Below are 72,089 nucleotides of genomic sequence, written 5' to 3'. Positions count from 1 at the left end.
TAGCATTCACCTTGTTGTGCATCTAGTCGATGAGGCATTGATGTGTGGACCAGCTCAAAATCGTTGGATGTATCCGTTTGAACGGTAAATAATCCTTCTTTCAATCCCAATTCTTTTTTCCTTGCTTTTAAATGAAATTAATAAATGCATTCATGGGTTTATCACTTAATTAGGTCAATGAAGGAGTGCAAAGATATACCCAAGAACAAAACCGATTTGTTGAAGGATCGATTGCGAGTCGTGATCTTGTCTCGAGTCCGTTAGGGTATGCAATGGAGTACATTCCAAATTCACAGCCCAAAGAATCACAAAACCAATGGTCAAGTGTTTCTAGATGAAAATGATGAATATAGCGATGAGGGTTCTGTGCTTGAAGGTAAAGATGTGATTTTGTCGAAGGAGCAATTTGTACAAATCCGTAGATGGCTACTTTTCCGTTTGGAAGTCGATGGACTTGATGATCACTACAGTGTTAGTTTTGGCATGAATGTTTACTTCCTATTAATAAATTCACACATATATACTAACTTATTTGAATAAATTGTAGTGAGTATTGTGAGTCTTTGCAATCTAGTTCCCGGCAAAGAAAAGGGATAACAAAGACAGTAGAGATACAAACAGATTTTATCGATTGGTTATATAATAAGGTATTTGTTAATTAGGATAGTAAGTTATGTTTTTATGTTATTTTCACTTTTGAATTGTGGTATGTTTTCTCTGTAGTTGTTGGAGAATGGCGACACTTCATCCGAATTGTGGTTCTTTGCTAGAGGGCCATTGTTCAAAGCTAAAACTTTTCAAAGTATCGCATCAATGGTTATGTATTTTTCTACTAAGTCTCACGATGAAACCGTTCTTCGCGAAGACTGTGGTGTTTGCATGAGTGCAATTACTACATTTATATCAAGTAGGAAAGATAAAAAATCCTATCGATCGTCTGCTAAGTGGTATGGAGTCATCAAACGGATACTAGAGGTGAATTACACAAATTTCAAGGAAGTGGTGTTTTATTGTGATTGGGTTAGGGTGGAAGATAAGACCAATGGATGTAAGTTATGCCTAGACTCTAACTTGGTGGTGGTAAATTTTAATCGGCTCAAGAGTTCCGACAAAATGTTAGATGAGCCAACCATTTGTGCCAAAGAAGCAAATCAAGTATTCTATTCGAGGGATTTGAAATATCCCCGATTGGTGGGTGGTCATACATTCACCAAGGCGAATGACTAACAAAGTGGACAAGCTAGAAGCACCAGAACCAGAAGACTTCCAATCTACTCTTGCAGAGCAACCTCATTTGAGATCACTGCTAGAACCACGTCGTTGATTGTAGTGTCTGCAATAATTTTGAAAATATGTTCAAATGCCCTCCTTCCTTTTTATGATCATCTTAAGATTTTTAGTAGTTTGGAAAATTAATTTTGGATATTATGGTTAATTTGATAGTGCATATTCTTTTTATTTCTTTTAGTTCTTTTGAATAATTGGTTATGTCATATTTTAAGTGTTATGAAATCCTTAATAATTTGTTTTCAAATGTTGTTGGAAATTGTTAGGCTATTTTTAAATAATGGAATCAGGTGGGTACAACCTACACCGCGTCTTGCATCGATGCCTCTTCTCCCACAGGTCAATGTACTTCTCGGTCATCCAAGAAGACACAATTAATGGGTCCCTCCGGAAAGTGCTTTGTTGAGTTATGGCCTAATGGCCAAATTGTTGGACAAAATGCAAGCAAGTTCAAAACTGCAATAGGGAACCAAGTGAGGCTTAATATCCCTATCAACACCAAGGATTGGAGACTAGTGGATGGTGGCTTTAAGGATGCAATTTGGAAAGCCTTGACGGTAATTATTTTTATTTATTTATTTAATGTGTTAATTAAATAATCAACTTTACCATTACGCTTAAGCTATGTCTTAATATATTGTTTCTTATCAAATGTACTCATGATAGGAGGAATTCAATTTAATGTCGAAAACTTTGAAGCTCGTCCGTTGGTCGAGACAAATTATTCTCAAAACTTAGGACCTGGCGACATCATACGCAAAGTTTTTGGAGAAAAGTTTGAAAGCATTGAAGCGACTAAGGAAAACTGCCCACCGCTATTAATCCCCTCTTTTGGGTAGATTTTGTCGACTATGAGCTTCGGACTAAAGTAAAAGAAAGGAATCACGAAAAAAATCGGCAAAATAGGGCCATGAATACTATTGGTAGTACTAATGGTAGGAGAACCTTCTCCCAAAGGCATAACGATTTGGTGCGTATCATTTTTAAATTATTAACCCTTTTGATTATGTATATAGATATGAATACTATTGTCGTCCTTTTGAAGCACTATTACTAAGCATTGATTATTTGCCTGTAGCAACAACAAAACCCTCAAGCAAAAATAACTCGAATTGATGATTGGCTTAGGGTCGTTGAACGCAGTTGATGGAACGGTTTTTGGAAAGTGCTCGAAAAATATGTGAGTAGAAGTTTTATCGCTTCTATTTTGTAACTTCAGTTTTGATTGCTACCGGGTATATTTTGGGCTATTTGATTGCTTTTTTAAAAAAACAAATAAATGCAGGATCAAGTGAAAGCGAGTTAAAGAAAGAAGACTAGCATCCGAGAGATTGACACCGAGACATCGACTCCGATCATTGACCCGTATTTGGCAAGATAAGAAGAACCGTGTTAAATGGAGTTGGTTCTAATGTTTCTAGGAAGCAGCTACAACATGTTTCTTTATGTCGCAAAGTGCTTTACTCAACCAAATGGGCTGCTACATGGTTGCAAAGGTTGAGGCTGATGTGGCTACATTTAAATCAAAGGTCGAGACGCATGCATATTCGAGGTCAAATCAATGCTCAAGGTCAGTTTTTCTTGGCAATTCACGGTTAATGGTTAGAGTTAGTAATATGTGAACCACACTTTAAAATTATCATGTCTTCATCTATACCCGCATAGGTTCTCCTTCAACAACAACTAGGCAATACTACGACGAGGCAATAATGTGACAAAATGCCAAAGCACATATGGGTGTGACTACACCCGGCTGAAGTTGGTTCAAGTTCCGCTCAACACCATTCTCCAAAGAACCCCTCGAAACTTGACTCTCGCTTTTGGGTCGCTTGAACAGCCTAGAGTCACATTACTAGATAAGTTTGGTACAGAAGTTGCTAAAGGTCTATTGATTTAAGTGCAAAAAATTTGTCATGGCAGAATTCGGTTGGTGGAGAGAGAAGAGTGTATATTGATGAAGTATTGGTTCCCGATGCTACTTGTTTATGATGGTCCACAAGATGGTAATGAAACTTTGAATGCTTGTCTTGAAGGAGGGTATATAGCTTGGCTTGATGGGCGATTGAAGTATGATTGATGTTTGTAGGTTTTAGACCTTTTTGGATTTCTCTACTTTTGCTCTTCCCGCTTTAGTTAAAGCTCAAGACATATTTTTTATGTGGTTGTGGTTGCCATGACTTGGAACTTTTGGGTGTGTTGTCATGCCTTGAAATTTTTATGTGGTTAGTCTTGTCTAGTTGTAATAATATAATGAACTCTTTAGTTGTCAAATCTTTTTATTGGTTTTATGTCGCGACTTGCCTTGTTGTAAACAAACCAAGGCCTTTTTGTGTATTTAAGTTTAAGTGCGGATGGCGGATGTCGAGATATTTTGAGCAATTAGTAGTCACCGGATCGTAAACCCACGTTAGTTTTTATTTATTTTCTTCTTCTTTCTATTAGCTATTTTAATATGAAGTTCTTATTTTCATTTTATATCACTAATAAATGTGTAATTGTTTGATGCATCGCGAGAGGTTCATCTTGGTGGAGAAAATGTTTGTCGAAGTGGTGACTTATGCTAAGCCACTAAGGTACCGCGAGAACATCTCGAACTCTTTTCATCACTTTCTTGTGTGTGTGTATTGCTTGAAAAGCTTGGCGGCTTCTCTTATATCAAGTCACGAACAACTAAGATAATCATATGAATTCTACTAATTGTCTAAAATAGCAAGCCTTTGGTGATTCTACATTGCTCATATGATGATTTGTGATGATGAGTTTGGATCTGTTGAATTGTAAACAATCAGAAACATCAATGGCGGCAGCACGTCCTCATAGTGCAGAAACAAGACCTGGGAGCTCTCAGCTATCGCGGTTTGCTGGAACATTATGGCTTGCTTTTGCTGTTTAATATATGATTCTGTCAATGCCGCAATTAGAAAGTCTGATTTCATCATGCTTAGTCTAATTATTTTCGATAATTACATTGCTCGGTAGGAGTGCCATCCTCCAAGATTGATGGGTTTGATTTGAGTTCGAGATTTCCCAACACTTGGTAATCGAAAAGAATACCGAAATCGCATGATCAACAAGGTTTGCATATTTACCTCATTAAGTTTATATTTTAATATTTAATGTAATGTGGTCATTTCCAGTTTTTTATGATAAGAAATTAGTCCATACTTGAACAGAGTATTAATTTTCTTGACATTTTTTCAGTTTTAGGGTTTTGTTGCCTCTTTTCAAAAATTGTTAAAGGAAAACAATTTAAGATTTATAATTACCATCAAAGCTAATATTGTTAATCATTGACCTTATAAAAACAAAACACGGGGTGTTCATCATACCAACTCAAAACCCATCAAAATCGGACTCCTTCAGAATCCCTTTTGTATTTTAAATTTAGAAACCTCGATATCTAGCTCGTTTAGCTCTGAGCTCTAGATTTTTACTTCCGCTCTCATGAAGCATGGGTATATTGCACGCCTAATGTTCCTCGGTTGTTTAATATGACTGCATATCATGCAACAAGTTGTTGGGTTTTCGGGGGTCACTTTCTCTATTCATAGATTTTTCTCTATTCATATCGCGTGCATGCATGTGGGTTTCTCTCTCTGATTCCATTAGTTGTTAATTATTGTAATCACATGTTCCGTGTCTCGGATCGTGGGTCAACCTGCTTTACCTCGAGGCGGACTAGGAACACCGAAGGGAGATCTGAAGTTTAGAATCGGTGGGTATGCTTATGCTTAACTATTCTATCCGGCACCTGATATATCCTTCATTTGAAATTTTGGAGTTCTTTATAAAGAATTACAATGACACAAGAGATCGTGTCCATTGTCATCTGCTTGAAATTTTAGAATTTGAAGTTCTAAATGATAGAATTGAGATTTTTAATTGAGCGATTTTGGTTTTACGTCTTGTATTTTCGGAAGTTGAATCTGCGGATGCAACCACCGATAAAGGATCTTAATACTTGGAAAGAGACGACTTTCCATATATTGGAGAAGGAGTGCCACCCGTCGATAAGTGGCGAGAGAACCCCATATCCCAATCACAATATGCCTCCTCAAAGATTTTGACCCCTATCTTATGAATAGTGCATGAGCCATCAAAAGCAAAGTGTAATAACTCATGTCCATAAACAACATCAAAATTTCATCCTAGATGTCTTGCATCGGTTATTGCCTAACTTTGTCTCCGAATTGCACAAATGCTCATTAGGCATCTCATTTCAACAATCTCTAGGAACTTTATTTTTGAAATATTTATGAACAATGGATAGATTTTGTAATTTTAAATGTTTGAACAGGGGTTACTTCATGATCGTGGAGTGGCTTCTAAAGTGTCCAAGTGGTGAAGTTCTTACACGTAAGAAGGTAACATGTCTAATATGCTCATAAACAATCAACTATAGTGTCGCTCATGACAATCGAGATATTCCCATCTAATCGAACCCGAAGCCATCGTAGCATTTTCCAAAGGGAATGAACCCTTAAAACCACTATCCGATGATTAGGGAGTAGAATAGTAAAGTTGTTATTATTATGTTCACTTGACTATTAAAAACAGATTTTCCGTAAAAGTTAGAAATAATGGGCTGTCTCAAGTGAGTTTTTATTTTGTTTTTTTTAGGTTCCAAATGTGTCTCATTAGTACGCCTCTTGACCCTCTCGGGGGAATAATATTTGTGGAGTCTCCGCGTTGTGAGAAAAATTGCAGATTAATCTTGCACAACAGTGTGATGGTTCCAAGGAAGAAATCTTAGTACAATCCCAAAGGTACACATGAAGAAATTTGTCTTGCAATGTTTACATGCTAATTACTCTTTTACTTTCGGCCATCACCAAGTTAATCTTTGCAGATGTGAATGAGTTAACTTCCTTAGGAGCATCAACTAAGTTGAGTTTTGCTGCAGATGTCCGTGTTTTTCTTGTTGAACTAATTGACAGAGAAGTATTAATCGTAAGGGGAGAGAAAATCAGAAGTTAAAAATATTGGAAAAACCATCAAAGAGGTATAATAGAGTTGGTAGAAAAACCTACAATAAGAAAAGTACCAATGTATCTGCAGATAAAGAGTCTTTTATGAGTTGACTGGGTTTTTAATGTTCTCATCTTTTTTATTCTTTCATTTGTTATGTTTCCTTTTACCAATTGTATTGTAGGGCATCACATCCTACATTTTCATTTAAGTAAAATCTATACTTTGCGATGTGAGTAATAAAGAAAAAAGGTACAGGTGTACTAGTAACAAAAGAAACCAGATAAAGTAACCTAAGCCAGTGATTCGAGAACTCTCGCTAAATTACAACTCTACCATGTGCATAAGCTATAACTACTATGGATTTGGACATTTTCCAAATATAAGATAGTTGTTCTTTGTACAAGTAATAGTAGATTTCATTGTGCATAAAGTAATTTTATCTTCCGCTTTAAACCGGGTATGAAGTGCGGGGTTATGATAGTGACATCAACCTTTGGTTTTCCAATGCCACCTCTCCCCCTGCTATTTATTAAGATGTTTTGCCTCTCAGGTTATTCTGTTCGTGAACAAAAATGGCGGTGTTGGCGTAATGCGAGAGATGTCAAGAGCCAATTGAATTTTTGTCAATGAAGCTCGGGCTTACTAATATCCGAGGAGAGCATCTCGGACTTGAACACAAGGTTAATCTCAAGTATGTTTAGTAGTTGCATCCTTTTTACGTTGGTTACAATTTCCCTACTTTCTATTACTATTAATCAATTATAATGGAAAAGGAAGACTTTTCTAGACCCTTATATTACATATACTGGGGAAGTAACACTACATTTTTTTTTATTAATATATATTTTTTTATTATTATTGAATTCCAGTTCAGAACGACACACATGAACTTACAAACTTACTCTTGGGTCCTGCCCCTGGAAAAGGACATGGAAACATTTTCTATTTCCTTATTTTTTTTGATAATGATGACCACCATGCATCATCTTCAGAATTTTAACAAACATAATCCAATTGGGTTATATCATCTTGTGGTTTTGTTGCTTCTATTCTCTTAAAATTTTTGTTTCTTTACGTTAATGTGTTCATACGTTTTATTTGTCAAGATGAACAAAATGGTTTCCATGATGAGCCAATTCATGTTAATCCCATGAGATTTCGACCAACCTTGTTATTTACGGAGCGGACCCATATGAGGAAGATAATTGGAGAAGTCTTACTATTGGCAAGGCACAATTCTACGGTAATCTCTCGGACAAGATATTATTTAAATATTGCATGGTAGGAAGTTGGAGGTGTAATTTTTGATTAAGAAAAATAATAAGTCCGAACAACTTTACGTAGATAAAAACTTTGTGCTTAGAAACTCTTGACACCTATGAGGTTTTGTCCAAGATATTTTTTCTTGATGTCATAGTAGTTACGATAGAATGTGTCAAGTATATCTTAGTTATAAAGTTAGCACTACTAAATGTCTAAATGCCTTGAGTTGGTTTTGGTCGAGTTTTGAGTTGGCCCCAGTAATAAAATACCCGAATGCACCTTTGGGATATGGAAGTTATACTATTGCTTCAAAGACCAAACATTCATCATATTTATATTATTGTTGTATTCCCAATGAAACTGATCTTCCTAATGATGTGTTTTGTTGCAATTGTATCGGATCCTTCTTTCCTTCAATTTGCGCCTTTTGGTGGATGCAAATGTATGCCGTTATAAATCTAACCACCTTAATGGACAAGTGAAGAAGTCAAAAGAACCTTTTTGGCAACTTTAGCATCATTTCCGAAAGAAGGTCTATAGATATTATTTTCGAATAAATTTTATTATTTACTAATGGAATCCTCTGAAATGGTGTTCCGTTTTACAAAAAGAGCACTTGACATGATGGATACGGTTTGACTGATTTGGGACCATGTATGGTCTTTCCTCGAAAAATACACCAAATGCAAATATATAATGTTATGTCGTTGGAAAGGGTGTCCGTGTTTTCTTCAGAGGACCTTTCAGTTCACCAATCACCCAACAGTGTTACTTAAAATCTTGAATTATAATATAATAATATTTTCACATTTTTTAGATATGCTAACACTTATATCCGCGGAGAAAAATAGAAAATTAGGCAACAAAATTAAAATAATTTGAAAAAAAAAAAACCGAGTGGTCCTGTGGCGCTTGGCTTTCATTCTTTCCCCTTTTTTAGAGCTAACACTTAATTAGCCAATTCTAATTTCACGCTTTTTAATTTAGGAAGGAAACAAGAAAAACTCTCTTAAGAACCCTAATCTTGCATGATTTCATACTTCTCCAACTTCTACAACCCTGGGTTAGCGAGTTGACTCTCGATTCCGATTAAACAAATAAATTTTTACCATATTGTTTTTTATCGATTGAAAATCAATTTTTCTTTCTCTCTCTCATTCTCCTGGTTTAATTATTTGTATAATTCCAAAGGACTATTAAAATCTAAGTGGACCGATCAAAAAAGTCGAAGTTCAAAATTCGGTAAGCTTCCAATCGGTTAACTCACTCTACTTTTAGTCTACCTTGTTTAATGAATCTAGATATAGTTGTTGAATAATGTTTTAGCTGGTTTGGGTACTGGGCTTTTATTAAGTTCGGTCCGGGTCCTAGAACTGCCGGTTGTTACTAGTGTTATTGGTGGTTTGGCTGCTAATGTTTATTGCTTCTTTGGGAAACATGTTGTTAAAAGATATGTTCCTATTTGATTATGACAATTTTCATCTTTGTTGTTAGAGAGGGTAAATTGGGGTTTAATCGACGGTTTATGTTTTTGTTTTTAGAATAAATTACATGTTTTGTTCTGTTACATTTTATGATGATGGTAACTCTATGTTACACAAACAATTTATGGTATTGTACTCAATGTATTGAGTTACACATTGTCAAGTGCTGAAATTTAAAATCTTTGGAATCTTAAGTCTTGGATGTTATCTTAGATATAGTTGTTGAAGTAGTTTTTCTTTCTCTAGTTTTTTTTCTCTGCGATCTTTGTTGAGAAAGATATATCATTATTATGCACACTTGAATATTTAGTTTGGTTGAATTATCAGATTATCGCGAGTTTATATTTTGCAATGCCGATGATAAAATAAGAGGTTGCTACTGAATTCTAACAATGCTTGTATAATTTGCACATCCTATGAATATACTAGTGATATGTTAAAACACATTGTTTCAAAAGTAAGGTTAAATCATATCGAAAATAGACGAAGATTAAATTGGATTATATAGGTTTGAGTATGGAGCTCATTTTCAGTATGGGGGTTAATGAACTAGTAATTATGCATGATTAGAATCATAACTTCCATCATTTATGCATTGGTTTTATCTTGCGAAATGCTGCGTAGTATTTAAATGTGTTTGTATTTAGCGCGTGTTGGACTTATTGGACTCATTGGACTTATTGGTTTTATTTGGTTTTATTTTATGTATATAAAGTTTCTCATTATTTATATTTATGATGCCGTTTGTTTCTTGTTTTTGGTTGTACTTGGATAGCTAGTTGTATGCATTTTTATCTTTGATCATTATTTCCCTTGGTGTCTAAATATAGTATAGAATGTCAACCAATAGATAAAGAATGGATGAGTGAAAACGAAAGAGGCGGCGTAGTCTATTCATTGGGAGTTAGGTTTTTTCTTAAATTTGCAGAAAGTGGAAGTTGAAGGAAGAAGTGTCCTTGCCCGTGCAAGAAGTGTCGAATAGGTATTGGTTGGCCCGATATAAAAGAGGTTGGATACCATTTAATCTCAAAGGTATAGAAAGTCCTATCGTGTATGGACTTTACATGGTGAGGACTTATCTAATCCTTCTTATTCATCCTCCATTGGTTGCAAATATTGGAGAAAAACCTCGGATGATGATGGGTTTGAGATGGGGACACCGAGGAAGAAACCATTAGGGATGTTGGGATTGGGATGAGAAACTTTGTCGACTCTGCTTTTGGATTACATGGTGATCACGGTGGCGGTGATGACAGTTTAAAATTGAATTTGATGAGCCTTATGTTCCTGAACCAGACTTAGGAAAGAGGTATTACGATTATAAGAAAAAGGCAACTGAAAAATTGTATCCTACATGTGAAGGTCCTGAGACAACTCTCTCAGCACTTGTAGAACTTCATAATGTAAAGAAAGAATTTGGTTGGTCTGGAACTAGTATGACAGTACTCTTATCCTTGTTGAGGCGATGGTTGCCTAAAGGTAACACCCTTCCTGAGAAGTATCCGGTAATGAAGGAGATGTTGAAAGACTTAGGGATGAAGGCTACATGCATTCATACATGTGAGAACAATTGTATCTTATATTGGAAGACGAACAAAGATTTGACAGAATGTCCCGAGTGCCAAGCACCAAGGTTTAAAAGTTAAGGAGGGAGTAAAGGGAAGAAGAATTCCAAGGAGCCTAACAAGGTCTTGAGACATTTTCCTTTAATTCCAAGACTCAGCGGTTGTATACTATACCGAGTGGATAGCGCATGAGATGACATGGCATGCACGGCGAGACTTCTGCGGCTTATATCGTCATCAATTGATTCAGGTCGGTGGAAAATTTGTAAAGAAAAGTGGCCAAACTTTGCTAATGAGCAAATGAATGTTTGGCTTGCAATTGCAACCGATGGGTTTAATCCACGTGGCATTCAATCTACTAGTTATAGTTGTTGGCCTGTTATCAACGTGCCTTACAATCTCCCCTTCTATGTGCATGAAAGCGAGTTTCAGATGTTGTCTTTACTTATACCGGTCCAAAGGCACCAAAAGGAGACATAGATGTTTTTCTTGAACCATTGTCTGCGATGAGTTGAAAGAGTTGTGGAAAGGAGTGTCGACTTATGACATGAACAAAGAAAACTTCACTTTGAAGGCTATGCTAATGTGGGGTATCCATGATTTGCCCTGCATATGGAAACTTAGCGGCCTCGCGTAACACATGGTTACAAAGCTTGTCCGTTTGTGGTGACAATACTCCTTCCATATATTTGAAGTCTAGTAGGAAAAATGTATACTTAGATTACGTTATATTTCTTAAAGGCAATCACCCGTTCGAGGAGCGGCAAGTACTTCAGGGCTAGTGGGTAGCAGAAAGAAGAAGCGTAGAAATCCTCCTCAACGATTAAATGGCGATGTACTTTTTGCAAACATTGAGTTATGTGAAGTATAAACCTGGTCAAACGAAGAGAGGTGGTCAAATTGTGGTTGATGACAATGAAGGTAATGAAGTTACATCGGCCCGGTATAGAAAGTCCATATTGTTTTTCCTTGTTTCTTGGATCTATCACAAAGTTCGTCATGTTATTGATGTGATGCACATTGAAAAGAATGTTACAGAGCACATACTAGACAATTTATCCTTAATAAGAAAGACAAATCGAAAGATACAGTCCGACAATTCGAGAGGATATGAGGGAACTTGGCATACACGGGATCAGTGGATGCAAACCCGACCCCTACAAGTGGGAAACAAGTTAAACCTACAAAGACCGTTCTTCCTAGATAAAGCGCGAGAAGATGGATTTCCTTAAAACTTTGAAAACTTTGAGGCTCCCTTCAGGGTTTTCATCTAATCTCGAAAGTAACATTGTCGGTCTTGATCCACCTGGTTTTGCTTGTAATGAAGTCGCCGCGACTATCATGTGATTATGCAATATCTTTTGCCCGCTACTTCAACATGCTTTTCCAACTCATCCCGATTTGCGGAAAGCTCTTCATCGAATAAGCTTATTTTTTTAACCTTTTGTGTTCGAAAGTTGTAATTCGAAAGAAATCCAAGATGCCAAGTACATGGTTGTAGAGGCGTTGTGCGTCTTTGGAAAAGTACTTTCCACCATCATTTTTGATATTAGCATTCACCTTGTTGTGCATCTAGGCGATGAGGCATTGATGTGTGGACCCGACTCAAAAATCGTTGGATGTATCCGTTTGAGCGGTAAATAATCCTTCTTTCAATCCCAATTCTTTTTCCTTGCTTTTAAATGAAATTAATAAATGCATTCATGGGTTTATCACTTAATTAGGTCAATGAAAGGAGTGCAAAGATATACCCGGTAAACAAACGATTTGTTGAAGGATCGATTAGCAATAGTCGTATCTTGTCTCGAGTCTCATTAGGTATGCAATGGAGTACATTCCAAATTCACACCCAAGAATCACAAAAAACCAATGGTCAAGTGTTTCTAGATGAAAATGATGAATATAGCGATGAGGGTTAAAGGCTTGAAGGTAAAGATGTGATTTTGTCGAAGGAGCAATTTGTACAAATCCGTAGATGGCTACTTTTCCGTTTGGAAGTCGATGGACTTGATGATCACTCTGAGTGTTAGTTTTGGCATGAATGTTTACTTCCCTATTAATAAATTCACACATATATACTAACTTATTTGAATAAATTGTAGTGAGTATTGTGAGTCTTTGCAATCTAGTTCAGAAGCGTGAAAAAGGGATAACAAAGACAGTAGAGAGATACAAACAGATTTTTATCGATTGGTTATATAATAAGGTATTTGTTAATTAGGATAGTAAGTTATGTTTTTATGTTATTTTCACTTTTGAATTGTGGGTATGTTTTCTCTGTAGTTGTTGGAGAATGGCGACACTTCATCTGAATTGGTTCTTTTGCTAGAGGGCCATTGTTCAAAGCTAAAACTTTTCGAAAGTATCGCATCAATGGTTATGTATTTTCTACTAAGTCTCACGATGAAACCGTTTCTTCACGCTAAGACTGTGGTGTTTGCATGAGTGCAATTACTACATTTATATCAAGTAGGAAAGATAAAAATCCTATCGATCGTCTGCTAAGTGGTATGGAGTCATCAAACGATACTAGAGGTGAATTACACAAATTTCAAGGAAGTGGTGTTTTATTGTGATTGGGTTAGGGTGGAAGATAAGACCAATGGATGTAAGTTATGCCTAGACTCTAACTTGGTGGTGAGTAAATTTTAATCGGCTCAAGAGTTCGGCAAAATGTTAGATGAGCCAGCCATTTGTGCCAAAGAAAAAAATCAAGTATTCTATTCGAGGATTTGAAATATCCCGATTGGTGGGTGGTCATACATTCACCAAGGCAGAATGACTAACAAAGTGGACAAGCTAGAAGCACCGTGAACCGAAGACTTCCAATCTACTCTTGCAGAGCAACCTCATTTGAGATCAACGCTAGAACCACGCCGTTGATTGTGAGTGTGCAATAATTTTGAAAAATATGTTCAAATGCCCGCCTTCCTTTTTTTATGATCATCTTAAGATTTTTTAGTAGTTTGGAAAATTAATTTTGGATATTATGGTTAATTTGATAGTGCATATTCTTTTATTTCTTTTCGCTCTTTTGAATAATTGGTTATGTCATATTTTAAAGTGTTATGAAATCCTTAATAATTTGTTTTCAAATGTTGTTGGAAATTGTTAGGCTATTTTTAAATAATGGAATCAGTGGTACAACTGCACACCGCATTGCATCGATGCCTCTTCTCCCACGTGTCAATGTACTTCTCGACCATCCAAGAAGACACAATTAATGGGTCCCTCCAGAAAGTGCTTGTTGAAAGTTATGGCCTAATGGCCAAATTGTTGGACAAAATGCAAGCAAGTTCAAAACTGCAATAGGGAACCAAGTGAGGCTTAATATCCCTATCAACACCAAGGATTGGAGACTAGTGGATGGTGGCTTTAAGGATGCAATTTGGAAAGCCTTGACGGTAATTATTTTATTTATTTATTTAATGTGTTAATTAAATAATCAACTTTACCATTAAAGCTAAGCTATGTCTTAATATATTGTTTCTTATCAAATGTACTCATGATAGGAGGAATTCAATTTAATGTCGAAAACTTTGAAGCTCGTCCGTTGGTCGAGACAAATTATTCTCAAAAACTTAGGACACGAAGCGACATACATATATTTTTTTTGGAGAAAGTTGAAAGCATTGAAGCAGCTAAACTGCCCGCCCACCGCTATTAATCCCCGCTCTTTGGGTAGATTTTGTCGACTATGAGCTTCGACTAAAGTAAAAGAAAGGAATGCTAAAAATGCGGCAAATAGGGCCATGAATACTATTGGTAGTACTAATGGTAGGAGAACCTTCTCCCAAAGGCATAACGATTTAATGCGTATCATTTTTAAATTATTAACCCTTTTGATTATGTATATAGATATGAATACTATTGTCGCCCTTTTGAAGCACTATTACTAAGCATTGATTATTTGCCCTAGCAACAACAAAACCCTCAAGCAAAAAATAACTTCGAATTGATGATTGGCTTAAAGGGTCGAACGCAGATGATGGAACAGCTTTGGAAAGTGCTCGGGAAAAATATGTGAGTAGAAGTTTTATCGCTTCTATTTTGTAACTTCAGTTTTGATTGCTACCGGGTATATTTTTGGGCTATTTGATTGCTTTTTTTAAAAAACAAATAAATGCAGGATCAAGTGAAAGCAGCTTAAAGAAAGAAGACTAGCATCCGGAGAGATTACACCGGAGACACATCGACTCCGCATTGATTTGAAGTATTTGGCAAGGATAAGAAGAACCGTGTTCGTGGAGTTGGTTCTAATGTTTCTAGGAAGCAGCTTACAACATGCTTTGCCAGTTGCTTTACTCAACCAAATGGGTCGCTACATCGATTTGCAAAAGGTTGAGGCTGATGTGGCTACATTTAAATCAAAGGTCGAGAGACAGACATGTCCGAGGTCAAATCAATGCTCAAGGTCAGTTTTTCTTGGCAATTCACGGTTAATGGTTAGAGTTAGTAATATGTGAACCACACTTTAAAATTATCATGTCTTCATCTATACCCATAGGTTCTCCTTCAACAACAACTAGGCAATACTACGACAAAGCAATAATGTGACGTACCAATGCCAAAGCACATATGGGTGTGACTACACCCGAACTCAAGTTGGTTCAAGTTCCTCCAACACCATTCTCCAAAGAACCCTCTAACTTGACTCCACACCTTTTGGAATCGCCAAGAACAGCCTAGAGTCACATTACTAGATAAGTTTGGTACGGTTGCTAAAGGGGTCTATTGATTTAAGTGCAAAAATTTGTCATGGCGGCAGAATTGGTTGGTGGAGAGAGAAGAGTGTATATTGATGAAGTATTGGTTCCCGATGCTACTGTTTATGATGGTCCACAAGATGGTAATGAAACTTTGAATGCTTGTCTTGAAGGAGGTATATAGCTTGGCTTGATGGGCTTATTGAAGTATGATTGATGTTTGTAGGTTTTAGACCTTTTTGGATTTCTCTACTTTTTGCTCTTCCCCTTTAGTTAAAGCTCAAGACATATTTTTATGTGGTTGTGGTTGCCATGACTTGGAACTTTTTGGGTGTGTTGTCATGCCTTGAAATTTTTATGTGGTTAGTCTTGTCTAGTTGTAATAATATAATGAACTCTTTTAGCTGTCAAATCTTTTATTGGTTTTATGTAAATGACTTGCCTTGTTGTAAAACAAACCAAGGCCTTTTGTGTATTTAAGTTTCTCGTGCGGATGGCGGATGTCGAGATATTTTGAGCAATTAGTAGTCAGTAGGGGATCGTAAACCCCCGGTTAGTTTTTGTTTATTTTCTTCTTCTTTCTATTAGCTATTTTAATATGAAGTTCTTATTTTCATTTATATCACTAATAAATGTGTAATTGTTTGATGCATCGCGAGGTTCATCATCTTGGTGGAGAAATGTTTGCCGAAAGTGGTGACTTATGCTAAGCCACTAAGGTACCCCGAGAACATCTCGAACTCTTTTCATCACTTTCTTGTGTGTGTGTATTGCTTGAAAAAGCTTGCGGCTTCTCTTATATCAAGTCGCGAACAACTAAGATAATCATATGAATTCTACTAATTGTCTAAAATAGCAAGCCTTTGGTGATTCTACATTGCTCATATGATGATTTGTGATGATGAGTTTGGATCTATTGAATTGTAAACAATCAAAAACATCAATGGCGGCAGCACGTCCTCATAGTGCAGAAACAAGACCTGGGAGCTCTCAGCTATCGCGGTTTGCTGGAACATTATGGCTTGCTTTTGCTGTTTAATATATGATTCTGTCAATGCCGCAATTAGAAAGTCTGATTTCATCATGCTTAGTCTAATTATTTTCGATAATTACATTGCCTGTAGGGAGTGCCATCCTCCAAGATTGATGGGTTTGATTTGAGTTCTGGAGATTTCCCAACACTTGGTACTGAAAAGAATACCGAGTCGCATGATCAACAAGGTTTGCATATTTACCTCATTAAGTTTATATTTTAATATTTAATGTAATGTGGTCATTTCCAGTTTTTATATATAAGAAATTAGTCCATACTTGAACAAAGTGAGTATTAATTTTCTTGACATTTTTCAGTTTTAGGGTTTGTTGCCTCTTTCTGAAAAAATTGTTAAGGGAAACAATTTAAGATTTATAATTACCATCAAAGCTAATATTGTTAATCATTGACCTTATAAAAACAAAACACGGGTGTTCATCATACCAACTCAAAACCCAATCAAAATCGGACTCCTTCCGGGAATCCCTTTTTGTATTTTAAATTTAGAAACCTCGATATCTAGCTCGTTTAGCTCTTCAGAGCCCGATTTTTTACTTCCGCTCTCATGAAGCATGGGTATATTGCACGCCTAATGTTCCTCGGTTGTTTAATATGACTGCATATCATGCAACAAGTTGTTGGGTTTTCCAGGGTCACTTTCTCTATTCATAGATTTTTTCTCTATTCATATCGCGGCACATGCGTGGGTTTTCTCTACAGATTCCATTAGTTGTTAATTATTGTAATCACATGTTCCGTGTCTCAGATCTCGTGGGTCAACTCGCCCCTCGGGCAGACTAGGAACACCGAAAGGAGATCTCAAGTTTACATGAATCGGGTGGGTATGCTTATGCTTAACTATTCTATCCGGCACCTGCGACCGATATCCTTCATTTGAAATTTTGGAGTTCTTTATAAAGAATTACAATGACACAAGAGATGTCCATTGTCATCTGCTTGAAATTTTAGAATTTGAAGTTCTAAATGATAGAATTGAGATTTTTAATTGAACGATTTTGGTTTCGTCTTGTATTTTCAGAAGTTGAATCTGCGATGCAACCACCGATAAAAAGGATCTGTTAATACTTGGAAAGAGACAAACTTTCCATATATTGGAGAAGGAGTGCCACCCGGTCGGCCGATAAGTGGCGAGAGAACCCCCGGTGTATCCCAATCACAATATGCCTCCTCGGCATTTTGACCCCTATCTTATGAATAGTGCATGAGCCATCAAGTAGCAAAGTCAATAACTCATGTCCATAAACAACATCAAAATTTCATCCTAGATGTCTTGCATCGGTTGTTGCTAACTTTGTCTCCGAATTGCCTGTGATTCATTAGGCATCTCATTTCAACAAATCTCTAGGAACTTTATTTTTGAAATATTTATGAACAATGGATAGATTTTGTAATTTTAAATGTTTGAACAGGGTTACTTCATGATCGTGAGTGGCTTCTAAAGTGTCCAAGTGGTGAAGTTCTTACACGTAAAGAAGGTAACATGTCTAATATGCTCATAAACAATCAACTATAGTGTCGCTCATGACAATCGATATTCCCATCTAATCGAAACCGAGCCATCGTAGCATTTTCCAAAGGGAATGAACCCTTAAAACCACTATCGATGATTAGGGAGTAGAATAGTAAAGTTGTTATTATTATGTTCACTTCAGCTATTAAAACAGATTTTCCGTAAAAGTTAGAAATAATGGGCATCCTCAAGTGAGTTTTATTTTGTTTTGCGTGTTCCGAAAATGTGTCTCATTAGTACGCCTCTTTGACCTCTCTCGGGAATAATATTTGTGGAGTCTCCGCGTTGTGAGAAAAAAATTGCAGATTAATCTTGCATTAATGATGGTTCCAAGGAAGAAATCTTAGTACAATCCCAAAGGTACACATGAAGAAATTTGTCTTGCAATGTTTACATGCTAATTACTCTTTACTTTCGGCCATCACCAAGTTAATCTTTGCAGTAGATGTGAATGAGTTAACTTCCTTAGGAGCATCAACTAAGTTGAGTTTTGTCTGCGGATGTCCGTGTTTTCTTGTTGAACTAATTGACAGAGAATTATTAATCGTAAGGGAGAGAAAATCAGAAGTTAAAAATATTGGAAAAACCATCAAAGAGGTATAATAGGTTGGTAGAAAAACCTACAATAAGAAAAGTACCAATGTATCTGCAGGATAAAGAGTCTTTTATGAGTTGGACCGGTTTTTAATGTTCTCATCTTTTTATTCTTTCATTTGTTATGTTTCCTTTTACCAATTGTATTGTAGGGCATCACATCCTACATTTTCATTTAAGTAAAATCTATACTTTTCGCGATGTGAGTAATAAAGAAAAAAAAGGTGCAGTGTACTAGTAACAAAAGAAACCGGATAAAAGTAACCTAAGCCCGATTGATTCGAGAACTCTCGCTAAATTACAACTCTACCATGTGCATAAGCTATAACTACTACTATGGACGACATTTTCCAAATATAAGATAGTTGTTCTTTGTACAAGTAATAGTAGATTTCATTGTGCATAAGTAATTTTATCTTACTCGCTTTAAACCCGGTATGAAGTCTTGGGGTTATGATAGTGACATCAACCTTTGGTTTTCCAATGCCACCTCTCGTCCCTGCTATTTATTAAGATGTTTTGCCTCTCAGTTATTCTGTTCGGTGAACAAAAATGGCAGTGTTGGCATGTGCAGAGATGTCAAGAGCCAATTGAATTTTGTCAATGAAGCTCAGTTCTTACTAATATCCGAGGAGAGCATCTCGGACTTGAACACAAGGTTAATCTCAAGTATGTTTAGTAGTTGCATCCTTTTTACGTTGGTTACAATTTCCCTACTTTCTATTACTATTAATCAATTATAATGGAAAAGGAAGACTTTTCTAGACCCTTATATTACATATCTTTGGGGAAGTAACACTACATTTTTTTTATTAATATATATATTTTTTATTATTATTGAATTCGATTCGAATCGACACACATGAACTTACAAACTTACTCTTGGGTCCTGCCTTAAAAAAAGGACATGGAAACATTTTCTATTTCCTTATTTTTTTGATAATGATGACCACCATGCATCACTTCAGAATTTTAACAAACATAATCCAATTTGGTTATATCATCTTGTGGTTTTGTTGCTTCTATTCTCTTAAAATTTTTGTTTCTTTACGTTAATGTGTTCATCGTTTTATTTGCTTGAAGATGAACAAAATGGTTTCCATGATGAGCCAATTCATGTTAATCCCATGAGATTTCGACCCAACCTTGTTATTTTACGGAGGCGGACCCATATGAGGAAGATAATTGGAGAAGTCTTACTATTGGCAAGGCACAATTTACGGTAATCTCTCGGACAAGATATTATTTAAATATTGCATGGTAGGAAGTTGGAGGTGTAATTTTTTGATTAAGAAAAATAATAAGTCCGAGCAACTTTTTGAGATAAAAACTTTGTGCTTAGAAACTCTTGACACCTATGAGGCTGTCCAAGATATTTTTTGCGATGTCATAGTAGTTCAAAGAATATGTCAAGTATATCTTAGTTATAAAGTTAGCACTACTAAATGTCTAAATGCCTTGAGTTGGTTTTGGTCGAAGTTTTGAGTTGGCCCCAGCGTAATAAAATACCCGAATGCACCTTTGGGATATGGAAGTTATACTATTGCTTCAAAGACCAAACATTCATCATATTTATATTATTGTTTGTATTCCCAATGAAACCCCATCTTCCTAATGATGTGTTTTGTTGCAATTGTATCGGATCCTTCTTTCCCTTCAATTTGCAGTCTTTTGGTGGATGCAACGGATGCCGATTATAAATCTCGACCACCTTAATGGACAAGTGAAGAAGTCAAAAGAACCTTTGGCAACTTTAGCATCATTTCGGGCGAAAGTGAAGGTCTATAGATATTATTTTTTACAAATTTTATTATTTACTAATGGAATCCTCTGAAATGGTGTTCCGTTTTACTCAAAGAGCACTTGACATGATGGATCTGGTTTGATGATTTGGGGACCATGTATGGTCTTTTCTCGAAAATACACCAAATGCAAATATATAATGTTATCTTTGTTGAAAGCGTGTCCGGTGTTTTCTTCTTGAGGACCTTTCAGTTCACCAATCACCAACTGTCTTCTAAATGAAGGGCTCCTCAAGATCCTTGGAGAGGGAAACAAGGGACTGAAATTGCTTTCCTTCGATCACGGTTCGGTAACAAGAGCTATGCACATTGTCAAGTCCATTTAGCATCTTTTTTTAGGTTTTCTGTGAATGATACTTGATATAAATTCTTCCGTGGAAACAGGGGAAAGATTCTATTTGGGATCTTGCTTTGAGATATGATAAATCTGATGATGTGCGAGAATCTGAAGATCATTTGCCAGAGCTTCAAGTGGGACAAAGAATATACCCATGCTAAATCAGCTATGCAGTTGCATTCTTTGAAGTAGATTTTCAGAGTTCGTCAAATGGATTCAGCTAGGCCTTTAGCCAACTCACAGCATTCAGCACGCTCCAGTGAGCCATACGCCATATCTTGAAAGAGGGAGCGGTCAGGGGTTCTTGGAGAGGATGGCTTTCAAGTAGACTGTACAAATGATGAACAGGTTACAAACTTCGTTATGAAAGTCCTTTTTCATCACCTATGGATATATAGTATGTATTGTGTAGTAGCTAAAAAGGAGCATATTTCTTTTGTTAAGAACCATGAAGAAAGATTAACATCATTTAGCTCATAAGAAAAAGTAAGTCCTCAATTTTTTCCCCATTGTTGGTTTTGAAGGTACAGATGCAGATGTGATATCCAACAACAGCAGGAGAAGTTTGGACAGGGCTGATTTGGTTCGGCTGGTTCATGAAAAGATTGTCAAAGGCAGAAACAAGTTTAAAGAAAACAGTTAATAGTTTTCAAACTTTCTCTTCATAGGATTTTCGCCTGTTGAAAAATTTCCACAAGTCAAATTTGCACCTTACAAGAACGTTGATTATATATGGAATCCAGCTGTAAGTCATGAAGTGCATGAGAAATAGGGAGGTGTAGACGTGAATGAGTTCGATCTTGTGATGCGCAAAATGTTTACTCTTATATTGATAACTTTAGGTGGAAGCTTTATATCGAAATATTACATGCTATGAAAAAGAATGTTGAAGGACCATTCCATTGTTTTTTGACTTATAACCTTCGGTTGCTGTTCGACATCCGAAGGGCGGTGTCTTGTCTTCAATCCCCCTTAATAAGTATTACATCGAACAGCCCAAGCCTATCTTATTAGTAGTGGCGTCCATGGATTCCGCGTCTTTTTCCGTGACAAAAGTCCCGGTGCAGATTCTCCTTTATCTCGTATGTTGAAAGCCTTCTATTGCAATTCCTATAGTCTTTATAGCAAATTCGGCTAATTTTCCCCGTGTGTTAAATATATTGTTAAAAATTGAATAGCTATTTCAAACAATGTTCAGAATGATTTCATTGTTGTCGCGCTAGCTGATGCTCTTTCCCATATTGATGGTGTAAATGACCTTAAGAAGCGTATGTTTGAGATTGATATCGCCTTTTTATATACAATTTATGTGTTGTAATTACTTTACAAGTTATTTTGAAAATTATTAGTTCATCCCATAACTCAAACAAGGATAAATGTCAATATCTGTAGGCACTAGAAAAACAATGTTATTTCTCATTTTTGTGGCTAAATTTGGCCATAAAATAACCGATGACTTTGTGCTTGATTTAGCAACCACGCTTTTTCTCCCCGCATGAGCGGATTTGAAGGCCATTTCATTTAGAGAAGGTTCAAGATCCATACCCGGTATTGGAGCCTATAGGCAGCACTTAGTGAACTTAAGTGGATTCATAGATTATGCAGATTAAGCCATCTATTAAAACCGTCTAAGTCAAGCCCATCTAAGCCAAGCCTTTAGCCCGTGATCCATACACATTCCCATAGCTTCTATACCCGAGAAGAATTCAGTGTTGTTGCGTTTAACGAGCCTACAATGCCTCCTCGTTTTATCCCCTTTTCGGATAGGCTTGTTTATCATGACTTTGATTAAGCAATGGCAATCAGCCTTAAAAGATGGAACCAAGCAGCGGAGGTAGATTACAACCCAACACTTTATTGCCGCCATAATTAGCCAACATCTCAGGGTACCCGAACCCATAGGTCCCGCTACTAACAAAAACCCTTGGAGGGCTTTTCGAAGAAAGGTATGGTATACCGGAGTTTGTCAATCAATTGACAATGAATGCCGTGGAACCAACCTCGGGTAAGATGGTTAATCTCCCGGAGACTACTGATGAGCTAAATTTGAGGTATCATCATCACGTATTTTCTTATGAACTTGGTCCTCCTCGTCCTTGGGAAAGTTCCTTCATTATTAGGACCCGATATCTGATGCTAATATAGCCGATCGCCTATTGTTTTAAAACTTAACAGAAATTGAGAAGTATAAGTTGGGAAATCCCCAATCATTTCGTTATCTTAACCGGTTAAATTGCTATGAACTAGTTGGTGTAAGCGATGCTCATGAATACCTTGCCACTCGCAGAGCTATGGATATAACAGAATTACTTGGGCGTAATGTGCACAAACCGGATATTTTTAATTTCTTTACAACTTGCATTGATAAGAACCACGCCCTCATTCTTCTATTTTCCAGATTCAATATTCAAAGTTGTCGCGGTGATTCATCATCTTGGTAATATCAAATTCGATAAGGGGAAGAAAGTGATTCATCAATTCTAAAAGATGAGACATCCAATTTTCATCTTCACATGACCGCAAAAACTTCTCATGTACTCTCTTCGATCCTTTATAGTAGCATACTAGATGGTTACATTTTGTTAGATATACCGGTGGTCGGAATTTTTTTATTAATGTCATCATTTCAGGTGCTTATATAAGGGTCCTAGACATCATTTTGGGCTTGTTAAATGTTGTGGGAGCATGGACTCATTATTCACTTTGTGAAGTTTCTTTCTATTTTTATGGAAAGTATATTTGGATATGGCTGCTTTTCTAAAGAGATTTTGGGTAAGGGAAGAATGACTTTCCATGATTCTCCGCTTACGCTATGGCGAGTGGTTTTGTGATTGTCTTTTATCATACCATGCTAGCTAACATCAGAATCCTTAAATTTCTTGCAGTCACTGATCATCTTAATTGGTTAAGTGATCTACGGGATCAAGTCGAGCATACTAGAATTTTGAATGTTGTTTATCGATCTGCATCTGCTTTAGGATCACGTCTACCCTCTATAGTTAGCCTTGAAGAGCAAGGGGTTGTCGGGCGAGGTGCCATTTTACCCCGATCTCCCAATAGTACTCGGTAACTTTGTACCAACTTTGAAAACTTATGTCCGTTTTTGAGGAACTAGGGATGTGGTTTATTGTGCTAAATGATTCGTTCGAACAATTGATGTTACAAACTTCTTATGCTTATGTTAGAATTTAAGGAAATAATATTGTCTTTGCCGAACAAGTATTAGGCTGCAAAGAGGATAAATTGCAAGGCATTGCCTTGGTGGTTTGGCCTTTCTCTTTGGTACTTTAGTAGCACATTAAGCTATGTGACATGGACACTTCATATTTTGAAAGCTTCAGTAATGAATTGACTCTTGCAGAAAAAAAAAATCTTTCTAGTAGGGAAAGGTTTGTGTTGTGTCTCCGAAACAAATGCTAATATGTGCCCAATAAGATAAGTATCCGCATATCCATGTGGACACAAACACATTGACGCATAAAATTTCTAATTGTGGTTACCCTGATAGATTAAGAACACTCTCTGTTAACATATAGTCACAATTCCATGAGATGCCCCTAGCATTGATTTCCTTGTAAGAGGCTTTATAAGGTTTTAACCCCAAGAAAATATTTGTGTAACTAGAGGATTGAAATATTTTTTACCTAACTATGTCTTACTTCATATAGGTTGCCATGTCGAAAACCAACACACACACCTGTCAATGTTTCTCGATATTTCAATTCTTGCCGGGCTTTGTCAAATAAGTGGTGATATCGTGGGAGAAGTTATGGGAATTGCAGATGTGCACCCCTAAAACGATGGGGAACACTTTCGAGAGAGCAATAACAGGCGACCAGTGACGACCAATACAATGGGATATTCTATGACAGCATATTAGACATCCCAAGATTAGGTTAGGTGAAGTCATTTCTATATAAGTTTGATTTGTAAATTGGGATTTGGACTAGTGTCTATATTTTTATAATAATGTTTAATTGATTAGTGGTTTTGTTTTTTGTTATTATATGTTGATTAAGTTTGTGGAATGTGATATCTCTATAAGATGGAATATTCATATGTGCAGGGTGAACTTTTTTTGACATTTTGACCCAGGAAAAAAATAAATATATATATTTTTTTTAACTGACAAAAATTTAGTAACGGATATATCCGTTACACACATCGATATCAATAGCAAGTGGCACATTTATTACTAACGGATGTATCCGTTACACATATCGATATTAATAGCAAGTGGCACATCTATTACTAACGGATATATCTGTGACATATGAAAATTGATTTCCCGCCAGAAAAGTAACTAAAGCAGCGCCAAAACGTTACTAACACTTATATCCGTTAGAAATGAATAGATTAAACTGCCGATCAACAGTTGGCTATCCGTTACAAAGAATTATAGTAACGGATATAAAAATGCTACTAAGATTAATTTAAGTAATAGTTATATCCGTTACTAAATTTTGCCTAAGTATTTAATAACCCCGAGCTAACGGATATAAAAGCGTTAGTAAAAATATAAATAACGGATATAGCCGTTAGTAAAACCTTTTTTGGTGTAGTGCAAGAAAAAAAATATCCCTAAAATTCTTGCTATGTGAGCTCTATTGATATATTTTTGTTTAAAACATATCGAATGGTACCCTCCTTGAACTTTTGACCTTGTCAAGAAAATAAAGAGGACTACTTTCGTAACTTTGGTTTGCTCCCCACAAGCTCTTTACTAAAAGGGTACATTTGGATGCATCTTGGGAAGTTGGTAGAACTCGACGACAATGACTTCGTGCAGCGGGTAAAAAAGAAGGTTTATCACACAATCACCGGGATTCTACCCGCGGAACAATTGATGATAATTGTGAATCATGTGATCGTTTTTGACTTTATGGTGTGGACTCATAGGGATGAGTGCTATTTGTCAAAGTGATGAAACAAAAGCGATCTTGGGGTATACACACACTCTCCTGGATATTAGGTTTTGGATTCATCTTCTTTAAGATCACTTTCATGGTAGATCATTGTGTAGGTGCTTTTCATTTGCGACTTGCTACTTCACGGATATCATGATAATCGTGCTGAAGTCACACGAACCATTTGCCGTGTGAGACACACAAATGGCTAAGCATTCTACTTAAATGCTTCTCTTAGAAACCTTCTTCGCCGTTGTGGGCGAGTGGGAGATGTTGGAAATAAAGGTTGGATAGGCGCCCGCCAAGATAAGGATAAACCAGCGAGTATAGGACTCTATCCTATCGATATTAGATGAGTATAGGACTCATCCCATCGGATATTAGATGAGTATAGGATTCTATCCTATCGGATATTAGATGAGTATATGACTCTATCCTATCGATATTAGATGAGTATATAACTCTATCCTATCGATATTAGATGAGTATAGGACTATCCTATCGGATATTAGATGAGTATATAACTCTATCCTATCGATATTAGATGAGTATAGGACTCTATCCTATCGGATATTAGATGAGTATATAACTCTATCCTATCGATATTAGATGAAATAGGACTCATCCTATCCAATATTGAGGAGGTGGGAACCTCATAAATAGACCCACCTCTCACATATAATAATCCGAACAACAAGAAAAGCTCTCTTTTTTAATGGAAGCCTCCAACATTTTCTAAAGTAGAAGCCCGGTAATTTGTGGAGATCCATAGGTGGTATCCTCCTAGCCATTGTCGGTTCTTGGTTCTTGGTTAAGTGAAAAAAAAGGTTGCTTCCGTTAGTGGTTGGAACTTGACTCAAACAAAGTTAAGAAGAAGAAGATCTTGAGTGTCAAGAACATCTTCTCCCACATAGATCAAAGCTTGGAACTTCAAATTGAAAGTTTGTGACCAAGGTGCGATCTTACATTTCATTTAGCTTTATTTTATGCATGTGGTATAACGTAATTGTATATATCATAGGAATCATGCATGAGATATCGATAAAATCCTACAAATACCGCCTCTTGCAAAGACTTGCCAGGCCGATTCCAAAGGTGGGGTCAAAGTGGACTAAAGTGTACATGCATACAGGGAACATATGCTTAGACGATCTAGTATACACCCCCTTAATACTAAGATGATGGTTGTGTCGTCTGGTGAGGTTTGGACTGTGATTTAGGACGATCTAGCTTGTTTATTTCTTTGTTGCATTAAGTTACATCATTTAACTATGGTCCAGCCTTTGATAGCCCAAAACATCATTGCTAATGTAAAATCAGTTTTTCCAGTGCAAATTAACATGTAGTCAGCTGATCCCCCATTCGATGATTGTGATTGTTTTTGTTTATGTAGTGGCTGTTGGATTTTACTTTAGATGCTCATCCATTTGCCGCATTCTCAAGGAATTTTCACTGCTTGTCGACTTGTCATACCGCTTGCTGGAAAGGTTAAAAAAAGAGTAAAGAAGAGTTCAGCATCTTTACAAGTTGTTTGCGTGAGACCTAAAGATGTGTGTAACACTTCACACAAGCAATTTAGCTTTGGTCTGGTGATAGATTTTTATCCTTTTAGAAACCAGAGTTGGGAAGATTTGAGAAAACATACATAGTGGGGAAGTACAAAAGAAAATGAACAATACGTTGAATAACAACAAAACCATATGTAATTGAAATGATGCTTGAAAGCGACTCCCAAAGTCATTCACTCAGAGTTATCTTGATAGCCGAAAGGTGAAAGGTGGTACGAATGAATCATTGGCATATAGTTACAAAATGTTGTAATAGCTTCTCATTTATCAATTACTTCAGAATGATGTACTTCTCATAACAAAGCTTCTCAAAGCTGTTATTAAATGTTTAAGCAACAAATGGATTCTAATCTCTCTGTATTTACTAGCCAATGCTTTGAACATCAGTTTTATCCTAAATTCCAATATTGACACAATACAATAAAATCTATTACCGAAAAACGAATTAAGAACCCATGATCAAGAGGCACCCTCAGCAGCACATTGGGCATACAAGAAACCCATTCTCATTGCAGTTTGGGCACTGAACTGACAAGTCATCATCACTCCTATCTGGACTAATTTTACAACTTCCATTGCAATTATAACATAATATGAAGCACATTCCTCCACACCCATCACAGGGACTGGTGGACTGATCCCTCGGCAATCCTTCTAATAACCGCAACAACTTCCCTTGCTCATGCAATGCCACAACAGCGTTTGCACCACCAATATATCTCCCCTTACGGACATGCGTCATTACACATATTTGTAGCCCAATCTCCGTCTTCATTAGAGATATCCACCATCACTTGATCACTATCATAATATAAATATGCATTCATTACTTCTTGCACTATAAGTGGAAAATCAAATGAACAACAAATAAAGAGCATACACGTGAAACAACGTTAATTTGAAGTTAAAATTTCATTTTAAAACAAAAAATAAAACAGACAATAACATTTTAGGTTCACAAATAAACAATTAAAAGATTCACCTTTGTGTCATGAAAGGACAAAAGGTGAATGTGAATAATGCGTAACGATAATTTAAGCAACGGAAGCAAGTAAAAAGAAACTAGCAGTAAAATTAAACTCCCCTTATTATGTGACATAAGAAGATAAGCAAGTTCAATTCATAACAATAACAAACGCTTTCCCTAAAAAAAAAACACCATAAACAAACCAATCTACTAACTATTCTCCGAATACCTATAACCAGAACACACTTCCTAAACCAACACATGCAAGTTAACGGAATAGGTGAAGTCACATGATAAAGAACCTAAACATCCTTGTGATTTTCATTTATAACTGCAATCTCTAGTGGTGTCACTCCTTCTTATTAATAATTTAAATGTAGTCAATAAATAGAATTGTGAATGCCTATAACAGAGTATGCATTCTAGGTCATCTTGCACAAAACTTTCAACCACGAGTATCTAAGTTGTACAAAATAAAATACAACAAAATTGCCAAGAATCCAAGATAAGTACCTTGAACTTTGCATAAATCCTACATGCAGAAGTTTCTTCCCTGGCCTTAGATAGCAATCCTAAAAGTGACAAAGCTAATCTCATATTCCTTTTTTGTGATATCTTGAACTTTGTTTGCCATCACTAACGGAATCCTGTGGAATAGGGAGTAGTAGATACATTAAATCAAGCACCAAACCAAAAACGAAAAAACTAATAGAGTATAACTTTGTTGACGAAATTCTTATAAAATCATTATAACTGATCAATGAAGATGAAAGTTGATAGATTAACATCGGGTATACGAATGATTTACTTTTTTTTTATGGTTTCAGCTAACATATAGATGAGCCCAAGATATTAGTCGATAAATATATAAGAGAAAGAGAAAGATATGTACCCAAATGTGGCAGTTGAAACTCTGTTCTCTCAAAATGTGAGGCTACCTGCAAGAGACGGACATTGGAATCTAGTAAAGTTACAGTAAGCCAACAATTATTTTCATAAAAAAAATATTGACTAAAACAACCAACACATTCGAAGAAGGCTAAAATATAATGCATTGATCTGATTCAAGTTACCCTTAAGGAAACCCATGCCAAAAACATATAGAATCCTTTATAGCATATTAAAAGACAATCAGACCCTACAGAGAAGCTTTTTGTCTTTGTTTGAACCAGATTAACATAATAACGCCAAAGTGTTGGAATGTTCATTATACTTTGTTCCTTCAAATCATGGCTTTGTATGACTCCCTCAATTGCAAGGGAACTTCAATAAGAAAGCAAAAAGGTATGAGTACTTAAAACAAAAAAAATGGGTGAAGAAGAACACAGATAGAACCAAAAAAAAAAAAAAAAAAATGAATTTCAGCACCTACTCTATAGAAACCAATATCCAAACCACAAAAACTTAAGAAGAAACTACGATAAATATAGCGGCTTCACTAATGGAAAATTCTAAACTAACCACAAGGAGCATCGATTAGTTTCAATGTCAAAATTGGTAGTAATGGAAAAACCCAAATTTTCTATCCAATGAAGAAGAAGAAAATTATTCCCATATTAAAAATCATCCAATATTACAAAAAGGTAGTAAATTTCAACACATAATATATGGAAACGAGTATCCAAACCTGAATCAGTAATTGAGAGTTAAAAAAAAAAATTTCTCGTGGGAGACAATAACTGATTTTTTTTTAAAAAAGTTTGTGTAGTTGAGAGTGAGAGAGGGAAACAATAGAAAAGAGAGAGTTCAGTGGAGAAATCATAACTCTGCCGAAGAGAGAGTGCTTAACTATTTCCTTTTTTCGAAGGTTCAAAATTTCTGAGAGTACGATAGTTACTTTTTTGTTTTTATGTTGGATTAGTATTATGATAGATTCGGTATTTTCAATACTTGTTTCGTTATCTAACCAGTTTCTCCCGTTAATAAGTTTGTTTTAGAGTTTCATTTTTCTAACAAAAATCTAGATGTGTGGCTGAGATTGATGTACATTGGAATGCATGGGAGGTTATGCGCATGGAAGAAAACCTCATTAATTAATTGGATGAACTGCTGACGTGGGTCGTTAAAAATCTCCCTAAATCTAATTTGACTTTATGGCAAGTGGCAACTACACAAAATTGAGGTGGAGTGGTGGACTGTGACCGAAATATCAAAATTTCAATTTATCTTCAAATTTTCAAAATCCAAGCTGAAACTTTTGGTGGATATTTTAGATACCCAAATCCCATCATTCTCATAAGAAGAAGATGAAGAAAGAGCTTATCAATCAAGCGAGAAAGAATTAATTTGTTGAGCTCGTTAATTAATAAGACTGGTGCGTGCCTTCACAACTTCTCGTAAGACCTCCTTCAGCTTTCCAACACGTATGGACACTCTCTCTTCCTCCAATGCTTGGCTGCATCAAATACTGATGGAGCTGTGAAAGGCCCTCGATGGAAAAGATTTTCAAATCTCACAATAGTTATAGACTTATTCTTGCTATGTCTACAAGAAAATCATAACACAATCGTTAGTTATGATAAAGTTTTGATTAATTTAATGAATACCCATTTTTTTAAACCCATTTTTAACCATACCCAATCAATAAAAACTAGTAAAAAAGGGGTGTCCTTATTTCAATGTATGTCAAATATGGCAACGCAAAGGAGAGTTCCTGACCCAGATGGTGTATCCTCCTTACTGAGAGCTGACAGTGTGGCCATATGTTCAAAATGTGGATTGGGAATTTTCGTGAACCCGTAAGACTGGGGTGGAGGTTTCCACCATTAGGTGTTGTAGAAGATAATGAGGAAGAAAGAGAGAAAGAGGGGGAGGGGGGACGACTCACACGATGTTGGAATTTCAACCCTATCCTAATGATGAAATTTTGTTTAAACAATATCAGTTGGAATTTCAGTTGACATTTCATGAGTTGCTGTGTCAAAATGTTGGATGGAAGCTACTTTCAAGGTTGAAACAAATGCCACATAGGCAAATTAGATTTTGAGAAATTTTTAACGGCCCTGGCATGTAATTGGATGGCATGTCTAAATTAAAACTTTTTGACAGTATATTGTTTGTTTATTTGAAAAAAAAAAAATATATTGTCTGTTTTGAAACCAAATGCCAACTTTAATGTATTTTTTGGTCATTTTCTCTTTATATATACTATTATAATGTTGCTATGCTGTTTTTGCTTGGCATACTCCACGGCCAATTAAGTACTTCAACTTTTGCATTTGGGCAGCCTTGGCAAATTCCATAGTACACATGGGTTCACGGTTTTTTTTTCCTAGTAATTGTGAAACAAAACACGAGAGCAAGAAAAAATGGAATAGATCCCAATGCCTTCCACAATTGTTTTGGTCCCTACCTAATGTTTTCCTTTTTCTAAGAGAGTTTGAAAACGTTTTAAGGTTGAGAGAGTGAGAAAACAAACTTTCCAGGGGAAATTTTCTCCAATGGCGACGAACAAATAGATAGATCAAGAGATTGGAGCTTAGGGTTTGATTTTTACGAATAGGGAGATAACTATTGGGTTTTTGACTTTTTGTGGAGCTAGTGTTCTATTAACAATCATTGATAATGGGGAGTTAGGTATGAGAGACCTCTCTTGTAGTTCTGTTGTTCTACTTTTATAGTGGAATTTTTGTGTTTGCCTAGTCTTTATCCGGTCTTGAGGTTTACTTTGTATATCTTTGAGTAATAATGTGTATGCATTTTTTTTGTTATTTTTCTTCTTATATGTGCTTCGATATTTCTTGTATCATGGTGATAATTCATTGATGCAAATATGGGGTTTACCTTTGTGCTTCGTAAAATGTAAACAAGTTTTGCTAGAAACACTAGAAACACAAACTCGAAGTAGACCAAGGACAGACAAACTTAATGTACGACTAGGACGTAAGATACAAGTATACAACCACCTGATAGTGCTACTCACAGCATATGGCATTAGTACTCCGTGTTTGTTATTCAATTGTTGGAATAACCTCATGGTCCCCTAAGGATCACATGCCTTTCCACTAATAATACACAAGTTATTTATGAGTATTAATTATAACGAAGTACCCAGAGAATCGATACAAGAAACATAAAACATAAATGTTTTTAGTTGTCTCAATCATATCCATATCCTGTAGTTGGTGTAAATGGTAAAAACTCTGCCATAATAATTAAACTAAGATTAAATAAGATTTGGTAATGACTGCGCATGCACTAGTAAGATTGAGTTGCCTACGTATCAAGCTTTGTTTCTAGGCGAACTTTCATCAAGCCAATCGTAGTTTCTCTGACCTTCCTATAGTAATCTTTGTAACCTCTATTTCTTCTTCACCTTCCGCTCTAAAATCTGTGTTGAATGTTTTTATTGTGCGTGATTGATCACTGCACATAGATTGCCTTGTTATGCTCCTCTTCTTTCATTCCGTAATGGTCGTCCTACAATAAATGCATATGACTTGGTTGGCACGTCCTGTGTTGGTCAATCTCCTTAGGTCTCTATTCTGGACTAGATTCAACTTGATGTGCCGACTTGGCTTTAGGTCGTTGTAATCAGATGAGTGTTGCACATGTATCTTGTATTCATTGGTCATGAATATAAGGTACTTACATAGCCCCCTATCTTTCGGGCAAGATTGGTTGAGATTTGTGAAGTCAATTGATAATGATAAAATGAGTAGTTTACCTACGAAATGAACTATGAATTCAAAACGTAAGTAAACTAAAACTTATCTTTTACGAGTCTATTATCAAAGCTTCTACTCTCGATGCGAATTGCACTAAGTGGAGTAGGAAGTTCGTTCCACTCCTAGTTTCCTAGCATGGATTGTTTTCTAAGTCTAAGAAATCTCTCTTAAGTCAATGAGAGCTTTACGAAATGTTATGCTAACAAGACGCGTTATTTTAAATAACTAGATATAATAAATAACAAGATAAAATATAACTAAAGATAATCTACGAAATCTACGGAAATGCGATTGTTTGAATCTAGATAAAGAGATTAGAGGGGAATTGAATCCACCTCGAATCCAACTTAATAACCTAGTATAGATTGTCGTATCTCGATTCTTACGTTTTCACGGCAAGTATTTCGAGTCTAATCCCTAGTGTTCATGGCATTTCTACCAAGTACTAACTAGCATGTGAGGGTCGTCCACCCATTCTCATGGCTAAACACAACCTTCAGAGTGGAATAGAATCTACAACCAATTCTATACTAACAACTAAGTTTTCATCAAGGCTTCATCAACCCCTCTAATGGAGGTTTTAGCCTTGAGTCATCAATCTAACATTTCCCATTGAATCTAAACTAAACATAATGTGAGAAATTTAGATTTACTTAATTAAGCAATAATGAATCTAATTTAATGGCTAGAATGGAATAAGAACAAGAATTGAAATTAGATCTATAAATGAAATGACAAAATTCGAACTTGATAAAAATACTACTTTATTTATCTAATCAATCAAGAACAATGATTCGAGATTTAATCTAAAACAAGAAATTAAATGGAGCTAAAACTTAATTTAATTAATAAAACTAGATCTATAATTCTATATCTTAATTTAGGTCTAACTAGCTACCATTAACAAAGAGCTAAGCTTTTGTTTTATACATTCAGATCCAAAATCGTGCATGGGCTTGGAGCCATGTTTTGGGCCGAGAATCGGGGCCAAAAACCCAATTATTTTAGTCCAAAAGGCCTCTTCACCGCAGTTGGCTTCCACAGACTTTTCATCCACTTTTGCTCTTCTGATTGGGTCAAGGCTTGGACCATTGCAAAGCTCTTCTCGAGCGGGTCGTTTTGACATAAGGTAGGCCCAATTCGAGTCCGAATCCAAAGATATGGCATTCGAAGTTCTCACGACTTTTGCTCCTTTATCTCGCTAAAGTGGCACATTTACGCATAATGGACTTTGAAGCCCGAAATGCATAAAAACACGTAATCGATATTAACTCTTACTTATTATTCACATAATTGGTCTAACAAGTATGATTATTAAGGGGTTAAAACTACGGTTTTTGGGCTCTTATCAAACCACCCCAAAAAAAGATTTTGCTTGTCCTCAAGCAAAGATGAAAATTAGAATAAGTGACCAAAAATGGAGTCCTAACTACTCTCGTTTACTGAGTCGCGATTGCATTGACCATATGCAACAAGGCCTTAAACCACTAGGAATTCCCTAGTGGCGAAGTTATAGCCTCGTGAGAGTTTTCCAATGAAGGTACTCACAAACTTCATCTATACTACAACGACTAAGAAAATAAAACTATTGTTTCCTTATTCATGCTCAACTATCTATACATCTCTCTAGCAATTACATAAGAATAACCCAAATCGGAACCCTAAGCTAATATATGCATAATAATCAATCATCTAAAATAAACATATAACAATGAGTAATACTATGAAATGTAATAGCGAGTCCCGTTTAAAACTTCGGAATAAGCGTCCTTAAGTAGGTCCTCACATAAATGTCAAGACAAAACCACTCTGATTTTTCCACTCAAGTTTAAGCTACTCCGGTTAATGCGGTGGGCACACTTTACCTTACAATCTCAATGACAACAAAGGAAGCCGGGGTCGATCAAACACATCCGCCACTTACTATCACACTAACCTATTCCTAATTAAGCTAGAGGTCTTTATTAGGTGTTGCATGGGATTAGGAGATGGTTTAAGAAGGAAGGAAATGGATATTCGAAAAGGACAAGTCCGAGATAATAGAGTCTTCATATTATGTAACTAGAGAAACCTTGTTATTTACTTTTTGCTTCTACACTTTGTTTCCATCCTTAGCCATATTTTTCTTTTTCTTTTCTTTGGCTTTTGACTCCCTTTATTCTATTTTTGGAGTTTTGATTTATTTCTATTTTTTTCTTTTTCTTTGGATGGAAACTTCTTTTCTTTATTTCGGGAAGCAACTAACTAATTTTTGTTTACACGTGTTTTTCTCTTCTTCTTTCTTCATTCATTCTATTCTCGGACTTATTCTAGATTGGGTAGGTTGATTTATTATTATTTTTATTTTGTTTTGTTTTTGTAACGGGGTAAAGGAATTGTGGTTTATGGAAGGCTAAAGAAAGGCTCGGAGGGGGCTTAATTAGCGGAAAATAATTCATAGGTTTGAATTTCTGACTATATCGATCCAAAGAGGGCCTAAATTCTCGCTTTAGGATATGGCATAGTGATCAAGCAAGTGGGCGTGTGATTTCTCTATCCGATTTTACTTCTCCCTTGTGTCATTTCTCAAATGTTTAGGCTCATATAAGGCTTTAGGCTATATTCTCACAGGATTTGTAGAATAAGTACTCTAGCCTAGATTTCAGAAACTTACTGCCAAACAATCATAGATACTCATGTAATATATTTATAGATAGATGCAAAGATTATTACCTACATATTAACCTAAGTTTCTAACTATTATTCTGATGCAAAAGCTACGTGAGACTTCTAGATTGTTAAGAGCATAGAGAAAGAAAACAATACCAATATTCCTAAGTGTATAGCATACTTTTTTTTTTTTTTATTTATTTATTTTTGAATTTTTGAAATTTTAACTAGAAAACAAGTGCATATTATACCTATCTATATCCTAACAGATGTCTTAATTACACGTGTTTCTATGCCCCCAAACAAGAAGCATGCTTTGTCCTCAAAGCATTTAAATAAATAGGGTAGGAAAAATACCATTGAAGCGCGTGAAATTCAGGAACATCTGCAAAACAAAGTTAAAACATACGAATATAGTAATAAAAATACTGACGCAACTCTATAAGAGTTCCACCCATTATGGGGTTAACAAATAAAATTGCTTGGGACATAAGCGGACACTAACTTAACTAAAACTTACCCGCACCCCAAAGATTTACTCGTCATCCTCCTCTTCTATATGAGGTTCTTTCGCATCCCGCCATGCCATAACAACTTGCCACGCCTTCCATCTTAGTGCTAGTGTTACTGTTACTTGGTCCGATGGGGTGTAAGGGGCAACCAAATGTGGTTGCACCTGCCATCCCGACCAAGTCATAGCTCGAATGATCTTACCACGATTGGTGGGTCTCATGATTTCGACCCTTTCCCAATCGTAATCGCGTGGTCTGAAATCTGGGGTAGGCAAGCGCCATATAAGGCGGCAAACCAAGACAGGCATAAGAAGGTACTTATGCCTCAAGGAATGGCCTCGCCCGGAGTAGCAACTAAAACTTCGGGGAATGTCATACCTACGACGTCCCTCGCCTAAAGCAAGGAAAACGCGTCACCAGCGGTATTATTGGCGTATAAACCGCCGCCCCTAGAATGTTCATCATGATGAACAACATGGTTGTGCCTACATTCAGTGATAGGCTACTTTCGTATGATGTTATATTGGTCTTGGTCCATGATACTGAAATACCCTCCCCATAATACTCATGGAAATAGGCATATTCATATAGGTATGAGTTATCCGTCATATATCCCCCCGTGTGCATAGGGTCGTAATGGCAATCCCGAACCAAAGCTATCAAGTGCTTCTTGAATTCCATAGTCGTACCATCAATATCAAGAGAAAATTTTTGTTCTCCTTCTTGGGTACAAAAAAAGTAATATTATTATAGAAGAATTCAGTTAGCTTAGGTGAGAAAGAATCGTCATCACTCACCGAAGATGCCGCCATCCTAATTGCACGATCCGCCGCGCGAACGATGCTCCATAGGTATAGGTTCCCATCAAGTCTTCAAATGACTGTTCGGGAATCACTATAGGTGGTGTCATCTCAAAACTACTCAGAGAAGAACAGTGCGAAAACCTGGAAGAAAACTTCGAGAAAATCGAAATTTCACGGCTTATCGGGAGAGGGCGGGCGCTTCCAGATATAAATTTCGAGTCGCTCTTTGGATTTTGGAATTTCAGAGTTTGAGCTCGGGTCGCGCTCTGCTTTGCAGCGGCGGCCGCGATGATTTTTCGATTTCAGTGTTTGGGCGCTCTAGTGATTTTTCGATTCTGATTAAGTAATAGGGCGAAGTTGCTCTGCTTGGGCGCGGGCGCGCTCGTAGGTGCAGAAAGTGAGTTTCTAAGAAAAACAAGAAAAAAGGTTGGAGTGAAAAGTGAAAGAAGATTGTGGGGTGTAGTGTGGGTTGTGAGTGTAGTATGATGGAAGTTTAAATAGGTTCTGGGTTTCCAAAACGAATCGGCAAGTTGCCAATTTGTTTTAAGGCAATTTCCGGAAATGGAAAACTGCCAAACCCGAAAACGGAAACTAACCATAGTTTTGATTTCCTAACAACCCTGGTATCTGTTAAACTTGGTTTAGAATAGTAACTTCTAAACTCTCTTACATATCATGCTACCACTACAAAAAATCATAGATATGCCGGTATCGGCCTAATTTTCAACTTTTACTCCAAGACAACTATACGAAAGATGATCAAAATAAATTATATTAAAATAATATGAAATCCAAGCAATCTAAAACAAACAACTTAATATTCAAATCTAACTACTGAAATAAAATTCCACTAACAAATCAATAAAAACAATGAAATAAAAGGACACAACTGATGGTGAACACCTAGGCGTGTGAAGAAGATGGTCCCTGAGATGGAGACTGGTTCTGTGGTGAAGAATGGCTTGAGCCATCCCGCTCTTGGGCGACGACGCCATGCCTCTCGGACTTCGGTGAGACGGACTCATCCACGAGTGGCATCGTCGTAGCATCTCTATCCCGAACAAGCGTGCTTTCCATCTCGATCTTGAGTCGCATAATCTTGGGCTTGGTGATTCCGGTGGATAATCTCCAAGTTAGACAAGATATCTTCCCCGACCCCTTCGAGCATTTCAACTCTCGCCCGAAAGTTCGTTTGCTTATTTCAATTACAACTTGTCTATGTCGGATATCTTCACAGATACGATAACTGCATCGCAACCCAGTTTGCAGCATTATCATTCGTTCTAAATTAGAAGTATGACTATCGAAATTATCCTCAACCAACCATGTCATATCTTCGCCTTCATTATTCGACTCAACTGTATTCTCTGCAGACAACGGCCAAGTCTCTTGGATGCATTCCTTATAAATACTTGCATTAGAATGCAATTTGATCTTAATAGGAGCAGATTTAGCGACAACTCTAAATGAGAGCATAATCTTAGTGATCAATACGGAAGAGGCGCCAGGCTCTTTCCCACTCCTCTAATCACATTCAAAATTAAATCAAGGATGCAGAAATTACACTCATTCGTTTGCAAAATCCGAGAGAAACGCGAATTAATCGGTCCGATGTCGGCCGACTTTGTCTTTCCCGAGGGGCGTTCTTACCAATCCACCGAAGCTCTGCCGGTTGATTGGTTCTCGAGGAATCGTCTAGCTTAACGCAATGAGATATCGTATTGTATTCACCCTCTATGACCGTATCTTTCATCAAAACAGAACTGCAGATAATCTTGGGGTTCCTGAATGGTCATATCTAGGTTGGTTCTGGCGTGATTCCTAATAGCTCACCAACAACCGTCTCGTAACTTCCTCCGCGTTCTGCTATCCTAATGAAAATCCTATTTTCCTCCGATTCTCGTTTCTTATAAAACTGTTCTACCAAATCATAGTGATAGAAATCCTTTGTCGAATACCACAAAAATCGTTCCAATGTCTCTTAAACATCTCGGCGTCATAAAATGGCGCTGAACCGGCTTCGGCGAAAACGCATTTTCCGCAGAATTCTCGTCGTAAGCGCCATTGAAGTTTGAACCGATTTGGGGTTTGTAGATGGTGGTGGATCTGAATTTGATGAAAACTAACTAAACACACAACGGTGGTTGGTTGTAGGTAGGTATGCAGCGTTCGAAAACTTGAATTGGTGGGTGGTTTCTTGGTGGAAACGGTTGGAGATTGTGTTGGTGTTTGACAATGGGGGTTGGGTGGTCTTTCTATTTTAATGTATTCTATTTTTATTTATTTTTTTTTATTTATTTTTTTTTTATTTGGGTTGCTAGGGTTTGACTTTAAATTTGGACAAGCTGTTGGAGAAGATGAAGTCGCGATCTTCTTTTTGGAAAGGGCTGGGCTACTGTAGATGAGCCTTGAAGTTCGCCCAAGCCCATTTCGATTTTTCGAAGTTTAAATTCGATTTTTAGCGCAACTTCAAACTAAATTTCCCGCTTCGTTATCGGTCCGATTTTTGCGAATGAGATATGGAAATGATCAGGAAAGAATTTCCAATCCAATGATCCATAAAACACTTGATTCCAACCATGGATGATGTATGAGAGGGTGGAAGGACGCCTCGAAGTGCGTGTGTGACGTAAGTTATGCGAACGAATGAACACTAAATTAGATGACGTCAAACCCAATGAACTATACTAATAGACCTAAGCAACGCAAAAGGAAGTTTCGAGCAATCCGGATGCAAGGATCGACTGCCCACCCCCAAACAAATTTTTAAACACAAAATTTGTTTACAACGTGGGTCGTTTAAAGTCAGATTCCCAAGACTTGTTGGATTGCTATGTCTATGATTTTAAAAATTTTAATTTTATTTTTATTTGTTAAGAAACACGAAAAACAATAAATACATAATTCACTCCATAGAGGAACATGACTCAAAAAATCGAGAAAACATCACGAAAAGTGGAAAACGTGAATTATGTGAACTGTGGACTTAGGATCCGGTGCTTACAGCCACACACTCCATAGGGAGGGCCGGTTACCTGAATGGTGCACTTACCATTAAATGGAAGTGAAAGGAAGTACACCAATGACAAGGGTCATTCCTCATATATAGGGTCCTGTAAAAAGGACTTCCTCTATATCGACGTAAGTTAAGTGAAAATGTTTTAACCGTTGACCGTTAACTTGAAAGGTACTTTGTTGTCCTTGGGATTTACCAAGGTAATTGCCCCGTAAGGGGTGACTTGAAACGAGAAAAGGGCCGGACCAACGGGTTTTAGTTTCCACAGGGAAAATATGTAGGCGGAGTTGTAAAGCAAAACCTTTTGTCCGACTACAAACTCTTTGGCGCAAGATATGCTTATCATGAACACGCTTCATGTTGGCTTTATAATCCTTCATGCGAGATCGTAAGAATCGCCACGGATTTCTTCAAGCTCATTTAATTGTAACTTCATATTGACACCGCCTCATCAATATTGTAGTTAAGGCTTTTATAGCCCACGAGCACGGTGCTCTAATTCAACGCAAAATGACATGGTTTCCCAAATACAAGTCTAAAGGGAGACATACCTATAGGGGTTTTGAAAGCAGTTCTATATGCCCATAAGGCATCCGATAGGCAACTTCGACCGATCTTTCCTATCGGGGTTTCTTGTTGTTTCTAAAATCTTTTGATTTCCCTATTAGAAACTTCTACTTGTCCGCTAGTTTGTGGATGATAAGGAGTTGCTACTTTGTGTGTAACTCCATACTTTTTCACTAGGGATGCAACAACTCTGTTGCAAAAATGTGTTCCCCCATCACTAATGATGGCTTTAGGAATGCCAAACCTACAGAAAATGTATTCTTTAATAAAAAATACCACGGTCTTATGGTCATTGCTCACGGCAAGCTAGGGCCTCTATCCATTTAGACCGTAGTCCACGGCAACTAGAATATAAATATAACCGTGGGAACAGGGAAAGGGCCCATGAAATCAATACCCCAAACATCAAAAATTTCTACTATCAAGATTGGATTTAATGGCATCATATTACGCTTCGTGATTCGCCCAAGTTGTTGGCAACGAATACACGTCTTGCAATGCACTTGGGCATCCTTAAAAAGGGTAGGCCAATAAAATCCACATTGAAGAACTTTAGCGGCTGTTTTCATTCCGCTAAAGTGGCCACCACACTCTTTGTCATGGTAGAACGATAGAACTTCATTATATTCCCAATGGGGAATGCAACGACGAATAATCTGATCCGCACAATACTTAAAATGGTAGGGCTCATCCCAGTAGTATAACTTGACTCTGGCCAAGAACTTCTTACGTTCATTTCTTGTCCAATTATAAGGCATAACATCAGCCGCTAAATAGTTTACGATGTCCGCATACCATGGTGATGAAAAAATAGCATACAGATGCTCATCAGGAAAAGAGTCCGATATGGACTCGGAATCACTACTGTCGTCATTTGTAAGTCTAGATAAGTGGTCGGCAACTACGTTTTCGACCCCTCTTTTGTCCTTTATTTCTAATGTGAACTCTTGCGGGAGAAGAATCCATCGGATTAATCTCGCTTAGCATCCTTCTTTGCAAGAAGGTACCTAAAGTGGCTGCATGGTCCGTGTAAACTAAAGTTTTAGAACCAACCAAATAAGGATCTAAACTTATCTAAAGCATAAATGACAGCTAAGAATTCTTTTTCAAGAGTTGAATAATTCCGTTGAGCATCGTTTAATGTTTTACTAGCATAATAAATAACAGTGGACTTATTATCTAGTTTTTGTCCCAAGACGGCACCAACCGTGATAGTCACTAGCATCACACATGAGTTCGAAGGTTTAGACCAATCGAGGTCAGATAATAGGTGCAATGGTTAGGGCGGCTTTTAAGGTTTCAAAAGCCCGTTTACGCTTAAAATTAAAATCAAAGATTGCATCCTTCAAAAGCGAGGTTTAGTTAAAGGCCTAGCTATTTTCGAAAAATCTTTAATGAAACGCGCCTATAAAACCCTGCATGGCCTAGAAAGGCTCTAATCTCACGGACAATCCGTGGTTTTAGGTAGGGTCGCTATCTTATCTAGTTTGGCTTTATCTACTTCGATGCCATCACTAGATACAATATGACCTAGTACTATGCCCTTTTGACCATGAAATGACACTTTTCCCAATTTAAAATGAGGCTCTTTTCTTCACACCGTGTCAAAACCTTAGACGAGGTTAGACAAACAATCGTGAAGGAGTCTCCATAGATAGAAAAATCATCCATGAAAACTTCCATAAAGCTCTACCATGTCACTAAATATATGAAGCATACATCACCGAAGGTACCGGGAGCATTACAAAGGCCAAAAGGCATTCGCTTTATAGGCATATGTTCCGGGCGGACATGTGAAGGTTGTCTTTTCTTGGTCATCAATATCAATAATAATCTGAAAATAGCCGAGTAGCCATCCAGAAAACAATAAAAGGCATGACCACTAGGCGTTCTAGCATCCGATCTATAAATGGTAAGGGAAAGTGATCCTTTCGTGTCATAGCATTTAAACGTCTCAGAATCAATACTGATTCTCCATTTCATAGGACCTTGAGTGACAACATAGTCACCCTTCCCGTTACGTACCATGGTAATTCCCGATTTCTTAGGAACTACATGAATGGGACTTACCCATTCGCTATCGGAGATTGGGTATATAATACCCGCATCGAGTAATCGCAAGACTTCTTCCCTAACCACCTCTTTCATGGCGGGTTCAAGCGACACCGGTTCGCGAGAAGTCTTCGCGTTATCCTCCAAATGGATACGATGAGTGCAGACATTAGGGTCAATGCCCTTAATGTCAACTAAGGACCAACCAATCGCAGACCGATGTTCCCTAATCACCCTTATTAAAGATGTCTCTTCATCTCTAGTTAACAGAGAAGATATAATTATCGGGTGACTACCATCCGGATCAAGTTGAATATATTTTAACTCCGGGGGAAGAGGTTTAAGCACTGGTGTGGACGGAATGTCCGTTGATGTTTCATAAGTGTCCTTATCTTGCGTAATGAAAACTTGCTTAGGTAGCAAGTCTTCATACTCAGTATATGGAGCAACCGACCGGGATCTACAATTGGTGTGGATTCCAGGATGGTGTTGACCTCCTCTAAGTAGGAGTCATTCACAAAAATCTGAAGTTCCAAAAGAAAGGAATTTGTACATATTGTTTTCGTGAAACGTGTTGTTAAAATAATCTTGAGCTAAACTCTCGATCATGCTAACCTCCCCATCTACGCATCGAATCCGTAACTGTTTCATCATTTTAAAACATTTACCTCGGCGGAAAAAGATGGCCAAAAGGTAAGGACATCTTTCCATCGCGACAATTTATAAAGCGCGTTGGCGGTTGTCAAGAAGGGGCGTCCTAAGATGATCGGTACAGAGTCATTAGCGACTTCTGTATCGAGGATAACAAAATCAGCAGGATAGTAGAAATCCTGAACTTTTACCAACACATTTTCCACTACACCTTTAGGATACTTAATTGACCTGTCCGCTAATTGCAACGCGTTATTTTTGTAGGTTGCATTTCACGTAGACCTATTTGTTTATACAAGTAATACGGGGAGTAAGTTAACACTTTCGCCCCGTGTCTAATAAAGGCGATCGTCGTGTGGGGAATCTCCTAAGGTGCATTTTACATGGGGATCTACCCGTGGTCCTTGTACTTAACAATTCCATTATTTTCGGATAAAGTTGGGACCTGTTTAGGTTAAAAAGCGTCTTTAGGTATGTTGGTCTTACGCCTAGTAGTGCACAACTCTTTAAGAAACTTAAGCGTGGTTAGGTAGCTTTTTAATAGCTTCGAGAAAAGGAAGGTTTATCGTTAGATTCTTGAAAACGTTCCTAATTTCCTCAAAGTTTGTATCCCTGGTTAGCATGGCTAATTTTTGAGGGAACGGTGGTTTCGCTCTATATTTAGTGTATGGCTCGACTTGAAGTGTAACCTTGGCTTTCTGTTTCTTAGGTTGTGGTTTAACTGGGACCTCTACAGTGGTAGGTTCTTCAGTTTCTATTTCGGTATCTAGTTCGATATCCGGTGTAGGGAGTACTGATGGGGTAACTATAGGCATAGCTACTTTGTTATCAACCACTCTTCCAGAGCGGAGAGTGGTGATGGCATTTAGGTCACCTACGATTGTAGTTTCCGTACTAGAATTACCGTTTACCTCAAAGGCTGTGTTTGCTGTTTTAGGGTTTGGTATTGCTTGTCCTGGAAACACGCCTTTTGGTTGGGCTTTCGCTTGGGCTAACTGTTGTATGCCCTGATTTATGGATTGTAAAATCTGTTGGTTTGATTGAGTCATTGTCTGGAAAAGTTGTTGGGTAACTTGTATAAAGGCGTCGATACGATCCGGTTGTGTAGGTGTAGTAGTCACGGGTGGTGTGACTGGAACTATCTCTCGTTGATTATTTATGGGTGGGTTGTGATAGTTATTATTATTAACCGGAACGATACCTCTATTGGTATTATAATTATTATAATTATTCTGACCTTGTGCTTGACCTTGGTCGTGGTTAAGCTTGGTTGTTATAATTATTATAATTCCCTTGACCTTGTCCTTGTCCTTGTCCTTGTCTAGGTGGAGCTTGGTTATAATTGTTTGCTTGCCTAACGTTTTGATTATTGTACCCTGGAGGTGTTACTTGTTGATTATTTCTCCAACCTGAAGTTGGGATGTTGTCTCCAAGGGCGTTAGGAATAGGATAGTTATTAATAGAGTAAACATTATCTTGCTCACGGTGGTTGTTGTTCATAAGCTAGAGGACAATAATTGTCGGGGTGCTCGGACTCAAACAGAAATTACATGGGTTGGAGTTTACATTCATGACGGGGATAGGCTTTTGTTGAGCGTAAATAGCCTCTACTTTTTTAGTTAGAGATTCGATTAGATTTTTAAGTTCGGATCGGTTTTCTTCTCAAAACATACCGCCCTTTACCGTTGAAGAAGAACTAGGCGAAAGGGATATCATCACTACCCCCAATTATTATTCCGTTTAGTTTGGTCTTCTAAAATTTATAAGCCTCCGGTGGCTCCTTTACTTAGGAAACTACCCCCATTCATTATGTCAAGGACTTCTTTATGGTGGTGTAGAAGACCTTTGAAAAAGGCACGAACTAACGTGTCTTTAGCTAAGTTATGATGTGGACACTCTATAAGGAGATCGGTGAAACGATTCCATGCCTCAGAAAATGATTCATGAGGATTCTGTCGGAAAAAATGAATCTTTGAAAGCATCTCATCCGTCTTTAGGGGTGGGTAAAAATGTTCCATAAACAGCTGAACAAGTTTAGCCCACGAGTCCACAGAATTAGGCGCTTGGGCAGTTAACCAAGACGCCGCCTTATCGGCTAGGGTGAAAGGGAATACCCTCAGTTTAATTTGCTCCGCACCAACCGTAGGATGGTGGAATGTCGTAAGGACTTGTTCAATCCTACGCATGTGCTGATAAGGTTTTTCATGGTCTAACCCATGAAAGACGGGTAACAAATTAAATATGTTTGGGGGGATTCGAAAATCCCCCACTGGGTCTGCTAGAACGATGCACGATTTAGGGCTATCGCTCAAGGCTTTGTAAAAGTCGGAGAGAGGAGTCTCTCTTTCTTCACCATTATGTCGGTATGGTGTGTGTGATAGTAGTTAGAGGTGTCGGGTGGGTGTACTAGATAGACTTGTTTGTTGCCGTGTAATTACGTTTGTTGTTTTTGTTCGACCAGACCTTAATCTCATGCAAGACTAAGTTGAGCTTAACTAAACATGCAACACTCCAAACAATTCTGATATACTAGTAGAAAACCTCTAACTGGAAATGCGAGGTATGGAAGAAAGGAATACCTGATAGCGTCCTTGCTTCGCTTATGAATGAGCGTCTTGTTAATGCGCGTGTTCGTGTATATACGAGATTAGAACACTGAAAAATATGAAAGATCAAAGTTTGAATCAAAACTGTGGAAATCCGGAAATTTTAACATCGGTGTCGCCAAGATAGAAGGCCAAGGCCGAAAGTAATTTTCAGTTCTGATCATGTTTTTTTAGGCGGGTCGCGCGCTCCAAATGGGCGGTCGGCTCGATGGGAAGTCGAAGTTCCGGTGTTTGGCGGGTCGCTTTGGTATGAAGCACGCGGCAGGGGTAAACAAAATTCCAAGAACTTAGCGGTCGCGCTCTCCTTGAAGCGCGGCCTCGGAAGTATTTTTCGAAATTTGTCACGCTGAAATGGGCAACCACAGTATGAAACAAACAAGGGTGGGTGGGTTTAATGGGACTTAAAATTGACTACTTCTACTATGAAAACAATGCTAAAGTGTAACTAAGATGGCAGCGGCGCCATTTGATAATGATAAAATGAGTAGTTTACCTACGAAATGAACTATGAATTCAAAACGTAAGTAAACTAAAACTTATCTTTTACGAGTCTATTATCAAAGCTTCTACTCTCGATGCGAATTGCACTAAGTGGAGTAGGAAGTTCGTTCCACTCCTAGTTCCCTAGCATGGATTGTTTTCTAAGTCTAAGAAATCTCTCTTAAGTCAATGAGAGCTTTACGAAATGTTATGCTAACAAGACGCGTTATTTTAAATAACTAGATATAATAAATAACAAGATAAAATATAACTAAAGATAATCTACGAAATCTACGGAAATGCGATTGTTTGAATCTAGATAAAGAGATTAGAGGGGAATTGAATCCACCTCGAATCCAACTTAATAACCTAGTATAGATTGTCGTATCTCGATTCTTACGTTTTCACGGCAAGTATTTCGAGTCTAATCCCTAGTGTTCATGGCATTTCTACCAAGTACTAACTAGCATGTGAGGTCGTCCACCCATTCTCATGGCGAAACACAACCTTCTAGAGTGGAATAGAATCTACAACCAATTCTATACTAACAACTAAGTTTTCATCAAGGCTTCATCAACCCCTCTAATGGAGGTTTTAGCCTTGAGTCATCAATCTAACATTTCCCATTGAATCTAAACTAAACATAATGTGAGAAATTTAGATTTACTTAATTAAGCAATAATGAATCTAATTTAATGGCTAGAATGGAATAAGAACAAGAATTGAAATTAGATCTATAAATGAAATGACAAAATTCGAACTTGATAAAAATACTACTTTATTTATCTAATCAATCAAGAACAATGATTCAGAGATTTAATCTAAAACAAGAAATTAAATGGAGCTAAAACTTAATTTAATTAATAAAACTAGATCTATAATTCTATATCTTAATTTAGGTCTAACTAGCTACCATTAACAAAGAGCTAAGCTTTTGTTTTTATACATTCAGATCCAAAAATCGTGCATGGGCTTGGAGCCATGTTTTGGGCCAGAGAATCAGGCCCAAAACCCAATTATTTTAGTCCAAAAAGGCCTCTTCAGCTGCAGTTGGCTTCCACAGACTTTTCATCCACTTTTGCTCTTCTGATTGGGTCAAGGCTTGGACCATTGCAAAGCTCTTCTCGAGCCGGTCGTTTTGACATAAGGTAGGCCCAATTCCGAGGTCTGAATCCAAAGATATGGCATTCGGAAGTTCTGCTGACTTTTGCTCCTTTATCTCGCTAAAGTGGCACATTTCTGCACATAATGGACTTTGAAGCCTGAAATGCATAAAAACACGTAATCAGTATTAACTCTTACTTATTATTCACATAATTGGTCTAACAGTATGATTATTAAGGGGTTAAAACTACAGTTTTGGGCTCTTATCATCAATACATAGGACCTAACCATTTTTCTTTGGTATTGGGATGATGTTAGCCAGCCAAGTGGGGTACTCAGCTTTTCTAATAAGCCCTACTTCCTTTAGTTTTTCTATTTCGGCATTGATTGTCTTTTGAAATTTTAATGTGAGCTTCCTAGGACATTGTTTGATTGGCTTGGTTTTTGGGTCGATGTTCAGTTTATGGCATGTAGCTAATGGAACTATTCTAGGCATATCAATGTAAGACCAAGTAAAACATCTTTATTCAATTATAAGAAGCTTACAAGTTGTGCTTTCAAAACAGGGTCTAGGTCCGCTCCTACATATATGAATTTAGGGTCGTCATCTGTTCCTAAATTCACTTTCTCTCCTGGTTGAGTCTTCCTAGCCTGGCCAATGGTGGTGGTATTAAGTAACTTCTTCACTGGATAAGATGTTGCGACCTGTGGTATTTTAACATCCTGAGTAGCGATTTTCTTTCCTTTGTTAAGGTTCAAAGATGGTGTATCTGAGAATGCTTAAACTTCCGCAATGAATTCATTTGCAATCTTGGTTGCGGATCCACATTGCTTTCGGCTCTAGGCTTGGTGGTTTTGATCAGGTTGCACTTGTAGGCATCAATTTGGTTGCCTAGAAAGTGAATGAACTGATGTTTGGTTGAAGGTACTACTTGCATCTTGTTAATCCATCATCGATCTAGGATTGCTGTGTAGGATGAATTGACATTCACAATGCTGAAGTGTGTTGAAATCTTGACTTCATCTTCTCCTAAACCGACAGAGACTGGGAGGATTACGTCGCCCATGGCATCGGTTCGACTACCACTGAATCCAAACATGGGAGCTTGAGAATCTATCAAGATAGATTATGGTAGGTGCATGTCTTTGAAAGTCTGGTAAAAAAGTACATCGCAAGAGCTGCCAGGATCAATGAGTACTATTTTTACCTTTCAATCATTTATCTTGACATGGACTACAAGCACGTCATTGTGAGGATAACATACTTTCTTCAGTTCGTCTTCAGTCAAGATGATTGCACCAGAGGATTTTGTGGACAGGTTGCACACAAATTATGCTTGACTAAAGAGTTGGTAGGTTTCCACAATAGCTCCTAGCCTCCTTCAGGCGTCTTTTTTTCCTCTGGTAGAGACTTCCTCGCCTATATTATCAGTGGTCATGTTGATCACTCTTTATGTTTCTCCATTTGATGAGTGTTGTCTGTGCTCATGATGTGACCTGCTAGGGGATCTGGATCGTTCTCTTGGGCAATCTCTATTTTCATTATTTCTTGGATAACGGTCTCTTGGGGGACTTCCACTTCTGTGACGTTGTGCTTCCAGTTTGTGTCGGAGGTTGCTGTCAGAAACATCGAGGTAATGCTTCAAATGTCCTTCCTCCACTAGGTCTTGGAGGTAATGCTTCAATCTCGCCAGCAAACGTCTGTGTCGTGGCAATGGACTTTGTGGAAAGCACAGAGTGGTTTCCCTGGGGGTATCGACTAACTTGTTGATGTCTGGTTTGATGTATGCAGTTTTTTTTTTTTGTCCAAGATATAACTCTACGACCTGGAGAAAGTTCTTTTTGTATGCGATCTAGGCTTGGTGCTAAAATTGGGCTTTGGATCAATGTTGTGGTACTCCGACGACCTCTTGCGACTGATTGAAGAGATAACTGATATTGATTATTTTCCGTGACGACGTTCCAAAACTTCTTCGACTGTGATGTATTTATCAACTCGTATGTATAAGTCGTCTAGTTTGTCTGGCCTGTTTTTGAGTAGTGACTTTGCCAAGTTGTTGCTGGATTGGAGAGAATTCGAGAATGCGAGAGTGGTGAAAGAATCTTTCAATCCACTTTCCATTAACAATAGTTCTTTTTTTAAACGTACGAGAAAACTCCTTATTGAAGATTTTGATTGTTTGAGTTGGAATAAGGAATCGAGGTCAGCCATCTTTTTGCGATTATGAACGAACTCTGCAGCAAATTTCTCAGTTAACTTCCTGAAACTAGTGATTGAATCTGGTTCTAGTGTATATAACCAATCTGACGCGCCCGTCTTTTAGACTTGCTGGGAACAATCGACAGAGAAGATAACCGTAGTCTTTGTGACTGTAAAGTGTAAGAATTTGCATGTAACTAGCTACATGCTGGCCTGGATAGGAACTCCCGTCATACAGGGGGAACTTTGGCTGAATGAAGTAAAAAGGGAAAGGAAGGGTATGAAAGGAGAGATGCTCTAGAAGAATAGAGCATTTTTTGGACGATGTAGGCTTCTTCTCTGTCGACTTGTCCAGTCGCTGAGATAGTTCGTTGATACGTAGGATGGTATGGTAATCTACAGTGTTGATGCTAGACGCGGGCTACCAGTTAGGAACGTCTGGGTTAAGGCTTGTCATGCTTGGTGGGCTTGGAAAAAATTCCAGTGTTAATTTCTCCATGAAATCGAACGGGAGACGGCCCCAATGTAAATGGTCAAAACTCTGTCACAATAATTAAACTAAGATTAAATAAGATTTGGTAATGGATGCACTCAGTAAGATTGAGTTGCCTCCATATCAAGCTCATTTCTGGGCGAACTTTCATCAAGCCAATCGTAGTTCCTCTGTCCTTCTTATAGTAATCTTTGTAACCTCTCTTTCCTATTCACCTTCTGCTCTACAAGTTGTGTTGAATGCTTTTATTGTGCGTGATTGATCACTACGCATAGATTGCCTTGTTCTGCTCCTCTTCCTTCATTCTGTAACGGTCGTCCTATAATAAATGCATATGACTTGGCCGACGCGTCCTGTGTTGGTCGATCTCTCCAGGTCTCTGTTCTGGACTAGATTCGGCTTGACGTGCAGACTTAGCTTTAGGTCATTGTGATCAGATGAGTGTTGTACACGTGTCTTGTATTCATTGGCTATGAATATAAGGTCGTTGGCTAAGTGACAAATCAGAAAGATCCTATAATGTCTTGCTTATTTGTTGTACATGTAAGGAATTAATCAAAACTTTCAATGGTTACTCGTCTATTAATTAGTTTGATTTCGTACAATGATGGAATTACAATTCATCGAGCAGGATCAAGTTAGAAGTGCAATTGGTGTGTATTGAGGGATTCTGCGTACATTGACACGCATCAATATGCTTGGAGGTAGCAACTCAGAAATAAAAGAGAAACGTGTAGGCGTTTTAGCTGTAGGTATGAGTTAGAAGGTTAGGAAATCTCGTTTCTCAGAGAAAATGGTTCATTAAGTTGGCTTTAGCACAATCAGACCATGCGACGGGAATTTTAAAGAAAACGCTAAAGAATAACTTCTCAGGGTTTACAGATTACAACAAAGCAAGGAAGGAGAGCTCTAGCGTTAAGTAAATAGAGTTCCTCAATATTTGAATGAAGACCAACTTTCCCTGCTAATGAATCAAAACCAGATTGACCTGCAAGTTCTTGGAGGTTCTCTAGAGGCCTATGAACTCTCCCAGCAATCACTCTACAGACCATTAAAGCCTTCCTTGTTGATGGATTTTCTTCATGGAGTTCAACAGACTCAAAAGCTCTTTCACTAGTTGAAGTTGTGAAAACACCAATGCCATCTCTGAGTTCCTTTTTGGTGGAAAACCCATGCCTAATTACCTAGGGAACACAACAAAGTTGTTCCGTAGAACCTCAATAGCTCATTCCCATCGGCGAGGCAGCGAGAGTGTTTCTTAGGTAGTTGCTGGCTTTGTTCTTGACGACTTCCCTGTACTCCTCAAACCGAGCAAGTGTTTTCTGCATGTTATGGACCTTTAGCACTCTCTCAATACGTGCACAATTGTTCGCTGACTTCAACCAGCTTGTTCTGCAAATTATCTCAACAATCTTGCGAGATGAGTCTCCTTCAACAAGTTCAGTAACTGCTCAATAGGAAGAGTATCAATAATCAAAACAGAACAAATTGCTCTGACTGATATTCAAATTAGACTAGTATGATCTATATATATATATGTCACGTATATTAGGCCAAAGAAAGGTGGAAAAAGACTCGAATTGCCAGTATATATTCAACAGAAGCAGACAAATAGCCAGAAACTCTCACTAATAAAGATGAAAAAAATATTAGTAAAGATGCATAAACGTGATTACAGAAAAATATAAACTGTATGAGTCCTTACCAGCATGTTTGGAGAGGTGATGAGCTTCGGCAGCTTCCCACTTCCGAAACTGCTCTCCACATTTGGGGCAAGTCACAATAGAAGAGCCATTTGAAGATACAGCGTAGGAGGACTTAAAATTTGAAGACAGACCACCATCACCAAATGTAGCAGAAGTTTTTAATCTAGAACGTCTGCCGTTGGTTAGTGGACTAGGAGACCTTCTTGGTGGGGTGGCTGAGCTCATAAATGGGGGGCTCTGTGGATGCATTGTATGGCTTCCACCAGGACCTGGTGTCCCTGGCCTTAGTGTACCGACAAAGGTTGAGCCAGCATTAGACCCGCAGCCACCTTCATTAGTACCATTAATAAAACCGGTTATCTTAAGCTCGCACCTGGAATCACTGAGAACTACTTCATGGGCAATTGGGTTTATCAATTCGCTGCTGCCAATAGATCGTGGACTACAAATTGGTGCCTTATCTAAGTGTCTCTTACTTCCATGAATGACATCTCTGAGGTTAGATATAGACCTTGAACAGCCTGACCTACCTGTTTTCATTGTCAAGATTGAGCTTAAGTTGTTCCTGGATGAATCATGAACATCTGATAGCTCTGATCTGCAATGCAAAGATTTCTTAAAAGACATCCAAACTGTTGGCATTTCTACTTGAATTATTCTCTCCTTCCAAGCTTCATAATTTTTTTTTAGACCTTCAACTCATTTCACAAGAACTGCACCCAAGACTGCCAAGAGCACATTAGTTACCATTGCCGTACTTAATTTGATCTTGGTATTTAAGAAAGTATCTGTACAGTTGTTAGCAGAAGCAAAAGACCACTGTACTCTTTCTGTGTTACTTATCTGCAACTCTTACTCCATTTAAAGCAACTACCTCTGTAAGAATACTCAAATCAGTGTAGACTCTCATGAAGAAGAGGGCTAAAAAGTCCTATGAAACACCGACAGAAAGTTTTATATTACAAACTTTTAAGCACAACTATTTAATGTGTGCTACACTTGTGCTGATTGATTTCTCTTTTAAATAGTTGTCAAACCAACACAGATAAAGCCTAGGAGACTATCATGAATCTCGATTAATGAGCGAATTGTACCAAAAACCAAGAAAGAGAGAGATGGAGTTAGGACTTAGGGAGTAAGAAGAAACCAAGGAGACTCTTTAATAGTAAAAATGTAGAAGTTCAGGAGCCTGTCCATACTCAATACCCAAGTTCTCTCTTGCTACTGCTACTAAACCGCTGAAAGGACGCTTCTAATATTCTAATCCTCAACTAGTATTTTTTTTATTTTTTTTTTTTTTTTTCTTAAATCTCTTTTGAAAAGTCGCCTATTACTAATTACTAACTTGAACATTTTCGCATGCAATCTATGTCTATTTTCTATAATTACAAAATAGCTCAGTTTGCAGAGTTAAAAAGGCTTAATGCTGCCATGATTTTCTCGGGATCTGTGTTGAAAAAACCTAATGTTTTCAAAACCGAACTGGCAATCAAACCGATTTTTTGTTGAAATGGTTTAACCGGGTCAACCATAGTTCGATTCGGTCGGACCGATTAATGTTTATTTAGCAAAATTTTAAATAAACTATATACTTACAAAAATAAAATAAAGGGTTATATTGACATACCCCCCACCACTAGTTGCAATTAGGATTACCCCCCATTATAATTGAAATTAGGATTTCCCCCCCAACTTGATAGTCAAAAAGTGTCAACCAACAGTGGCCGTCAATTGACTAGTCAAGAATCGTAAATTGTCTTAAATATCCTTTTTCTGTGGAAATTACAAAATTTGCCATTGACACTGTTTAAAGCCCACAACTCGACTTGCATACAGTAAGAAGATTGAACCCTAAAGTCAAAGCTAAAAAAACTCCCAAGATTCTAGAATGTTTCTGGCTGGGCTCCTCCTGAAGCAATCATCAAGTTAAACACTAACTGCGTCTCTAAAGGCAACCGAGGCAGAGCTGGCGAACGTTTCGTCTTAGTAATCATCAGGGAGCTGTTTTAGGCACCTATCTTAGTTGATTAGGTGTGGCATCAAGCTACAAAACTGAAAAATTGGGCAATTGTTGACAGCATAACTAAAGCCACTGAGGAAAGGCATTATGGAGGCACCTCCGGGTAGAAATGACTCGGCAGCAGCCACTAAAGCTTTCCAAACCGATGGAGTCCTACGGAGAAGTAATAGCAACAAGACATCAATGATCAATAACTTGCATGTGCGTTAATATTGGAAGCAACAAAAGGCACACCTTAAGTCTATATATTCCCTCTCGATACACAGGAACTATTCAGGGAGACGAATATATATCTATCATTTACCGAACTGTGTCAGCCTAGATACAAGTGAACTCCTGAATTATGCCTCCTTTGGTCTGAAAGGTGGATCATATCATCACGATGTTTTGTCTAATTAAGACAAATTCCTAAAACAATATCCATTTTAAATGTCATGCGGTTACCTGAAACGTTCTAAATAAAATGAGGGGCCAGTGAAGCACAATGCAATAAATTCCAGGTTAGTGGAACTGCAAAACTAGCTTAAAATGGAACCACTCATAAACAAATACACCATCCATATTTAAAACAACGCCTCGACCATATCTCAGAACTGGAAGGAGAAACCAAAGCTTCATCCTATGCACAAACAAATATATGTGTGTGTGAATATTAAGAACTTGGTAAGATGGGTAAAGATTTATAAGGGGTAGTTGTTACAACTTACTAAGTTGTCCTTAAACAAGGAATCCATGCTAGAAGGGAATAGAATATAAATGGAAAGAATTCAAGAGCATGGAAATTACTGATGCGTTCAATCCTTCTCGTGTCCTCCACATACGCTTTCTTAATCTCTGGATACCCTTCTCCCACCAACATAAGCTCATGATGTAATGGATGAAATGCAAGTGAAATGATAAACAGTGTCAATAGCAAATTTCATAATTTCTACAAAAAAAAAGGTATTTAGGACAATTCACAATTCTTGACTAGTCAACTGACGGCTACTGTTGGTTGACTCTTTTTGACTGTCGAGTTGGGGAGGAAATCCTAATTTCAATTATAATGGGGGTATGTCAATATAACCCTAAAATAAATAAACACATGTTTCAATTTAGCATTAAGTGGTATTATAAATCAAAATAGAAGTATTCTACAAGAAACACATAATAGCATGGTGGTTTGTTTAGGTGTTAGGTTCGACTCCCTATATTAATAATGTTTTCAAAAAAATATTATAATAAACGCGGTCTTTTTTTTCTCGGTTTAGCTTAGACCGAGGGTTCAACCAAAAGTTCCAGTTTTATGCAACTCGAACCAAAAATTTACTAGTTCTGGTTCGACCACCAATCCGATTTTCTAAACACTAAAAACCCTTAATTAATTAGGTTTAGTGGGTGTTTGGATCTCATTTTTTGAAAAAATCAGTTTTCTTAAAAAGTATTATTCTGAAAAAATATTTATTCTAAAAACAAGTTTTGAATAAATATGTTTGGTTGAGATTATTCTTAAAAACAATTTTTATCAAAATAGTCAATTTTGCAATACTTCTCGAAATATCTTGATATATCATGACATTTTTCACTAATGGTAGGCACCACACAGTCCATTTGCCTTTGGCAGAAGATGAGAGTGAGAAAAAAAAAAAACTGTTTTTTAACTTGAAAAACAAGTTTTTGTTATTTATCATAAAACAACTTTTTTTAAGACCAACAAAACTTTTTTTCGGTGATAAACTATTTTTCATAAAAATGGAGACCAAACATGTTTATTTTTTCTAAAAAACGTTTTTTCACTAATAAATATTTATTGACAATAAATAAATAAGATCCAAACACCCCCTCATTCACCCAACCTTAATTAGTTAGGTTTAGTCATTCACTCCTTTTGAAACACTCCCCCTTTCCTTTGATTTGTTACATCCAACCATCCAGCAAGGAGAATGAAAAGGAGTGGTAAAAATTGGAAATACTCTCTAAAATCAACCACTTCATTTGATTCACGACTCTATTCCTCCTTCTTCACGACTCCATTGAATCATGGTATAATCACAAATAATCTTAACTACCAAACCAAAAATCCTTCCTTACAAAGAAAAACCTCATTTACTTACTTCACTAAACACGTGCTTCAATCATCTGATCGATGTTGTGTATGTCATGACCCACAAAAACTGAAAAGTTGTCATGACTTACTTGAACTGGCGGTCAGGACCAACAAAAACTAGCAACCAGTACTCATTTAGTTAAGGTAGTTTAGTAATTGTAATAGTTTTAAATCCGTTAGGATTGGGACACGTGCAGGGTAAAGAGAGAAGCAAATCTTTTGGATATGGTGTATTAAAGGAAAGAGAAAATCATTGTAAAGCAGCTAAGAACTAAAGAGTAAAAACTCAAGCTCTAATTTCTTCAGTGAAATAGAGATTTAGGCTATGCATTCTTTGAATAAGAGATAATTTCAATTGTTTTGTTTTTGTTTACTGTTCACGAACTCGGTTACTGTTAATAATATATGTGAACTAGGTTTACTATTCATGAACTCGGTTACTGTACACTAACTCGGTCTAGTTCATAATAATGTATTGATTGGAGGCAAAATAGTTGTAACTCAATCTAAGCATGCAATTCAACACACTTAAACTAAATTATTTTATCTTCTAATCAAATTATTTTTGTACCTATCACTCTCTATATATCAATTGTAATATTGAGTAAAGGTTATCGAACACTCCTTAGTATAGTGAATGTTAATACTCAAGTCATTAAGGAAAAGAGTGGGATTTTGAATGATTGATTTTATACTACTAAAGCAAATAAATTAACTAAGATGTATGAAGATGGATAAGGTAATGGAGAGAGGGGAACTCCACTACCCAAGATTACTTCATTAGTAGACTAATCTTAAACTTGTTTGCAGTATAAATGATTTATACTATAACCAATTGCTTTACAACCTAATCATAGAACTCACCTTTGTATGATTTGCTTCAACTTACCAATTGCTTTACAATCTAATAAGAAGAATTAAACCATTCAACATGTTCACTCAATACCAATTGCTTTACAACCTAATATCACTAGTATAAAAAAGGCTTTTTGTGACTGTTTTAAAATGTTATTTGTAACTGTTTTGTTCAAAACGGTCACAAATGGCAGAAAAGGGTTTTTGTGACTGTTTTAAAAAGTTTTTTGTGACGTGCGTTTTCGAAACTGTCACAAATGGTTTTTTTTTCTTCTAAAGAAAGTGTATATGTGTGGAGAACTATTTGTGACTGTCATATCCAAAAGTGTGACAAATGGTTTTTTCTAGGTTGTGGAGTATAATTTATGACTGGTCTTCAAAAACAGTTACATATTCCCGGACTTTATGTGACAGTCCTGAAGACCCAGGTTATAACAACCCCAATTTTTAAACAACATAAATTACATTATTTGAATTGAAAATAACTATTATATTATGAAGTCTAGCTTGTTCAAGAATTTGTTTGGTTGTTGTTGATTTTTTCAAAATTGTTTTTACATGAATTGTTTGTTAAAACTTGTGTGGGTATTTTAGAATCATTTTTGGGGTTGAAAACATTGTTAAAATGTACTCATTCATATAGGTATGGACCTTGGGTGTTTTTAGACCCATTTGAGGCCCATAGGTTAACTTAAACATACTTAAAATATTGAATAAACAATACCTGCGAATTTCCTCTGTAAAAATCTCATTATTCAAAAACAAAACCCTAGCCTCCATTAAAAAGAATATTTTTGATTGAAAGAAATAAAGAGAAGGGGAAGAAGAAGAAAAGGTGTCACAGCCCGATTTTCTAAACAATTAAAAAAAATGAATAATTGAAATATAAATATCTCAACCATCACTTGGTTCAATTGTCTAAAAACCCAGGCTATGACGGGGGGATACAACACGTGTCAAAACCTAAAACCCACATCACAACAGGATCAACTTAACAACAAAAATCTCCAAAATTCTCTTTATTACTTTATGAAAGTCTATTTCCCCTCCAAAAATCATCACTATAACATTCTAAGAATAAAAGGTCCTCAACATCGTATTCTCATGTCATATGAACAGGAACTAAGCTATTACATACTTCCAAAAAGAACAGACCTAAAAATAAACTCCCGGACTGCTCCAGACAAGAATCCAAATCACATGCCGCAATTCCACTGCCTTCCACCTATGTTCCCAAGAACACACCCACGTTGCCAAAACAAAGCAAACATGGGTCAGCAAAAATGGAATTTGCTGGTATGAGTAGACTAACCACATATAAACATTATCATACTTTAATTATCCAAACAATCACTTTATATCTTCCCATAACTTAATTATTCTCAGCTTGGAAGACAGGTAGTTCCGTCATCTCAACCGGCATAGTTCTTCCCAAACAAAACTTCTATTATCTTAACTCATTCTAATATCTCGTTTTAATATCTAAATACCGGAATTAAAACTTATCGATATCCACTGCTGTATAAGGGTAGGACCGCGTCCCTGCACAAAATGTTATTAAGTCCTACCCTCATGCAAAAGAAAGTTAGAACTTGCATATATCATATGTAGATATCCTATGTATTCAAAAGTAACCCAAACACTCGCATAATCAAAGAATACAACTAACCCGCAAGGCGAATACCTTAGTTCCTCTCTAGGGCAGTCCAAACAATATGGTCATTCATGGCACATTCAATGAATACCCGGGTCATTCATGGCACATTCAATGAATACCCACCTAATATATGACATCAGCAGTCATAAGACTAAAATCCAAAACCTTAAGCGTGGAGAGTTCTAAAGGAGGGGTAAATTGTGTTTACGCATTATTGAAATTTTATTGAATAAATTATCTCCGAGAACGAAGGTGTATCTTGATTCATGTATTTTTGGTTTACGCGTTATTAATTATATTGATGTCTAAGCGTCATAACGTTGCATATCATAAACTATTGCAAAATCACATAATATTTAATACACGTACACACGTATATATAAAGGTTCTAGCCTAAGTCAAACATGCTAATAGTCCTAGACTTATCCTAATAGACCGAATCATATTTTTTTTTAGGAAAAAGTCAAATTTTCGGGTCAACTGGTCAAAGTCAACCCTGGTCAAGGTCAACTCTGGTCAAAGTCAACGTCGACCTGCCAAGGGTCAACAGCCGTCAACCAGTCCAAACTTATCTAACCCCAAAAGCCCACAGCCAAAAGCCCAAAGCCAAAAGCCCATAGTCTAAAATTTAAAAAAAAACCAAACAAAAACATATAGCCCACCACGATTTGGCCCAAGCCCAAATCGTGGTCACTGTTCATCTCCTTCCTCTCAAATTTTCTCAAATTCTCCAGCCACCACCGACCACCACAACAGCCACCACCGGCCACCTCTACACAAAAAGAACCCAGCGGTTTGGTTCCCTGTAAAAACCCTTCCACAATGATACCAACAAAACGCGATTTCCCATCAAAGGCTAGGTCGTCTCTTCCACACTTCCTCCACCACCGCAGAGCTCGCCGGACCACCACTCACCTCCCAACAGTTCGGTTTCGCTCCCTAGCAAAACCCCAACCCAACTATACCAACAAAACAAGATTTCCCACTCATATCTTACAAGCCGATCCGACTCCAGTAATAACCATTCCACGCCTCCACAGTACCCATTCAAACCTCCACACAAATTTTAACCCAACCAACACCAACAACCATCAACCGCCGTCAATACCATCAATTAGACGCATAAATACTTATCTAGTTTCCACCATAACATTTACAGTAAACATAAACAATCACATTCCCACAAAACAAAATAGTGCGAGTTGTTTCTTTTGGTTTTCGGCGAAAACGCGAAAGCGCATAGCCATAACATAAGTCGACCAAAATGGTTTACAGCAACCATGCTCGATTTATTACCCTCATTACTGAATACAGACAAGTTTCCGGAGACAGCCGGTCCAGTTTTATACGCAGTATACACTAAAAGAGCATATGAGAAAGTGAACAGTACTGTACGATCTACAGTAAATGCGAAATCAACAAAACATAAAAAAAATCTACTCACCTTTAGCGCTCTCCGATTATCAGTCAGCTATCAGAAAAACTTCCTTTTTCTGCTGTCAGTAAAACTCCCATTTTTATATTTTATTATCTTCAAAACCCTATTCTCTAGAACAATATGTTTATATACTTGGGTCCGAAACCCAAGCCCAACACCGACTCGAGCCCAAAACCAAGCCCACGTATCCCGAAGTCAAATCCGACGAATTTTTAAAATAAACAATTGAATTAATTAATTAAATAGAAAAATACGTTATAAAAAACACGGGTGTTATAATATACACACCTTAAAAAAGGATCTCGTCCCGAGATTCAAGGTAGAGTGTAGATTAACCAAATAAACAGTACGTCAAACAAGTAAAATAAGACATACGTGTATACGCAAGTATACACACCTTAAAAGGAATACACATATACAATATCATATAGATAGACATACTAATATTCAAATCACATACTTTGAAAGTGTCTATATACGTATTGAACCCAAAAATACGTGTATATGCTAGCATACACAACTCAAAAGAAATAAACATAATTAGTTTCTTCAATTGCCAACACTTAATTAAAACCATTATTTCTCAATTTAGCAAAACCCATATTCTTCAAGTTAAATCATACTAAGAAGGCAATGTAGTTCCTCTCACACCGAGGCAGTTAGTTCCACTCTTAGTATTTCCCAACTAATCCAAGGCGTTTAAAAAAAAACATATTATAATTTCCTTTTTAACGATCTTCCCTATCAAAACTATTTGTTTAAAAACTCATATGTTTCATCCACCACCTTAGTGTTTACACATATATCAACATTTCTCTCAGTGTCTCACAAACACCACATGTTCGAAATAAAAAATATACACGTATAGGCTGATTCATATCATCAACGACCTATACTATGCCCACTATCACATAGGATCAAACACCTACAATGTGATGCATGCATACCGGTTCACACACCAGCGATATGCAAGTATACACTGGTTCACACACCAACGATGCATACTAACTCTCTACCATCACATAGGATCAAACACCAACAATGTGTGGTATGCACACTGGATCACACTCCAACGGTGTACCTGTATACACTGGATCAAACTCCAACGATGCATACAGAGAGATGTTATGTATATTGGATCACACACCAACGATATACATAACTTGGACAATATATAAAAAAAACTTTCAACTCCAACCTTTATCAAAAGGGTTTTCCTTATTCCTTGGGTACATTCCAAATTACTCAAATATGAAATTTTAAAATAACAATTTCTTCTTTAGCCAATACTTACTTAAAATAGAAAACTCCGTTAGGAAAACAACACTATAACATGCTGAACAATTTCAATTATAAATTTCATAAGAGCTAATCGTTAAAACAACCAACAATTTATTTTCATAATCATACGATAAATTCTTACATGCTAAGTACCAATAAAGGAACCTAGCAAACAACAAATTCAAACATACCTAACATTAACCAGTGCAGTTCTTAGCATAGTGTCCTAGCTGTCCACATTTATAACACTTGCCTACTAGTTCATTGGGTTTGGAACATCTTTAAATTGTATGCCCAACTTCCCCGCAGTTCAAACAATTACCATCAAATCTCTTTAGCGAAGCACTCGCGTCCTTATCCACATGCTTACTTGTTTGCCTATTATATGGGTGATGCTGACTTTTTCTCTGCCCTTGACGTGGCTGACTAGAAATAAGGTGTAAGCTGGCTTGTTTTGGGGCATTCTCTTTAATCTTCTCATCTCTGGGTTTATTATCCAATTGTTCATATCTTAATGCCAAATCTAACACGCGATCGAAAGTTTCTGAATCAAAGGGTATCAAATAACTTGATAGATATGGCTCTAGTCCACGGATAAACTTCTGGTTCTTCTTTACTTGGGTATCCACTAGATAAGGAGCATACCTCGATAGTTCATTGAACTTAGTCACGTACTCCGTAACAGTTTTCCCTCCTTGGGTCAGATGAAAGAATTCCTCAGTTAAGTGCTCCTTAACGGCATTAGGAACAAACCTTCCCTCAAATCTTACCTGGAAATCCTCCCAAGTCATAGTTTCCACATCCACATTATCCTTGATAGACCTCCACCAAAATAAAGCTGACCCCTCCAACTGGTGAGAAGCCAACTCCTGCTTCTGCACCTCAGTGAGTTGCATCTTAGCAAACACGGACTCACACATAGTAACCCATTTCTCAGCTTCAATGGCCCCTTTCTCTCCCTTGAACTTCTGGCCTCCTAAAGTAACAAAATCCTTGTTTCTCCTAGCAAAAGGATCTCCTAGATTAGCATGTTGACCCCTCTGAATAGTTTGCACCAACTGAGTTAATATTGATCCCAAATCAGCAGATATGGTATTACTTCCAGTACCAGTAACGTCATTGCCATCTCCAGCCATCACCTTAAAACAAAACGGACTTCTATTAGTACTCCAAACATCTTAAACTCAAACACACCCAATCAATCACCACATTCCGAGGATCACCTAGACCTTCCAAATCTAGGCTAACCTAAGCTCCGATACCAAAATGTCACAGCCCGATTTTCTAAACAATTAAAAAAAATGAATAATTGAAATATAAATATCTCAACCATCACTTGGTTCAATTTTCTAAAAACCCAGGCTATGACGGGGGGATACAACACGTGTCAAAACCTAAAACCCACATCACAACAGGATCAACTTAACAACAAAAATCTCCAAAATTCTCTTTATTACTTTATGAAAGTCTATTTCCCCTCCAAAAATCATCACTATAACATTCTAAGAATAAAAGGTCCTCAACATCGTATTCTCATGTCATATGAACAGGAACTAAGCTATTACATACTTCCAAAAAGAACAGACCTAAAAATAAACTCCCTGACCGCTCGGACAAGAATCCAAATCACACGCCCTTGATTCCATCGCCTTCCACCTATGTTCCCGAGAACACACCCACGTTACAAAACAAAGCAAACATGGGTCAGCAAAAAATGGAATTTGCTGGTATGAGTAGACTAACCACATATAAACATTATCATACTTTAATTATCCAAACAATCACTTTATATCTTCCCATAACTTAATTATTCTCAGCTTGGAAGACGGGTAGTTCCGTCATCTCAACCGGCATAGTTCTTCCCAAGCAAAACTTCTATTATCTTAACTCATTCTAATATCTCGTTTTAATATCTAAATACCGGAATTAAAACTTACCGATATCCACTGCTGTATAAGGGTAGGACCGCGTCCCTGCACAAAATGTTATTAAGTCCTACCCTCCTGCAAAAGAAAGTTAGAACTTGCATATATCATATGTAGATATCCTATGTATTCAAAAGTAACCCAAACACTCGCATAATCAAAGAATACAACTAACCCGCAAGGCAAATACCTTAGTTCCTCTCTAGGGCAGTCCAAACAATCTGGTCATTCATGGCACATTCAATGAATACCCACCTAATATATGACATCAGCAGTCATAAGACTAAAATCCAAAACCTTAAGCGTGGAGAGTTCTAAAGGAGGGGTAAATTGTGTTTACGCATTATTGAAATTTTATTGAATAAATTATCTCCGAGAACGAAGGTGTATCTTGATTCATGTATTTTTGGTTTACGCGTTATTAATTATATTGATGTCTAAGCGTCATAACGTTGCATATCATAAACTATTGCAAAATTACATAATATTTAATACACGTACACACGTATATATAAAGGTTCTAGCCTAAGTCAAACATGCTAATAGTCCTAGACTTATCCTAATAGACCGAATCATATTTTTTTTAGGAAAAAGTCAAATTTTCGGGTCAACTGGTCAAAGTCAACCCTGGTCAAGGTCAACTCTGGTCAAAGTCAACGTCGACCCGTCAACCAGTCCAAACTTATCTAACCCCAAAAGCCCACAGCCCACAGCCTAAAGCCCAAAGCCAAAAGCCCATAGTCTAAAATTTAAAAAAAACCAAACAAAAACATATAGCCCACCACGATTTGGGCCCAAACAAAAAAAAAACAAAACACAAGCCCTAAACAAAAACAAAAACAAAAACACAAGCCCAAATCGTGGTCACTGTTCATCTCCTTCCTCTCAAATTTTCTCAAATTCTCCAGCCACCACCGACCACCACAACAGCCACCACCGGCCACCTCTACACAAAAGAACCCAAATGTTTTGGTTCCTGTAAAACCCTTACACAATGATACCAACAAAACGCGATTTCCCATCAAAGGCTAGGTCGTCTCTTCCACACTTCCTCCACCACCGCAGAGCTCGCCGGACCACCACTCACCTCCCAACAGTTCCATGGCTCCCCTAGCAAAACCCCAACCCAACTATACCAACAAAACAAGATTTCCCACTCATATCTTACAAGCCGATCCGACTCGGTAATAACCATTCCACGCCTCCACGGTACCCATTCAAACCTCCACACAAATTTTAACCCAACCAACACCAACAACCATCATCAACCGTCAATACCATCAATTAGGCGATAAATACTTATCTAGTTTCCACCATAACATTTACGGTAAACATAAACAATCACATTCCCACAAAACAAAATAGTGCGAGTTGTTTCTTTTTTTCGTTTTTCGGTAACGCAAAACGCATAGCCATAACATAAGTCGACCAAAATGGTTTTACGGCAACCATGCTTTCGATTTATTACCCTCTCATATTATTACTTAATCTGAGACAAGTTTCCGGAGACGGTCCAGTTTTATCGCGCGGTATACACTAAAAGAGCATATGAGAAAGTGAACGATCTTTATATCTACAACCAAAACATAAAAAAAATCTACTCACCTTTAAGCTCTCTCTCCGATTATCGTCGACTATCGGAAAAACTTCCTTTTTAACATCGATCAAAAAACTCCCATTTTTATATTTTATTATCTTCAAAACCCTATTCTCTAGAACAATATGTTTATATACTTGGGTCCGAAACCCAAGCCCAACACCGACTCGGGCCCAAAACCAAGCCCACGTATCCCGAGTCAAATCCGACGAATTTTTAAAATAAACAATTGAATTAATTAATTAAATAGAAAAATACGTATAAAAAAACACGGGGTGTTATAAAAGGGATTGGAGAAAAGGAAGCATATATGGGTATTCTTTTGTAAATTCAATTTCGGGTGAGTAGTCTAAACTTTATTTTCATATAATTGATTTATTACTATGGTTTAGATTAGTTGCGTATTTAATTCTCTATAATGATATAGAACTTTGAGATCGAAATTATTTGTTTAATCGAGACCGCCGGGGTATATTGAGTTCTTGGCACCAAAAGTTTAGCTTTGATATATAGGTGTTGTTGTGTTCAGGAGTACTTGTATATGGTAGTGAGTAAACCATGTGTTTATTGATTGATTGATAGTATTATATAGGCCTGCAGCTGTTTTGAATGATATGATACATATGATTTCTTACGAAGGAATGTAAATATTGTTAACGTGATATAATTGATACGGTGGGGTGATATATTATGTCAGATTGTATATTCTCATGGTTATGGTGAGAGAAGTAGATGTCTGAATTAAATGTTTAGGTTTGGGAAACCTAACTTTGTTTTCAGGGTAGGACTTAATGATATTTTGTATATAGGGGCCCTACCTTTATACTGGCAAAATATCGGTAAGATTTAATTCAATTACTAAGTTATTATAATGAGTTAATATAATGGATGACTTGCTTGGGAAGAAATCGTCTTAGGTTGTTGAAATGGCGGAACTACCTGTCTTTCAAGCTGAGAATGGTTAAGTTATGGGTACATATAAAGTTTTGTTTGAATAATTAAAGTATGAAACTATTTTATATTTTTAGTCTTATTCATACCAGCAAATTCAATTTGTTGACCCATGTTTGCTTTGTTTTGCAACGTGGGTGTGTTATTGGGAACATATATGGTGGAATGCAGCGGATGAAGACGCTTGATTGGGATTCACTCTTGGAGTCTTACTGGTATAAATTTTATAAAGTATAAAGTCTTGATTTGAAATAGATGTAATAGAGTGGTTTAGTAAATTCTTGAATTTGTACATTAAGAGTTGTTCGTTCGTTTGGTTTTAATTTGATCTCATATTTTAATATCGTGGTTGATAATGGGTTATTAGGGTTTTGTTTCATCCTGGATTTTCAGAAGATTGAATAGGGTGTGGATAATTCCCTATTTTTAATTTTCTGGAAATTTGGGGTGTGACACAGGTATTTTTCGCTCCCCCAACTGCAAGAGGCCAAGTTACCAAAAAAAAATTGCAAGAGCCCACTAAGTAAAAGTAGTTAGAAACCCAGGGCTCGGTTTCCCCATTCTTCTAGCACCTCCAGAAACACTTCCAAGTACGTACCTCTACCAAAAAAAAAAAACGCTCGATCTCCCATAATTCTCTCTCTCTCTCTCTCTCTTAACTTCGGCCGTTAAGAGAATAAGCAGTTTCAACAACGCCAAAATTAGTTTCCTAGCAATTCAAATCCTAACTACCAAAACAACCGCAAAGTTGTTCCAATCAATCAAAATTATGGCTATCATCCTTAGGCCTTAGCATATCAACAATAACCGTGAACTAGTTCCTGTTGCACCACCTGTGCAACTTTCTGCAGATAAGACGAATGAGACTTTCCTGGCTTACATGAATTAACAATCTCAAATCCTGACGTCTATCCAACAATCTCTTCAACTTTTAGCGTAGGATAAGAGTCAGAAAGGCTTGTTTCCTAGACAAGCAGTTCCAAACCCTAAGCCAGCAAACATTGCCTTTGAAATCAACAATACACCAAGTACAAGTAATCCAACCCATGGTAAGGTGAATGTAATCATTACTCTTCGATTTGGCAAAACCGTAGACAATCAAATACGTATGCCGGATGTTCACCCAACTGCAGTTGAAACTCCCAATGTACCTACTTTTGATGTTGAACCTACGCTGGAAGCACCAATTCCAACCACGTCACCATCCATGACACTGGGAAACGAGCAAGCTGATCCGTATGCCAAATTCCAAAAGGCACCATTTCCTACACGTTTGGCAAAGAACAAACCTGATGAAAATTTTGATGAGATTCGAGAAACTTTCAAGAATTTGACCATCAACTTACCATTTCTTGATGCCCTCAAACAATTGCCAAACATGCAAAGTTTCTGAAAGATATATGCACCACAAAAAGGAGAACCAATGTTCCTCAACAAGCGTTTATCATCAAACAGTTCCCTTCCATTACTGAAACCTATGGTATTGTCAAATACAAGGACCCAGGAAGACCCACCGTTCCATGCACATTGGGAGACAAGTATACTACTACTACATTACTAGACCTAGGAGCAAGCGTGAACTTACTTCCATATTACCTGTTCAAACAGCTAGGTCTGCATGAGCTTAAACCTACTAACATGACTCTGCAGTTAGCCGATCGCTCTATCAAGTATCCCAATGGCATTGTGGAAAACGTCCTCGTAAAAGTTCAAGACTTTTACTATCTCGTCAATTTTTTCATTCTAGATATAGAAGTTGCCTGTGACTCCATTCCTATCATCTTAGGGCATCCTTTTCTTGCAACTGCAAATGCCCTCATAAACTGTTAGGATGGTTCCATGACTATGTCCTTCAGAAATCTTTATGTCGAGGTAAATATTTTCAAGTTAATGAAACAAATTCCAGATGCTAACATTGATGGTGAGATTAGCATGGTTCACAGTATCGCGCAATAGTATTTAACAAACTCTTTTCCTGATGACGAAGTGCACCGATTTCTTTCTTTTGGTGCTTCCGAATTTGATCTTGACTTATATAGTAAGGACGTCAACATGTTATTAGAGTAGGTACCACTAATTGACCCTACTACCATGATGTCTAGTGATTTTGATGAACATCAATCTCTGTTGAAGACGACTTTCCTCATGAATCCTTGATCTCCACTCCTCCCACTCTTGATTTAACGCCCCTTCCTTTGGATTTAAAGTACGTCCATTTTGATCCAGATGGCAGTAATCTAATTATCATTTCATCTAAATTGATTGTTGATCAAGAAGGCCGTTTAATTCATGTCATTTAAGAACACCAGCCTGCGATTGGATGGTCTTTAGATGACATCAAAGGCATTGACCTTAGTATGTGCACCCATCACATATATCTTGAAGAAGGAGCAAAGACATCATGTGAACGGCAACATTGTCTGAACCTTACCATGAAGGATGTGGTGTGGGAGGAAGTTTTAAGATTGCTTGATGCGGGTATAATATACCTTATCTTTGATAGTGTTTGGGTAAGTCTAGTGCACGTTGTCCCTAAGAAGTCTGGCATTATAGTTGTGCGAAATGAAAATGATGAATGAATCTCCACTCGTATCCCAATGAAATGGAGAATTTGCATTGACTATCACAAACTTAATGCAGTAACTCATAAAGATGATTACTTCCTTCTTCCCTTCGTTGACCAGATGCTTGAATGTGTTTGGTCATGTATATTACTATTTTCTTGATGGCTATTTAGGCTATTTTCAGATTGTCATTGATCCTAGTGATCAAGAAAAAACAACTTTCACTTGTCTCTTTGGCACCTTTGCATATAAACGAATGCCTTTCGGCCTTTGTAATGCCCCTGGTACCTTCCAACGCTATATGCTTCACATCTTCAGTGATATGGTTGAACATTATATGGAAGTTTTCATGGACGATTTATCCATATATGGTAACTCATTCGATAAATGCCTATCAAATATTTATTAGGTTTTTGCGCATTGTGAAGAGAAAGATCTAGTTCTTAAATGGGAAAATTGTCATTTCATGGTTACCAAAGGAATCGTTTTGGGACATATTGTTTCAAAAAATGGAATAGAGGTGGATAAAGCAAAAATCGATAAGATTGCATCTCTTCCGATACCACGAACGATTCGAGACGCCCGTGCCTTTTTAGGCCACACTGGATTCTACAGGAGATTCATTCAAGATTTCTCCAAGGTTACTCGACCTTTAACCAATCTCCTGATTTAGGATGCCACATTTGATTTCAATTGCAATTACAAATAAGCTTTTGAGACTCTGAAAATCGCCTTGACTACAACTCTTATAATTCAACCACCAGATTAGTTTAAACCATTTGAACTTATGTGTGATGCTAGCGACTATGCTATTGGAGCTATTCTAGGTCAACACTGAGATGACAAACCCATTGTCATTTACTACGTTAGTAAAACTCTTCATGAAGCTCAACATAACTATGCCACAACTGAGAAGGAGTTCCTAGCTGTTATATATGCATTGGATAAGTTTCATCCATACCTAGTTGGTTATTCGACCATCGTCTACACTGACCATACAACATTTCGGTACCTACTAGTGAAAAAAGATGCAAAACAGAGATTGATCCGATGGATCTTTCTCTTGCAAGAGTTTACTTTCGAAATCAGAGATAAAAAATTAAAGGTTGCAAGAATGTTGTTGTCGACCATTTACCAAGGCTCGTCAGTGATACTGATAGTGATTCTGACCCCATCTGTGATTCTTTCCCTGAAGAGCAATTGTACTCAGTCTTTTCCTCTCCCTGGTACGCTGATATAGTGAATTACCTTGTCACCGAGGAAGTCCCTTCCTCTTGGTCTTGTTCTGACCGTAAAAAGTTCTTTTCCATTGTGAAATATTATTTCTAGGATGAGCCCTACCTCTTTAAGTATTGTTCAGACCAACTCATACGCCGTAGTATTCCCGACTAGGAACACAATGATGTGTTATCCTTCTGCCATGAACAATCTTGTGGTGGTCATTTCAGTGGCAAGAAAACTGCGGCCAAGGTTCTACAATGTGGTTTTTACTGGCCAACACTGTTTAGAGATGCACATAAGCATTGCAAAGCATGCACCCGCTGCCAGCAGCTGGGCCACATTACTCAACGCAATATGATGCCTTTAAATGCAATTCTAATTATGGAAATTTTTGATGTGTGAGGTATCGATTTCATGGGTCCCTTCCCAAATTCTCATGGCTTTCTCTACATTCTGGTAGCAGACTACGTGTCAAAATGGATTGAGGTAATAACATGTCGGGCAAATGGCCATAAGACTGTCGAAATTTTTGTAAAAGAAAAATATTTTCTCTCGTTTTGGTGTCCCCAGAGCAATCATTAGTGATGGGGGAAAACATTTTTGTATGAAAGTTTTTGAGTCATTAGTAAAGAAATATGGAGTTACCCACAAGGTGGTAACTCCATATCATCCACATACCAGTGACCAAGTGGAAATATCTAATAGAGAGATAAAATCCATTCTGGAGAAAATAGTTAATCCATCTAGGAAAGATTGGTCTCTCCGATTATTCGATGCCTTGTGGGCATATAGAATGACCTTTAAGACACCTATAGGGATGTCTCTTTACCGCCTTGTTTTTGGAAAACCTTGTCATCTACTGGTTGAACTTGAGCATCGTGCTCTATTGGCCATCAAAAGCCTTAATTATAATATCAATGGGGCAGGCGAGAAGTGGAAATTGCAAATAAATGAGCTTGAGGAAATTCAAAGTCATGCATATGATCTCTTGAAATCCTATAAAGCCAACATGAAAAAAGTGCACGACAAGCACATTTTGCAGAAGGATTTCAAAATTAGTCAAAAAGTTTTTTGCTTTTCAACTCAAGATTACACATTTTTCCAGGAAAACTGAAAACACGATGGTCTTGTCCTTTCATGGTTTCTGCTGTCACCCTTTATGGGGCCATCTCTTTGAAAAATCTAAACGATAATAGCGAATTTCAAGTAAATGGTCAACGCCTCAAACATTACCACGAGTTACGCTCTCCAGATGTTGAAAATACTCTTCTACAAGATCTAGTCTACAGAGACTAATAGATTTGCTGGTGTACTTCATTCCCTGTATTTTAAAAACAAGGGAAATACACCATTTTAGTAGTTGGGCCCTCTTTTATTTTCTTCTCTCATATCACTTGGAGTGTGTGGTTGCAAGCTCCGGAACCATAGTCCACAACAAATATATTTCAAAATTGAGTATAAATGACTTCTGATAATCGAGCAAACGTTCATTATGGTACACGATGGGTACCCAAAATTTCCCCTCCCTCATTCTCTTCCCTTTTCTACTCTCTTTCTTGCAAAATTCAGCTAATCATTTGGCGTAAGTCTTGCCCATCTCATAAAGGTAATAGTCATAGTTCTTTTACTCGTAAATGACGTGCACGGAGGATGGGGTGGTGTATGCATTGTCAAACACCTTTCTACCCCGATCTTCAACCGCAAGGATATACTCGCTCGTACAAGGTATACACTTGTCGGACACCAGCTGAGTAGGATAAACTTCACCACCGCGCCGTTGCTCCCACAGGATGGGATTTGTCTTAAAGATTTAACGTTAAAAAACTCAACATATATGTATATACTCGTGTCTTTTACAATTCACCTTTGCGCTATTGTTTCACACAAAAAGATTTCGTGTAGGTCATCATATGTTACCCTCCACACTTCTTTAATGAGGCTGCCATGAGAGATATGCGTCACCCAATGGATTCCCTCCACTCGATTAACACTGGTATGCGCAACATATTCACTCGCCAAGTGAATATGGAGCACTCTATGGGCGAATTTCAGAACCAAATGCGAGCTCAGCAAAATGAGTTCCAGCGCATGATCATGGCAAACCAGCACCAATTTCAGGTTCAGGTGCTGCAGTTTTTAAGTAAGGTGATGCAGTCTTTAAAGGATCTCCAGGATCAAGTAGCCAGTTTGGGAGCTCGTTGTCGATGTAACCCAAGCTCATATTCAGCTAACCTTGAAGATTCACAGTAGGAGCTTTAGTACTTCTAGTTTAATAATGACTTTCGTCATTCGTTTTATTTATGTAAATGCATTTTATTTTTCTATTAATGTATGTCATGTGTCTATTAATTTCTCACAAATTTGTATCTTGAGACGAATTAAATGAGAAGTTAGCTATGATATAAGATTATGGTCTTCCTTGTATATATAAGTTAAATAATAATAATAATAATAATAAAATAGATTAGATGCTTATGGAGACCATGTAGCACATTGTAGACATTTTTCGGGTTTGAAATATCGACATGATCATGTTAGAGATATTTTGTGTGATGCATTTTGGAGGGTTGGAGTATAAGTGAAAAAAAAGCTCCTGTTAACTTTCTCATTGATCCGAATGAGAGCAGATCGACACTTTGGCCTGCGGATGTCTTGATTTACAATTGGTCTGAGGGAAAACATGCATGTGTTGATGTAACTGTAGTCTCTCCATTGGTAGGGTTGGGGAATGGTGGCTTTGAGGTGGGAGAAGCAGCTAAGAGAGTAGTGACAGGGAAGATGGAGAAACATGAGGAAGTTTGCAGGGCTAACCATCATTGTTTCATTCCGTTTCGTTTTGACACTTTCGGTTTCTTGGAACAACAATCTGTTGAGCTCCTCAAGCGACTTCAGAAAGTTATGGACAGTAACGTTATGACAGCTGGTTCTAACGAGTTTGTTTTTAGAAAGATAGAATTTGCTATTCAGAAAGGA

At 37.3% G+C, this 72,089-nt stretch overlaps 1 protein-coding gene, 1 long non-coding RNA gene, 1 other non-coding gene and 1 pseudogene across 4 annotated transcripts; 1 reads left to right on the top strand and 3 right to left on the bottom strand.

Annotated features, from left to right (window-relative positions):
* Positions 1–27,282: 27,282 nt before the first annotated feature.
* Positions 27,283–29,914, bottom strand: LOC147504495 (uncharacterized). Its single transcript, XR_015193056.1, has 4 exons — positions 29,643–29,914; positions 28,908–28,953; positions 28,529–28,662; positions 27,283–27,849 (listed from the first exon to the last, which is right to left on the bottom strand). It is a non-coding gene; the product is annotated as an uncharacterized LOC147504495 (long non-coding RNA).
* Positions 29,915–44,810: 14,896 nt separating this feature from the next.
* Positions 44,811–44,914, top strand: LOC147504494 (small nucleolar RNA R71). Its single transcript, XR_015194120.1, has one exon. It is a non-coding gene; the product is annotated as a small nucleolar RNA R71 (small nucleolar RNA).
* Positions 44,915–50,402: 5,488 nt separating this feature from the next.
* Positions 50,403–54,512, bottom strand: LOC147504493 (uncharacterized; annotated as a pseudogene). The gene is made up of 2 exons (XR_015193055.1): positions 51,521–54,512; positions 50,403–51,262 (listed from the first exon to the last, which is right to left on the bottom strand). The product of XR_015193055.1 is annotated as an uncharacterized LOC147504493 (transcript).
* A 6,627-nt stretch (positions 54,513–61,139) lies between these two features.
* Positions 61,140–61,994, bottom strand: LOC147504492 (uncharacterized). The gene is made up of 2 exons (XM_086605241.1): positions 61,918–61,994; positions 61,140–61,860 (listed from the first exon to the last, which is right to left on the bottom strand). Exons 1-2 carry the CDS (start codon positions 61,992–61,994, stop codon positions 61,140–61,142), a joined length of 798 nt encoding a protein of 265 aa, XP_086461367.1.
* Between the last annotated feature and the right edge of the window lie 10,095 nt (positions 61,995–72,089).

Source organism: Coptis chinensis, chromosome 4 (genome assembly GCF_015680905.1).
Source record: "Coptis chinensis isolate HL-2020 chromosome 4, ASM1568090v1, whole genome shotgun sequence".
Classification (NCBI taxonomy): Eukaryota; Viridiplantae; Streptophyta; class Magnoliopsida; order Ranunculales; family Ranunculaceae; genus Coptis; species Coptis chinensis.
The sequence above is the reverse complement of the archived record's forward strand: the minus strand, read 5'-3'. Positions and strand labels throughout refer to the sequence as shown.

Coding starts and splice junctions, on each gene's coding strand:
- LOC147504492 (XM_086605241.1), bottom strand. CDS start 61,994: ATGGCTGGAGATGGCAATGACGTTACTGGTACTGGAAGTAATACCATA. Junction 61,861..61,917: donor TTGGGATCAATATTAACTCA/GTTGGTGCAAAC, acceptor TCCTTTTGCTAG/GAGAAACAAGGATTTTGTTA.